Raw genomic sequence first — 72,089 nt, 5'->3', positions numbered from 1 at the left:
CGTGGCTGCCGCACGTCAAGGAGGTCACCGAAAAGGCTGGGAAGATCGCCGACGCCACATCCAGGTTGCTGCGAAACCATAGCGGACCAAGGGCGTCCAAAGCGAAGCTGCTAGCTTCGGTGTCCGAGTCCGTTATGCGCTATGCAGCACCAGTTTGGAGCAATGAGCTGAGGAAACAGAAGCCATGTCGTTTGCTGGAGCGTGTCCAGCGAAAGATGGCACTGAGGGTGGCACGGGCATTCTGCACCGTGAGATACGAGACTGCCACACTCTTGGCTGGTTTGACCCCTATATGCCTGCTGGTGGAAGAGGACGTTCGGGTCTACCAGCGACTGAGTGCCGCCGATCACACTGACACGACGGCGAACATCCGCAAGCAGGAGCGACAGGCCACCATCGAAGAATGGCAGCAGCAGTGGGATGCGCAAGCCGACACCAGCCGGTACACACGTTGGGCGCACCGCGTGCTACCCAACATCAGCAACTGGCAGTCAAGGAAGCATGGAGATGTCTCGTTCCATTTGTGCCAGGTCCTCTCGGGACACGGCTTCTTCCGGGACTACCTGTGTCACAATGGCTTCACATCGTCCCCTGACTGCCAGTGGTGTAGCGGAGTTCCAGAGACCGTGGAGCATACGGTGTTTGAGTGCCCGAGTTTTGCTGAAGTCCGTCAGCAGCTTCTTGGCGAGGGAAGCACGGTCCCCGTCCGACCGGAAAACCTCCAGCAGCATCTATTGCGCGACGCCGAGAGCTGGAGCCGCATGAGCAAAGCTGCTAAGCAGATAACGGCTCCACTTCAGCAAGCCTGGGAAGACGAGCGGGCAGCCATAGCATCCCAGGGCAACGCGCAGCACGCAGAGGATGTTGCCGACTTGCAGGCACGCGCATTAATTCAAATGAATAAAAAAAAACCCGTTCTGCAAAAAAACCAGTTGTCCTTGTAGAGGCGATCGGACAGCCGAACCGAGCAGACGTGTATTAGCGAAGCTCTGTATGAAAAATTTTGTGTGTGGAAAATCGGTGGAAAATCGAGCTTGAGTGTCAGTTTTTTGTGTTCGGACCTCGATTGGCCTGGGAAGACGAGCGGGCAGCCATAGCATCCCAGGGCAACGCGCAGCACGCAGAGGATGTTGCCGACTTGCAGGCACGCGCATTAATTCAAATGAATAAAAAAAAACCCGTTCTGCAAAAAAACCAGTTGTCCTTGTAGAGGCGATCGGACAGCCGAACCGAGCAGACGTGTATTAGCGAAGCTCTGTATGAAAAATTTTGTGTGTGGAAAATCGGTGGAAAATCGAGCTTGAGTGTCAGTTTTTTGTGTTCTCGAGCTGAGACCCACCCCCCCCCCCCTCCACCGATTTTTTCCGGAAAATTCGGAAAATTGGGGGATTTTTTCGGAGCGACGTATTTCGTGAATAACTTCTTGAATTCTAAACGAATTTGATAGTGATGGTGATAGTGCAAAAGAGGCGCGCCGTCGGAGCGCAAGTGCCGGAAATGAAACAGTACTGGAAGTGGTGACGTTTCAAAGTTTCAAAATTGAACAGTGAATAACTCGGCCAGCTCAGGACCTATGCGGAAGCTGCCGTATAGTGAATTGTACGTCTTAGTGAAAAAAACGTTCCGTGAAAGTTTGGTGGCGATCGGAGTTAACCGACGCCGTTTTTACACCCCTCCAAAGGGGGCCCTCTGGCCGATTTTTGGCGTCCCAGGTGGCCGGTCCACCGATCTGGGCGTGCGACCCCCCCCATCGACGTGTCTCGAGGAGGGGAATCCAGAAGTGGCCACCTCGCCCCCCCATCACCTACCAACAGCCCCCCACAGCGGAACCCCCCCCCCCCGGCGACGGTTTTCCCGAGTTTTCCCGTGGAAGGAGAGGAGATAGCGGTACCGTTTCTTGGGGGGAGTTGTCCAGGAGGGTGCCCCCCACCCACCACGCGGCAAAACCAAGCAGTTTTGCATCAACAAGGGTTGCCACAGCACAGGCGAACTGTCAAAGGAAGCGAGCGGACGCCTTTCCGTGAGCTCCTTGATTTTTACAGTGCTTCCGAGAAAATTTACCTAAAATTCGTGCCAAGTGTGGTCAAAACGTTCGCGAACAAATATTGTACGCCAACGTGGTGAATTTTGGTGAAAAAATAGTGGAGAAATTGTAAAAACAGCACACAAACATTGCGTCGAGCCCCGGTGCGTGTGGCCGCAATGGGTGCGTGCGCGGTGTCGTGAGTGCGCGCGAGCGAAGCGCTCCCTTTCGGTGCGGTTGAAGGGGAGCCCGCAGCCGCAGTTACGACAGGAAAAAATTACGGACAGGAGTGTAAAACAGTGCTATAAACATTACCCCCAAAGCAGGAAAAAATTCAGTGCTGTTAAAGTGTGAAAAAGTGCGTTAAACCGGCAAGCAGTTACCACGTGCTAAGGGCACGTGAACTTAGCACGTTGGGGCTTGTCAGTGTCGGTGAGTGCGTGTGAAGTGTGTACGTGTTCTTCATCTGACAACTGGACAGTGGGCACAACATCGGTCATCACAACAACATCGGTTGCTGTCCAGGGAGAATCCCCCCCCCCCCCTAATGCCACAAGCGCCATCTATGGGGCACTAGCGGAAGTTTCTCCGCAGACACGAACCGAAAGCTCCGCACTGTGCATATAAAGTGCCATAAAGACGCATGCGGGCTGCAGACCGGCCAGGCGCAAACGTCTAGCGAACACAACGCTGAGCAAGGCGACGAACCGGCCAGCGTAGCCATGTCGGAGGAGGCGAGTGATGGGTGGACGTGGTCCCCGAAACCATTAAACCTAAGAAGCGGAGATTGTCTCCACGCGTTGTGATGACGCACCTGGAGTTGTCACCAGGAAAGCTGTCATCATTACGGAGCTCGCCAGGGGCACCCAAGCCAACCCCAAGGAAAACGTCGGAGAGACCGGGAGAGCCGGGCACGGCAGCGCGGAAGAGAACCGCCCCCGCCCCGACGCCGTCGCCAAGGAGATCCGTAGCTCCTGAGATGCTGGCACCAGCCGCATTGCCGTCGACGGAAAGAACCAGCGGAACTCCCCATTCTCCGCCTGCAGAAGCGTCAGACCAACAGACGCGTCTGTACGAGCTGGTGCTGAAGAAACTGGAGGTTATAACCTCAATGTTCGAAAAGAGCGAGGCGGAGAACGCAAGGCTCCGAGCGGGGCTGGAAATCTACCGCACGGGCGTACGAACGGTGGTGCAGCTGGAAGATTCATCGACTGGGAAGCCAAGCCATCACCAAGTCCGGGCCCAGCAACAGGACACTCAGGCGCTCCAAACAAAGGGAGAGAGCCGAGGCACGCCAGTCGCAGGGTCCTGCGCAGCATCGTCTGCTGGAGCTGCAGGAGCATCTGCGGATGGAGATAGCGGAGGAAGAGGGGCAGGCAAGGGCGAGGAACGGGCATTGGCAACGGTTCCAGCCCCTGCAGCCACACGACTTTCCGGCTCCGGAAACCAGTCGGCAGCAGTCTTACCGTGATGCCCTGGTAGGTGGATGGCAGGTTGTTGGAGAGCGGCAAAAGGCCCAGCCTTCAGCCGTACCTCAGCAGCGACAGCGGTCGCAACCCGCAGCGCAAAATCAGGTGAACCGGCGGGCCAGACGACGACGACCAGACGCCATTTTGGTCGTCCCAGCACCGGGAGTCTCCTTCGCGGAGATGTACCGACCCATCCGGACGAGCCCGGCCCTTCAGGATGTCCAGCAGTACATCCTCAAAGTGAAGCGGACACCGAAGGGGAACCTTCGGATGGAGCTGGCGCGCGATATGGACTCCGCGGCGTTGTGTAGCCGCATCCAGTCCACGCTGGGCGAGTTGGGATCCGCCAGGGTCCTGACCGAGATGGCGGAGGTGGTCCTGAAAAACGTGGACAACCTCACGGAGGAGGAAACAATCCGGGAGGCGCTGAGGGCGGCACTCTCCAAGGAGCCAGCGGTGGCCTCGCTACGGATATGGGAGAGGGCCGACGCGACAAAACGGGCCTGAGTACGGTTACCGCGAGTGGAGGCGGATGCCCTGCTTACCAGAGACCGTCTGTTGATTGATTACGCATCGTGCCGGCTGGAGGAGTCTCCCAGGCTGGAGGCGGCAAAGCGCTGTTGCTTCCGGTGCCTGGAGAGGGGGCACGTGGCAGTGGACTGCATCTGGCCCGATCACAGCAACTGTTGCATCTGATGCGGAGCTCCTGGCTATCGGGCGGCCAGCTGTAGCAGTGCGGTTAGCTGCATCCGGTGTGGAGGACTACATCGCATTGCAGCGCACGGCTATAGTGGAGCTAACCTTCCCTCCCGCCGATAAGCATGTTATGTAGCGTGTACCGCCGACGGAGGAGGAGCTAGCCCGACGTCGGGCCAACAAGAGTGAATGCGAACGCCAACGTCGCAACGAGAGAGCAGATCGTCATCGCGGTTCCATGTCGGCCGACGTCGAAGCCGCTATCGCGACCACGAACACGTCAGTCTGAGAGCGTGCGAGAAACGACCGGACGAGACCGGCATTTTGTCGTCTCCGCTTTGTGCGGTCGTTCACACTCGCACAGCAGAGGGAGAGAGTGAGCGCGTGCGCTCGGTTCGGGTACGTTCGGCATTTTTTGTTCTCCGCTTTGTGCGGATGTTCGTACCCGGCCAGTAGAAGGAGAGAGAGAGCGCACTTGTACGCGATGTGTGTTAGTTTCGTCCCTTTTTCGTTTACGTTTTGTGCGGATGTTCGTTCCGTCCAACCGTGCAGTAATATTCGTGTCCGTCATTTTTAAGTGTCGTGTCGGCGATGAGATAGGCGTGGCGCGTGCCCTTACTAATTGTAGATAGGGACGCTATTGCAGCCGGTGGCTACGCCTTCGTCGGGAAGGCTGCCGGCAATGGAGTTGTTTATTTATTGTTCATTATTTGTTCATGCGTGTTAATGTATTCTGTTGTCACATATATGTTACACCTATACAAATTTGTGAATTATTATGAATAAACATACGGCATTAAAAAAAGGGGCGGCACAGCCGGAAAAGCGAGCTACCAAGGAGTTTTCCGGGCCTACCGGGAAAACGGTGCGTCTCCCGATAGGGGTTTGTTTGAGGAGCGGTGTGCAATTTCAATGGAGAATAAACCCCCCCCCCCCCAAAGGGTTTCCCACCACCCCCCCCCCCCTCCCTGGAAAGTAGCGGTTTTTTCGGGCACCCACAGTTGCCGAACCATACACCGGACCCCATCAAGTATCAAACGGTACTTGATGGTATCAAACGACGCGGCTTGAAGAGACGAAGCCAACGAACACGTTTCCACCCCCCTACCTCTACCCACCAACCCCCAGACGTTTTTGACGGTTTTTCGCGAATTTGCCGGGGAAGGAGGAAATAAGAGCGTCGGGATATTCCGCAAGGTTGTACGCAGCAACAACGCGCGCCGGTGCGTCTTTGGACCGGAAGCGATTGGACGCCATTTGAGGGAGTTACGCACGGGAAAGCGTTTTTTGGGTTTTCTAAATTTTCCGGCCGCATCCCCGCATCCGACCCCTCCATCGACGCGGCGTGAGGAGGAGCGGTCGGACACCCCTTCCCCTTCTCCGGTGACACCACGGCGGGTTGGATTAGCGGAGGAAGTCGAAATATTTCGGAAGAGGAGGATGACGCCGAATTGCCTCAGATGCCTCCACCCTGGAGCAAACGGTGGTGGCGTCGCAGGCAGCAGCAGGGGAGACATCCACATCTGTGGTGATCCCTGAAGGCGGAGAAGCGTCTGCGCTAGCGTTTCAGCACAAGATGCTGGAGACCTTTGCCAAACAAGTAGAGATGCTTACTGAGGAGCTGCGACTCAGCCGGGTGCGCAAGATTGCCCTGAAGACCACGCTGAAAGCGCTTCAAACCACAGTCTGGTGGCCAGGGCAGTGCCATAACTAAACGCAGCCGGCAACAACGCAACCGAGCGAAGAAGACTTTGCAGCAACAGCAGCAGCAGCAGCAGCAGCAGCAGCATCAGCAGCAGCAGCAGCAACAGGAGCAGAAGCAGCAGCAGCAGCAGCAGCAGCAGCAGCAGCAGCAGCAGCAGCAGCAGCAGCAGCAGCAGCAGCAGCAGCAGCAGCAGCAGCAGCAGCAGCAGCAGCAGCAGCAGCAGCAGCAGCAGCAGCAGCAGCAGCAGCAGCAGCGTAGCCAGCCACAGCCGCAGCAACGGACGGTCGCAGTGTCGGCAAAGGGCCAGCAGCAGCACCAGCAGCAGCAGCAACCGCAGCGTCAGCAGCAGCAACCGCAACGTCAGCAGCAGTGGCCACAACTCCAGCCGATGCAGCAGCAGATTACCTAGGCAACGGTCGTGAGCGGTAGGAATAGCCGAGCGCAACGCCCGACTCAGCAGCAGCAGCAATCGCATCAGGAGCTATACGGGCCAACTCAGATGCGCCAGCAGCAGCAGCAGAGCCAGCAGCAACAAGATCAGTAGCATTGTGCTCAGTCCAAGGGGCGTCCTGCACGACCCGATCGCATCGCGGTGGTCCCCGGTCCGGACAAAACCTGGACGGAGATGTACGTGAAGCTGCGCACATCTCAGGAGCTGCAAGACGTCAGGGCTGATATTGGGATGGGGCGTCGGACCGCGCAAGGTCATCTGATCGTCCCATTACGCAAAAATGTGGACAGCGCTGAGCTGGCTCGCCGGATCTAGCTGGCACTCGGCGAGGATGGCGTGGTCCGTGTGGTGACGGAGATGGGAGAGCTTCTCGTTACCAACATCGACTCTCTGGCCAAGGAGAGTGACGTGGAGCTCGCCATCAAGGAGAAGCTGGGAGCAGAGCCGGGAATCACGCGTGTCGAACTCTGGGAGCTCCATGATGGCACGAGGCGCGCTCGAGTGCGGTTCCCGCTCACAAAGGCACGGCTTCTCATCGGTCAGAAGCTGACACTGTGCCAATGCGTCAGCGGCATCCGCGAAGTGCCGAAGAAGCCGCTCGACCGTCAGCGTTACTTCCGTTGCCTGTTGATGGGGCATCTGGCGCGAGACTGTCGTGCCTCGTCGGACCGGTCGGGTCAGTGTTTGCAGTGTGGCGAAGAGGGTCACTGCATTAGCCAGTGCACTTCGACAGCTAAGTGCATTGTCTGCCAGAGGCCCCATCGTGTGGGCCACTCATCGTGCCGCCAGAAGCAGCATTCGCGGGCGTAATGCGGAGAATGCAGGTCAACCTGGGTGGTGGACACATCGCTCAGGATCTGGCCCTGCAAACAGCCCGCACGAAGCGGGTCGACGTGCTGCTGCTGTCAGAGGTGTATCGGCCTCCGGATGGCAGCGGAAACTGGGCGGTGGAGCAGCTGTGGTGGCAACCGGCCACCTTCCGATCCAGCGGATTTGGCGCTGTGCCATGCCCGGGTTGGCTGCTGCGCAGATTGGAGGGGTGGTGTTTATCAGCTGCTACGCCCCTCCGCGACTCAACACCGGCGAGTTCGAGCAACTTCTGGAGGCGGTGGAGTTGGAGGCCCAACACCACCCTCGTATCGTCCTGGCAGGCGATTTCAACGCCTGGAATGAGGAGTGGGATAGCCAACGCACCACCCGGCGCGGTGAAGACTGCTGGATACCATCAGGCAGCTCGGGCATGTGGTTCTAAACCAAGACTGGGTCCCGACGTTCGTGGGCAACGGACTCGCCACTCCCAGTGTCGTGGATGTGTCTTTCGCTAGCGCATCCATCGCTTGTCCGGACACTTGGGAGGTGGCAGCGAACACCGCTTCGTGCCATTACACGGCGTCGGACCACCGGTACATCTTCTTCACCGTGGGGCCTCCAACTCTTGACCAGCAGTAGCGACGACAACAGCAGCAACACCAGCAGCAGCAGCAAGAGCAGCAGTAGCAGAAGCATCATCAGCGGGGACAGGGGTCCTCTACGTCGTCCACCACTTTTCGGCCCGCTGGCCGTAGATGGAAGACGACCCAGTTTTCGGTCGAGGCATTCCTAGCCGCACTCCAGACGGCCGGTTTCCCGGAGCGAGCCGTCAGCCAGGAGGGGATGGTCGACGCCATGCTAGATGCATGTGACGACACGATGGAGCGCGTCACCGACATGGCATCGTGACCCCCATCGAGACCTTTTCTGGTGAACTCCGGAGATTCTACGTCTTCGGGAGGAGTGTGCGACTGTGCACGAGCGGATGCTTCGAATCACCGATCTGCAGCAGCGCAGCATTGTGGCTGCACATCATCGGTCGGCGAGGAGAGCCGTGGAGAAGGCTGTCCGTGCCAGCAAGCTAGCGCAGCTCGACGAGCTGATTCAACAGGCGGAAACCAACGAGTTTGGGGCCGGCTATTGGGTGGTCATATTTCGTATTCGTGGTTGCTTCGGGCCACCTGAGACAGACCGTGTCGTGTTGGAGCGGATAGCCAACGATCTGTTCCCGACACATCCGCCTGTTGACTGGCCGGAAGCCGAATCGTCGAGCGAAGACACCGAGGAGCAGAGATCTTCGCTGATCCCTGTCACCTTAGGCGAGCTCCTGTCCATCGTGGGATCGATGGCGAACCGGAAAGAGCCTGGACTTGACGATATCCGCAATACGGCGGTTAAGACGGCCATTAGGAAGTACCCGGAGGTTTTCGTCCGTTTGTACCAGGACCGCCTTGACAGGGGTGCGTTTCCAGCGCCCTGGAGAACTGCTGCCAAAGCCTGGCAAGCCTCCCGGAGAAAGCTCCTCCTACCGGCCGCTGTGCATGCTCGACGCACTTGGCAAGGTGTTGGAGCGCCTAATACTTAACCGCCTCAACAAGTTCCTGGAGGAACCAGATGCGGAACGGCTGTCGGACGGGCAGTACGGGTTCCGGCGAGGCAGATCCACCATCAGTGCGATACAGCGCGTTGTCGAAGCGGGCAGGACGGCCATGTCCTTTCGCCGTACCAACGCCCGAGACGAGCGCTGCCTGATGGTGGTGGCACTCGACATCCGCAACGCCTTCAATTCTGCGCCCTGGCAAGCTATCGCCAACGCGCTGAGGGACAAGGGAGTACCGTCATCGCTGCAGAAGATGCTGAAAAGCTACTTTGAGGATCGGCGACTGGTTATTGATACCAGTGAGGGCCCTGTTGAGCGGAGCATCAGTGCGAGCGTTCCGCAGGGTTCCATATTGGGACCCACGCTATGGAACGTGTTGTACGACGGGGTCCTGGGTGTCCAGTTGCCGGAGGGGCCGAGGTTATTGGCTATGCTGATGACCTTGTCGTCTTGGTCCCCGCAACGACACCCCAAGCCGCTTCCTCGACTGCTGAACGAGCCGCGCGGCAATCACGGACTGGCTGGACCGGAACCATCCCTCGCTGGCACCGGAGAAAACGTAAATGACGCTGATATACACCCTGAAGCGTCATCCGGTCGTCAGCATCAACATCAGAGGTGTGGTCGTGCAATCACAGCGCTCTATCCGCTATCTTGGAGTTTGGTTGCACGACCACCTGTCATAACTGCCGCATGTTCAGCAGGTTGCAGCGAAGGCCATGAGGATTGCGGAAACCGTCACGCACCTCATGCCTATCCTCCATCAAGCCTGCGCTACGGGGCCCCATCTAGCGCTAGGACTCCATCCTGCGCTACGGGGCCCCAGTATGGTCGGAGGGACTGCAGCTGCAACAATGTCGCAGCTTTCCGGACAGTGAGAGGTGAGACGGCCGTGCTGCTTGCCGGTCTCATCCCAACTGCATGCAGATCGAGGAGGACAGTTCATCACCGGCTGAACGATCCAGCAAACGAATACTCTAGGACTGGTGTCTGGAATCTGGAGCATGACCGGACGTACGGGCAGTGGCAGCAGCAGTGGGACGCGGATGCGGCCAGCGAAGACGTCAGTCGTTTCACTTGGTGGACGCATCGAGTGCTACCCGACGTGAGCGCATGGCAGTCACGGAAACATGGAGACGTGACGTTCCATTTGGCGCAGGTATTGTCTGGCCACGGATTTTTCCGTGACTACCTGTACCGGATGGGCTTCACGTCGTCCCCGAACTGCCCCAGATGTCCTGGCGTCGCTGAGACGGCGGAACACGACGTTTTTGGTTGTCCACCATTTGCCGCTGAACGTGGAAGGCTGTTCGTAGGGGGAGATCGAGTCAGATCACCCCCGAGGATCTCGAGCCAGCTCTGCTCGAGAGCCCGGAAAGATGGAGCGAAATCTGCGAATTCGTCGCACTCGTAACTGACGAGCTCCAAGACGAATGGAATGCGGAGAGGGAACAGTTGGTTTTGCAGGGCCAGTCGTCAGTCGCAGCGCCGGAATGTTGCGAGGAACGCGGCACGGGCGAGAACGAGGGAGTTGCAGCGTAGTGGGCGGCTTCAATCACCACCTCCATCGCCAACAACAGCTGCGCGTCGTGCGGCCATCCGCGAACGAGTCGCGAGGTTCAGGGAGAGGCGAAGGTCTGTGGCCTCCCTGGCATGGCTGCACGGCGATGGCATGGAGTCTTCCAGCGAGGATGAGGACGTCTTCCCACCAGCAGCACTAGAACGGGCAAGCAGCACTAGATCGGGATCGGGCCTCTCTGCCGCGGAAGCAGCCGCAGCAACAGAGGCGGATACAGCTGCGCGTTGTAGGGGTCAATGAGCGAGTGTTGGGCTCGAGTGCCGAAATGGGAGGCCTTTGAATGGCATAGGTGGAGGGACAGTCATTTCAAGAAAAAGGAGCAATTTGTAAGATGTTACAATTTAAGGAGAAATGAAAAATGAGTGATGCTGCTTCGCAGAAACACTCTGGCCACAGTACCCTCGCGGATCAACGGCCAGGGGATGATGTACGGAATTATTGGAGCTAAAAAGAAAAAGGTTTCAATCAAATTCGTTTGTTAAAAAAGCCAGTTACCCCTGTGAAAAATTTTCTGACACCTCTTGCTAAAAACTCGTAATAACCAAAAGGATCGTAAGGCCAAGCTTTCGCTGTCCCGGAGTGTACTGAACGCCGAGATCAAACCAGCTTTTGTCCTTATGCTCAGCGTGTGGTTTCTGTCCACACTGAGCTGACCTTTGGACACCTCCGTTTTCGTTTTGGAGATGTACCGCCCAGCCAAACTCCGCACCTGGCACTGTCCATGACGTGGACCGATAGGTGTCGCCAACGGACGGTACAAGGGTACAAATCGAAAGAGGAATCACGACCGTGATCGGTCGCCAACGGACAACCGAAGAACTGCTGACCGCGATCGGTCAGCAATTATTAGATATAAAACGCGAATAAATTTCAACAAAGTTTGTCATTTAACCATCAGAACGAGTCTGAGTATTATTGGCCTTTAGGCGGCGTGACCTGCGCCTGTCAAAAGAAACAAGTCGCGAGGTTAGCTTTGCGTACGCGACAAATTCGCTAATATCATGGAAATGAATTTCAATGAGGTCAAAATCGGAATGGATTTTCAATGTTAAGATTCATTGCCAAAAATTGAAAATAACAAACAAATTGTTGTAAACGACAATGATTTGAATGAAGAAGAAAAACGAGCATTCATTGAATATTAACAAGTTATAAAGAAATACTATGTTTCGAGTCCGATCCTCTAACATTCACACACAAAACAAAACATCAAATAAGAGCTACAGATAACATACATGTCCATACAACATCGTATACATACCCACAAGTTTATGAAGATGCAGTTCAGACACAAGTAAAAAGAATGCTAGACCACCCAACTGACATCTGTTATACAAAAAAGCTTAAATTTCAAAAAAAAATTGCCCGATCCTCGCCATAACTGCTCGCTTCATGCGCAAATGCTCGTTACGCTCTTAGAGCAGCTCAGCACCATACCAGTTTGCCGTTGGAACGAGCAGCACAGCACACACCCGTTCGCTCTCGCGTGCAGAGGCACTCAAACATTTTCTCGCTTTCCGCAATGTGCCTTGCACTGCTCAAACCATGATCTTCCGCTTGAGAGCCCTTGAGTGCGAGAGAGCGAACACACGAGACAGGGGCGCTCGAACTGTTTCTCGCGCGCCGTTTTGGTACTGGCATGCAGCGCGCATTATAAACCGTCTTGAAACCCCAGCAAATTTTTGCTTCTCTCTTTCTTTATTCGCTCTGCCCTGAGCACGCTGAGCGACAGTCGTGTTCTGAATGTAATGGGGGGAGGATGTCGCACGCGCACGGATAAGCCGAAGCGCATGACCCGGTGTTTGAATGCAGATGGTGTTAGGATTAATCGTGTATTTGCGTGTAGGTGAGCTGCGGTAGCCTGGAGTTTCTTCACTTTGTGACGATCGATTCGTGTTTGCCGCTTCCCGAAACATGTTTTCTGCGAGAGATGAGGTATAGTTCAGCATCTCATGTACGACGAAGAGCACCATTTCTCAACTCACCGTCTTGTTTTTTCCCCCTAAAGGAACACTGGCGAACACGAGGAGTGCAACAGAGAGAAAGAAACATGAACGGGTTTGTTAAATAAATAAAAAATCATTCATTCATATCACATTCTAATCCGAGTGTTATTGTTTGCTTTGTTTTGATTTGCGCTGCCATAGCGCCTCTGGCCTATGACAGCTTGGATCCGAAGGAAATGGGTGAAAAAACTACGTGAAACCACGCGTTCGAACTGTTATAATTAGCTAAATCTGCTGCTCTCTAAGGCAAGATTTCCCAACTGACATTTTTAGCAGGCTTATAGCGATTTTCGAGTTCTTTTAGCTAAATCTCGATGCTTAATCTTGCCTTAGAGAGCAGCAGATTTAGCTAATTATAACAGTTCGAACGCGTGGTTTCACGTAGTTTTTTCACCCATTTCCTTCGGATCCAAGCTGTCATAGGCCAGAGGCGCTATGGCAGCGCAAATCAAAACAAAGCAAACAATAACACGCGAATTAGATTGTGATATGAATGAATGATTTTTTATTTATTTCACAAACCCTTTCATGTTTCTTTCTCTCCGTTGCACTCCTCGTGTTCGCCAGTGTTCCTTTAGGGGGAAAAAACAAGACTGTGAGTTGAGAAATGGTGCTCTTCGCCGTACATGAGATGCTGAACCATACCTCATCTCTCGCAGAAAACATGTTTCGGGAAGCGGCAAACACGAATCGATCGTCACAAAGGGAAACTCCAGGCTACCGCAGCTCACCTACACGCAAAACACGAACAATCCATCTGCATTCAAACACCCGGTCATGCGCTTCGGCTTATCCGTGCACGTGCGACATCCTCCCTCCATCACATTCAGAACACGACTGTCGCTCAGCGTGCTCAGGGCAGAGCGAATAAGGAAAGAGAGAAGCAAAAATTTGCAGGGGTGTCCAGACGGTTTTAAAATGCGCGCTGCATGCCAGTACTAAAACGGCGCGCGAGAAACAGTTCGTGCGCCCCTGTACACGTGTGTTCGCTCTCTCCCACTCAGGGGCACTCAAGCGGAGGATTATGGTTCGAGCAGTGCACGGCACATTGCGGAAAGCGAGAAAATGTTTGAGCGCCACTGCACGCGAGAGCGAACGGGTGTGTACTGTGCTGCTCGTTCCAACGGCAAACTGGTATGGTGCTGAGCTGCTCTAAGAGCGTAACGAGCATTCGCGCATGAAGCGAGCAGTTATGGCGAGGATCGGGCAATTTTTTTTTGAAATTTAGCCTTTTTTGTATAACAGATGTCAGTTGGGTTAGTAACGAGATTTAGGTAAAAGAACTCGAAAACCGCTATAAGCCTGCTATAAAATGTCAGTTGGGTTAGCTAATTATAACAGTTCGAACGCGTGGTTTCACGTAGTTTTTTCACCCATTTCCTTCGGATCCAAGCTGTCATAGGCCAGAGGCGCTATGGCAGCGCAAATCAAAACAAAGCAAACAATAACACTCGGATTAGAATGTGATATGAATGAATGATTTTTTATTTATTTAACAAACCCGTTCATGTTTCTTTCTCTCTGTTGCACTCCTCGTGTTCGCCAGTGTTCCTTTAGGGGGAAAAAACAAGACGGTGAGTTGAGAAATGGTGCTCTTCGTCGTACATGAGATGCTGAACTATACCTCATCTCTCGCAGAAAACATGTTTCGGGAAGCGGCAAACACGAATCGATCGTCACAAAGTGAAGAAACTCCAGGCTACCGCAGCTCACCTACACGCAAATACACGATTAATCCTAACACCATCTGCATTCAAACACCGGGTCATGCGCTTCGGCTTATCCGTGCGCGTGCGACATCCTCCCCCCATTACATTCAGAACACGACTGTCGCTCAGCGTGCTCAGGGCAGAGCGAATAAAGAAAGAGAGAAGCAAAAATTTGCTGGGGTTTCAAGACGGTTTATAATGCGCGCTGCATGCCAGTACCAAAACGGCGCGCGAGAAACAGTTCGAGCGCCCCTGCACACGTGTGTTCGCTCTCTCCCACTCAAGGGCTCTCAAGCGGAAGATCATGGTTCGAGCAGTGCACGGCACATTGCGGAAAGCGAGAAAATGTTTGAGCGCCACTGCACGCGAGAGCAAACGGGTGTGTGCTGTGCTGCTCGTTCCAACGGCAAACTGGTATGGTGCTGAGCTGCTCTAAGAGCGTAACGAGAATTCGCGCATGAAGCGAGCAGTTATAGCGAGGATCGGGCAATTTTTTTTTTTGAATTTTAAGTTTTTTTGCATAACAGATGTCAGTTTGGGACGCCTGTTTGTTACTTTCCAAGCGATATTGGTATCCGTAGACGATCATGCTTTCGTTCTAGCGATACACAGCTAACAAACGTGTTAGTCTGAAATTGAACGATAGAATTCAAGCGCATCAACAGTATTCGCATTAGGGCCAACTGTAAATGGGCTGAACTTACCAAAAAGGAAGTCGAAGATGATCGTATCGAATCTTTTGAGGATTGGTATTTTGCAACTAGCACCAATTTTTTTTAAATTTTTCGATCGACTGTCGTATTTCTCACACCAGTTTAATAGATTGCATTTTGCCAACGGCTTAGGGGTTGCTTTAAAGTTTATGGGATTCGATCCTGCTTATCATGCGTAAAAGACCAATTATAGGAAAAATCTTCGGCATGCGACGATTGATTGATTTTGAAAATGTTCTTATTTGTGCAGCCGTTAACTGATGCAACCGTTTCCATCATTCGTGAAAATATTTTAACTCTTGTTTTCTGCTTGCTATTGCACTAGTTGCCCGTATTGGGTATCATGGCCTTACCTTCGGAAAAAACTGACCGCAACAGGCTGGCACGAGACCTGTACTATGCAAGTGAATGGCTAAGGAATGCAGCAATGGACCGATTAACACGGAGACTGACCGATGACCTGCCTAACTGTTATATGTGAAAAAAAGAATTGTCTCTCACTGGTCATTGACGACCGGGTGCTGATCCTAGAGGAGACTGATCGATCTGAGTGGTGTTTGCGTATTTGTTTACTTTATTAAACCGTTTCGTAAAAAACAATTTAAATACTTCGTAAAAATAAGAAAGCATCCTCTTAAAACACATGAATCAGCTCTTATTATGAAGCCTTTATTTCAGATTTATTCTTACTATAAACCATCCTTCCATGCCAAACACACCATTACCTCCAAGAGAAGCAATGCTATCGTGGTGTGAATGAATCTAACCCGGGTTTTCCATCACCAATGCAAATACACATGACCCGCACAATATTTGGTCTTTTCTTGGAGACACTCACAGACAAGTAAAAGTATACATGCAAAACGCCTTTACGCGCCTAATTTTACTTGTCTGTAGGTGTCGTGAATATAAATTCAAACACTCGAGCAGGAGTAGAACAAATATGTGTATCGGAAATCAGTTACACACATACATTCAATGGTCTTCAAACGCAGACACGTATTAAGTAGACCATAATTTATCCATCATCGACAGAGCAACACGAACTTCAAGAGCAGCAAAAAATGGACGTTTTCGCCAGCATTAAAAGTCTAACGGACTTCAAAAAAATCACGTTGTACGTGCAGCGGTTGGTTCGGTTGTTGCAGGAAGCTGAATTACTTCCGCCGACGCAATCTTGCGAAAATTGTAAACGGGCAATGAAGCTAAAGCTGACGCACCGAGCCAATGAATGCAAATGGATTTGCAAACCAACGTCGGCCTGCACCGGATCGGAGTGCACTGTGCGGACCAACAGCATTTTTAAAAACTCCAGGCTGTCGCTCCCGCAGTTGCTAGAGCTGACATACGAATGGTCCCGGAACAGCACGAGAACAGTTGCTGGTGCGGAGTGTCGTGCTGGAAAAGCGGCAGTGCTCCGGTGGTAAGAGGTGCTCCGTGGCATCAGCTCCGAGTACATCGAGCAACGGCATTCAACGATTGGTGGTAGCGGACTTACTGTGGAGATCGACGCGTCTGTTGTCACCAAGCGGAAGTACAATCGCGGAAGGATGGCAGATAACAACCAGGTGTGGCTGATCGGTGGTATCTGTCGGGAGACGCGCGACGTATTCCTCGAGCTGATGCAGAAACGAGATGCTACCACACTGCACAGCATTATCATGCGGTATGTGGCACCGGGGTCTACAATCCTGACGGACGGATGGCGAGCCTACAACGGGTTGGAAAACAACGGCTACACTCACGCTATGGTCAACCATAGTGAAAACTTTGTACACCCGAACGACCCGTTTGTACACACCCAGAGCATCGAGAATTTATGGCGCTGGATAAAGCCATTTCTCCGATCGAAAGGTAGCTATGTTCTTGACAGAATCTTTTATGTTTCTGAACTCGTCTCTTTTTTTATTTTTGTTAAAAGGCACACATCGAGGATCGTTGATTCACTATTTGAGGGAGTACCAACTGAAGCGATCGGGATCCAACAGCTTCATAAACATTCTGCGCGCCATCAAGGATGTTCAAGAGTTTGAGTAAGTCATTTTCCTACATTTATCATTTAGCTGCAAATGCAGTTTTAATCAGTTATCCTTTCTCAAGGTGGCTAGCGAATGCCAAACAGCGGATTTATCGTGCATGTGATAAATCTGCTATTTTGGAACTCCGAATCCTACCCCCACGTGGTGCTGGCTGGAATATGATGTCCTCTTGCGATGATCATATACGAACAGGATCGGGGGAATATGTTTATATTTATATTTTATCACAATAGGAGTCATTAGAAGAAATGCGATGAGGAATGTTTTCACACCAAACACTCCAATGCAATTTAATTAATAGGATGGACACATGCTCCCTTCCATGTTCTTCGAGGGAGAAAGTACGATCGAATGTCTTCCCGATCATAGCACGTGTCGGTAGGAGACCCATTCTTGTGCGGTAGCCGATAGTTCGCATCCAGGAGCATCCATTTAAATTGAACATACCCAACAAAAAGTAGTAAGCAAAAACCACTGTGGAAAATGAAAAATTATGTTTTATGTTTGAAACTTTAATGATGCTGTCGGTCTCGGATGCGATTGTTCAAGCAGTGGAGGCAGAAATGCTCAAAAACCTGCTCAAGAAATTTGTCTTTGACATCATCGATCACCCTCCCTATAGTCCCGACGTGACCCCAAGTGACTACCACATGTTCCCCGTCCTGAAAAAACATCTCGGAGGGAAGAAGTTTGAAAGAGACGCGGAGGTTCAGAAAGAGGTCAACACTTGGCTGCGCGAGGCGGACTGAGAGTGGTATTCTGCCGGCATAGACAAGTTCATCGTGCGGATGCGCAAGGTGTTGGACAAAAATGGCGATTATGTAGAAAAGTAGCCAAGACCTTGGCCTTTCGAACGGTGTATCGCTTTTTGTAAATAAATGTTATTTTCTATGAAAAAAAAATTGGAATCCTTACTTCATTGTCAGCCCTCGTAGGTAAAATTATCCGTGCGTTATGGCGTCAAGAAAAAACTATTCGCTCGAGAAAACAGCGTATTTGAAATGTGCTGACATACACAAGTCCATGGATACCGGCACGTGATTCCATGGTAACGGCATGTGATTCGACCAAAGTGTCGCTCATTCGATGGTAATGTCATGCAAATCGAAGCAGGCAGCTATTGAGTCGAAGCAAACGGTGAGCGATTCGACTATAACTGTAAACAGCTATATTACGTGTACTTCATTCCTGTTCTGCGCAACTCTGGTGGTTCAGTCTTCAGGCTGTGGTATACATGCACACGGCATTCTGTTTCTAATCTTACTCTTACTCAACCGTTTCAGCCCAACGAAAAAGTTTCACACGCACAGATCACAGCTGATACACAACACATCACAATCGACGCCCGCCCCCTCCATTCTTGAAGCGAAAAAGTGCCGTTGTTACACACAAACATACCACCACACAACGCGAAAAGTCTACGGACATGTAGAGAAACAAAGCAAAATCGAGAGAGAAAAGCGAATACAAAAATAGAGGAACTTTCGAAAACACATTATGAGACACGACAAACATTGACAAAAACTCATCCTCGAAAATTTGTTCACTTTTTGCATGGCTATCCTCTAAAAATTTAACGAAACATAGATTTTTCGAGAATATTGAACTTTTGTTTATTTACATTCGATGAACATGGTTCCGGTTCATTTTATGAGCAGGGTTTATTCAAAATGTAACAAACAGAATCAAAACAAAAACAAATTATCCTCGAAATAATTTGGAATTTCGTAAATCTTTTTGACGAAATTTTTTTAACGAATGTACTTACCAAAACATTTACGAAAAAAGGGGGAACAGATAACTTGGGCGAAGACGAAACACGCGGAAATTCATAAACAATAAAAGAAAAATAATATGAGGAACTGAGTGATTGCATATCATCGTGGTGAATATAATAGATAGTATTTGTAAAAAAATAAGATGGTTAGTTAGCTCTCGCAGTATTAGTAACATCAGTATCAACCACCAGTTTATATGATATGTTTGTAAAGGATTACACAACCAGATTTAGTAAGGATAAAAAACAATTATTTATTTTTAACAGTTAGAATTATATTACTTTTGTGTGTATTGCATGTGTTTCAGAGAGATAAAATATATGTGGGAATGAGTGCCTGTGAATAGGGACCACAACGCTCACGAAGAAGGTGAGTGACGCTAGGGAGTATAAATAAGCAGGACATCGAGCCAAAAAGGTAGTCGCTCCTAATTATCCATCGGGTCAAGACACAGCGTACATTCCAATAAAGAATAAATAAAACTTAGAACTATCTCTTTCTTACATGGGGGCTCGTCCGGGAAGGAGTACAGTTCTTAAGTAACTATTGTGCTGCGTGCGCTAGTTGCACTGTGTGTGCGAATGAGTATTGTGCTGTGTGCGCGAGTTGTACTGTGTGTGCGAAATACTATTGTGCTGTGTGCGCAAGCTGCACTGTGTGTGCAAAGAAGTGTTGCACTGTGTGTGCGAAGCGACTTGTGCGCTGTGTGTGTGTAACCGAAAAAGGATTTTATACTGTGCATCGAGTTGCGTTCTGTGTGGGGAGCCGACTGTGACAAGGATTGTGCTGTGTGCGAACAACAACATTGTGCTGTGTGCAGAAGACGGTGAAAAACCATGGAACAACTGGTTGAAGAATTCACACGTACTGGTTTGGTACGAAAGTGTGAAATGGCCGGATTGCCAACTACTGGCACAAAGGAGGATTTAGCCATGCGCTTAGTGGAAGCGCAAGCGAACGAACAGGTTGACATGCACGCTCATGATAACGACGTTACGGGTGTGAGTGGGTTTCATGATGCGGAGGGGTCGGTTTCAGGAAATGCACCGAAATCCGAACCAGCAAGTGTGGCCTACATGCAACCATATTCGTTTCGTGATGTGGAGGACTCGATCGAACCATACGGCGAAGATGTACATCGCGACATCAAAATGTGGTTTAAGGAGTTCGAAGGCGTTGCCACCATGGCAAGGTGGACGGATGAACAAAAGTTCATAATGACGCGTCGAAAAATGGTCGGCGTGGCCCGGAGTTTCCTATCAACGCTTAAGGATGTTGCGTCATATGCGGTTTTGCGTGCGGCATTAGTGAAGGAGTTCGGGCATATCATCCGCGCTAGCGATGTGCACCGGCGACTCGTTACTCGGCACAAGAAGCGCAGTGAATCGGTATTAGAGTACCTGTACGAAATGCAACGCATAGCGAGCAATGTGGAGATTGACGAGAGCAGTCTCGTGGAATATATTGCCGATGGCATAACAGCAGAGGCTCGAACCAGAGCCACTTTGTATAGGGCAAGAACGATCATGGAACTAAAGGAAGAACTATTGTTCCTCGAGCGGGCCGAAAAGAAAGACCAAGAGAGACGGGAAAAAACTTCTCGGAACGTCGTCGAGCCAAGCTGTAGAAGAAAGTGTTACAGTTGCGGTGGCTTTGGACACGAGTCTAATAAGTGCGCTAAAGCAGGACGCAGGCTTACGTGTTTTAAGTGTGGCGAGGCGGGGCATATTGCCCGTAACTGTGTGCCACGAAACGGCAGAGAAGAAAGAACATCGGGAAATGTAAATGTGGTGGAACACACAAAGGTGTTGACGAAAAAAGTGCTCCTTGGAACTAAGGAGTGTGAGGCTCTCGTGGACACTGGCAGTGAAGTGTCGTTGGTCAGGCAAGATTTTATTGGTGAAAAGACGATGAAACCATCGTGTCGAGTGATTCGTGGAATCGGAGGCGTGTACAGTAGCGTGTGTGGGGAAATCGAAACAACGATCACAATCGAAGAACAGGATTACCCCATCTCGGTTTTAGTGGTAACAGCGGACACAATTCGTCAACCAATGATTGTTGGCATGGATTTTCTGCAGAAGGTGCCGTACTGCATTTTGAACGGTGATATAAGTTTTGGCTCAAGAGTGAAAGTGATGCCGGAGAACTGGATTTTCAACATCAATGTGGAATCACAAGAAGTCGACGCACCAGTTAAATACAAAGACGATATTGCGAAAATGATTCGGGATTACGTGCCAGCAAATAGCTCTTGTAGTGACAGCGAATTGCACATTCGATTATACGACAACGTCCCAGTGCGCGCGTACCCAAGGCGTCTTGCACCATTGGAACGAACGGCGGTAAAAGCGCAAGTGGAAGAGTGGTTGTGTGATGGTGTTGTGCGTTCATCAAATAGTCCTTATGCTAGTGCGATCGTCGTTGTGCCGAAAAAAGATGGAACGCGGAGAGTGTGCGTGGACTATCGAGAAATAAACAAGAAAATCATTCGTGACTCGTTTCCTATGCCGGTAGTAGAAGATCAAATTGACCAGTTGGAAAGTGCTCGTGTTTATTCGACATTGGACTTAAAAAATTCGTACTTTCACGTGCCGATTGCTGAAGAAAGTCGTAAGTATACATCCTTTGTGACGCAAGAAGGACAGTATGAGTTTTGTCGTGCGCCGTTTGGATTGTGCCTTAGTGGTAGTGCGTTTAACAGGTTCATAAATTCGGTATTGCGTGAGTTGATTAATGATGGAATAGTGTTAACATTTGTAGACGATATAATAATTCCATCAAAGGACGAACAGCAAGGTATGGAATTGTTGAAACGTTTGTTGAAAGTGGCGGAAAAAGCAGGATTACGATTTAATTGGAAAAAGTGTTCGTTTTTGCAAAGGCGTATCGAGTATCTAGGATACACGATATATGAAGGACGTATAGAACCGTCGCCGTTAAAGGTAGAAAAAGTGAAGGGTTTTCCGTTACCGTGTACTGTGAAACAAATGCAACGATTTTATGGATTGGCTAGTTATTTCCGGAAGTTTGTGGCTAATTTTGCTGAAATAATGCGTCCGATGTCAATGTTATTACGGAAGCAGGAGAAATTTGAAGTGAACGATGAAGTGCGACAAGCGTTTATTCATATTAAAACGGTTTTGAGTCAGTACCCAGTGCTACGGATTTTCAAATCAGGACTTGAAACGGAGGTTCACACTGACGCAAGTAAGGAAGCGTTGGCTGGCATTTTAATGCAGCGTGCGGAAGACGATGGGAAGTTCCATCCCTGCTACTATTATAGCCGGCTGACGAATCAAGCAGAAAAGAATTACCATTCTTTTGATTTGGAATCGCTGGCTGTTGTCGAGTCAGTGAAAAAGTTTCGGTGTTATCTGCTGGGACAACGGTTCAAGTTAGTGACAGATTGCGTCGCCTTCACGCAATCCGTGGCAAAGAAAAATCCGAGTGCCCGAACCAGTAGATGGCTGAACGTGTTGGCTGAATTCGAGTATGAAGTGGAGCATCGATCGGCGGACAGGATGCGACACGTTGATGCCTTATCCCGAGCAAATGTGATGACGATAACATCAGCTGTATGTGCGCGAATAGCGGCTGCGCAGCGTGCTGATCCGCCGACATCTGAGATAATACGTCGAATCGAGCAGGACGGAAATTTCGACGAATTCACGATGATGGGCGGTGTTCTCTACAAGGGCAGCATGGGAGCAGAAAGATTGTACGTACCGTCCAGCATGCAAGGTGAGATCGTTAGAAGTGCGCATGAACAGGGGCATTTCGGGGTGAAAAAGACAAAAGAACGCATAAGATCTGATTACTTTATTCCTAATGTGGATGGGAAGATAGAAGAATGTATTGCATCATGCGTGAGATGCATAGTAGGGGAAAGAAAGCGAGGTAAATGTGAAGGGGTACTCCACCCAATCCCAAAAGGATGTGTTCCTCTGGATACGTTTCATGTAGATTTTTTGGGGCCCATGCCGTCGACTAGAAAAATGTATAATTACATTTTCACAATTGTCGATGCGTTCACCAAATTTGTTTGGTTATTCCCGGTGAAATCCACAACAGCAGAAGAAGCGATAAGAAGAATGCAAATAGTAGCGAATACGTTCGGGCATCCGCGAAGAATTATATGCGATAGAGGTACGGCGTTCACGTCTGGTGCATTTGAAAAGTATTGTGCGGAAAATAATATCGAATTGCATAAAATTGTAACAGGAGTTCCGCGGGGAAACGGACAAGTGGAAAGGATACATGGGATAATAATTCCAGTTCTAACGAAATTGTCAGTAGAAAAACCAGATGAGTGGTTTAAGCATGTCGATAAAGTTCAAACCACCATAAACAATAGCTGGCAAAAGGCGATTGGAATGACTCCTTTTGAGTTATTTATTGGAGTGAAAATGAAAACAAAGGACGATGTTATTCTTGCACAGATATTAAGAGAAGAAATGCAAACGGTGTTTGATGAAGGTCGGGAGGAATTGCGTCTGAATGCGCGAGACAGCATTGGTAGGATTCAGTTGGAAAATAGAAAGTATTACAATCTTCGCCGCAAGAAAGCTAAAAAATACGAAGTTGGAGATGTGGTAGCACTTCCCTTTACCCAGTTTGGGACAGGTAGAAAGGTGAAAAGAAGATTTTTGGGACCGTATATCGTTCAAAAAGTGTTGCCAAACGACCGGTATGAAGTTCGTAAATTAGATGAGGGAGAAGAGGGACCATGTCGAACGACCACGGCAGGAGACATGTTAAAGGATTGGTCTCATTCACATTGAGTAACATCAGGAAAGGCCGTGTGGGAATGAGTGCCTGTGAATAGGGACCACAACGCTCACGAAGAAGGTGAGTGACGCTAGGGAGTATAAATAAGCAGGACATCGAGCCAAAAAGGTAGTCGCTCCTAATTATCCATCGGGTCAAGACACAGCGTACATTCCAATAAAGAATAAATAAAACTTAGAACTATCTCTTTCTTACATATATCTACAATTTTTAAGAAATGAAATAGGAAGATAAAATAATTTTCAGTGAAACGATGAAAATATTTAACGATTTAACGAACTCCATCGAAACCAGAGCCACAACAATAGAACCGGACCAAAAAGCCTACAACACATACACACACACCCACGCAATAGAAATGGACAACAACCATCCATCTTCCGTCACAACCGAGCACTTGGTGCTATGCACAGTCTTGTAAAATCAAGTATGTTTTCATTTCAACTTGCGAAGGTATGCCATTAAGTGTCCAGAAATAAATATAAATCTTCAGGCAATACATCAAAAGAAATGTAATATGAACAAAAGTAAGTTACTATTTTCAAGATCTATCTTTAAAAATGATTGTTTCATACTATTGGTCTTTGTTTTAGGAAATGGATGCTGCCAATAATGCAAAGATATTGGAGGAGTTGCGACTCTTAAAAAATGCATCAGAGGCGCGTCTTGTGCAAAGGCACTAAATTCCAAGGTTGTTGCTGCCGTAGCGGTAAATTTGAATGAGCTAGTGTGAGTGGTTTCTGACAACAGCAAAGAAAACCACGAACTAGTAGTTTGCATATAACGACCTGAATTTTTTGAAAACGTGTCTAGCAGGGATCAATTGGACAGATTGGAGGCGTGTTTGTCCGTCCAGTCCAATGAAGATGCTTTGGTGACCTGGCTGGAAAGTAAAATAGATGCAACGGACAAAATGCAGAGGATGCATAAAGCGTTCTACACTTTGTTTGCCCGGAAACTTTTAGTCGATAGTAGTTGGACAGGACGAGCACGAGACGGAGCAAAAAAGGTAGCATTTCTTGCTTATAGTAAAATACTAACCGTACTAAAAAGAATAGGTGTTGTCTCGAAGCACGATGTTGAGCGTTTCATTAAACTGAAACTTAAAAACTCGAAAAGCGCAAATGTGTCAAGGGGCATAACAAAAAGTGTAATAAAAAAGCGCACAACCGCAAGAAAGTAATAAAATGATTTAGATTCTAGTGTGAAGTTTCAGTTTTCTTTTTATTTATATATTCAGTGAGTCGTAGGCTTACAAAATTTCCTTGGCGCTTACCATATGCTATTTGGTATTTAGTTTTAGCACGTAGTTATATCACAAAAGAAACGCTAATATCATGATGAAAACAAAACGATGATGTGAACAAACAGATAATTTATTAAATTAACAGTATCAGTTCTGGAATGTGTGTAGCAAAGGGAATAACGCTTTCGAATCAGTTTGTGGAGATACGCTAACAGGAAGTTGCAATAAAGATCGAGATGGTATGAATACAGGAACAAGCTTACATTTAACCGACCTATGTGGCACTTCAACCCTACTTGTGGGAACGTTACATTTAACTTTAAATATGTTAATATCGATTGACGAAAGCTGTATGTCTGCTAACATATTGTCGTTGTCGGACACGGCATGAAATAGTTCCTCACAAGACTCTTAAAGATCACCTTTTATGACAAACAAACTATCATTAGATTTTTTTACCTCTATCAACTAAACAATATTCCTCTTTTTAGTCAAAAACCACCTGTTTTGAAAAAGCTAATAAAAAATCCACCGTTTGTTTTTAGTTGTGGATAGGATTGCACACGATCGTTACAGGCTTTGATGATGTGACCGCGCTCAATCAGTCGGCCAGCTAGCTGTTCAACGGTCTTGGTCCCCGATTTTACGCATTGTTTCACGAACCTCAAATTATTTTCGAATTCGTAGGCAGAAAACGTACCCAGTGGTCCTAACTTAAAAACATCTTCTACAATATGCTGGATATTATGCACATTGCTGATCAAATTTGAGCGACCACAATATTTCGCAGTGTCTGACGAATTTGTCCAGCATTATTTTGGCTAGCGGCCAATCTACTGATGAAAAAAATGTCAGTGCACAAAAATAGAATAAAAAACGATTGAAAGCTCCATCTTGCAAACAGAAATCAGATACTCGGCAGCTTTCCACAACGGCAATTCGTTAAGGGAACGTATTCTTCGATGTATCTCAAAAGGAAGCCGTATTTCTGCCATGTATGTAGATACTGCTTCCTTCTGTCTAGGATACACGTGAACAAAACGCTCAAACAAATTGGTTGCAAGCTCAACTAAAACTTTTTGGGTTACACCCTCATCCGCTAAGTGGAGCCTATCTGATACAGGAAAACCTTCGACCATATCAAAGCGATCGAAGTCCTCTAGTGGTGTACGCCATTCTTTATGGTGCAGTGGATCTAGTCTCTGCCTTGACCCAGCATCCGTACGTGGTTCTGCTATATATTTTGATATTTTGATTAAAATTATTTAAAATTAGTATTAAAATAAACATACCTTTCAAAGCGGCCCGCATAGGCGATTCGGCAATAAAGGCACGAAGTGAAAAGAAGATCTGCTTATCTCTAAACTTTAATCCTCTTCGCTGAAGATCATTTATTTCCTCAACTAGAGGTCTTAAAATTACTCCAAGCTTACCCGGTTTTTTTCGATCCTCCAAACGTTCCAACAACCATTGCTGAGTGCTTTAAATGTTAAACAATTCTGTTTTGAATTGGCCAAAGCTGCTTCCGGGAACTTTTAAAGAGTGGTAGTCCATCAATAGAGACATCCACCATAAATACGTCTACTTCCTGAACAACGTTTCTGTTAGGATTTGCATGAAATATCAAATTGCATGAAAGCTAAAACTTGCATGAAGGATTAGTAAGTTAGGTGAACTAGTAATTATAAGCGAACCATAGTACGGAATAAGAACTGAATTGTAATTGACCAAGAATACACAGTTGAATCTGAACCTTCGGCGGGACAACACTTCATACACGTTTCACGAATGAAAAGGCGAATCACGAACACTTTTATACGTGCTTGCAAGCCTCATCTGATAGATATTTATTTAAGCAACGGAGCACCGACGTAACACAAGAAAGTTTTAAATTCAGTTGCTTTCTGATATGCAATAACCTTTAGCCCGCGGCATTTTGGATGTAGTTCCGATGGAAGCCTAGATGCAATTAAAACGTTAGATATCATTCATTACATTTTCTCGGCTTCACTTTACTTGCTTTCCAAAATTTCCTCGATGCCAGCCAGTCAAAAGTTTAAGCATAATACCTTTAAGCAAATGTAACGGCTCTGACATCACAACGCTCTTAACAATATCAAAGTTCTTTAAGCTAGTCAAAGGTGTCGACCATTTGGCATGATTTGGATAAACATTTGCTTTGAAATATCTATCAGTTCTAGACGTTGAACCAACATAACATATACGATTTGTTGTGGGAGCTTTTTTGCCTGAGCTACGCATTTGAGACAGCCTTCTACAGCGTTAAATGAGACGACTCCTATTATTATATAAAAAATGCTGTGAGCTTCAACAACAACAAATGTGTTTTTCACCTTACCTTTAATGAAAGATCGTGCGGGTGAAATAACACCTGTTTATAACCAGTTTATAAATAATTATAAACTCTCGTATTTTATACCAATGTTCGTTTCGTTTAACAGAACACCAGACTCTTGCAATTCATTTAGCTCATCTACAAACTGGCCTGATTGAAACTCATCTGCGGAATGGGGCTTAGTTTGTCCACAATAGACTGCTACTATTAGTACAGGTGTATTTGGCCTCAACTTCTACGGGCGTAAGTTTCTTAGAAAGAAATAAAATCGTGAGAAAATATGAACAGAAAATTATTACAACTCATCTAGTTTGCTCACTTATAATAATGCTGTAGACTACTGGATACGCCGTAATACTACATTTGTCTACCTGACACTGAAAAAATGTCGGTTGCAGCTGTGTGTGGTGGTGTTTTTAGCAAAGTTCTAGCATCTTGTGGAAGCACACTTGTTACGTGTGAGCGTAATAGACGTAAGAGCTTATTGATCGTGTCATGACTTTGATTTGTTTCACCAGCCCATGTTTTAAGTCCGTCCAGGATTGACATCTCACAGTCATAAGAAGAAGCTTCCTCATCAACACTGCTGTTGGAATAGCTTTCCTCCGGAACATTATTACTATCTAAAACGAATTCTTCTACTTCACTTTCCGCGTTATTAACACACACACATACACACACCCAATAGAAATGGACAACAACCACCCATCTACCTGAAATGCCTTGTTAATTGTTTTATTTGTTAATATTAAGCTATTTTTTTATTCAAGTGTGCTAGTATCTTTGCATGGCGAAATACTAAAACGAGTTGTATCGTTTTTATGTTTCCTTTTTAAAAAAGAAGCCACGTGTATTGGGGTGTTGGTGTTTGATTTCTATTGGCGCCAACAAATTGTAACATTTTTAATACTTCTTCAAATGGGTTCATTGCTATTTTTGAGTTTTCTGTGTTGCTGTTACCCGTCCAACAAATGTTAGAGAGCAATGGTTTACTTCACTATGAATCCTTCAAAGCATATAGACGATTCGGTCCATCCGCACGACTTATATGCCCTTGCAAATAACGCACTATTTTCGCTTTGTGGATTGGATCTGTTGCTAGCTGCTCCTCAAATCTTTTAAGCTCCTCTTCTGTTTTCAACGCATTGTTTAGTTCAAAACTCGCTCTAGGGAGAAGACCGTCATTGGGACGAGTTACTGACACTTACTGTCCGGTAACCTCTGTTTGACGAGCTGTACTTCTTACAACTAAATCTAACTTATGACTAATCGTATCTCTTAAAAAATGCTACTTCATTCTCAACAGAAATGCTACTTCGATTTCATCCTTGCATGTGGTGCATTCTTCAGTTTTTTCTGGAGAGTGGGAAAAAAGTACATTTAAAAAAACATATCTCTTACACCGAAGAATAATTATTACCTCTTGCAGCAACATCAATCACACGCTGCCATTTACTTGGTGTATGCAGCTATAATGTATCACCTAAGTTAATCGATTTGGATGCTGAAAATTAATTTCCAATGTACGTACAACGTTTATTACGTTGGAAACATCTTTTCGCTTCTAACTTACAGGTCGATAAATTATTATCGTCTTGTTTGCCAATGTTTCGATTATTCCCGATGCGTAAGTTTGGATTCGGATTATTCCCGATGCGCACAATCAACGGCTACTATGATAATATCATCTGTGGACATCACAATACAGGGGTTTTCAGTTGATAAGGCAATAGCATCCATTTTTAAGGCAGGCTTCTTAGATGGAATGGCAAACAAAGCTAGTTGATATGGAAACGGCTTCAGATGACAGAAACATCAAATACCTTTTATTGTGATGTCCTCTGATGATATTCTCTTAGTTGCAGTTGATATTGTACACGTCCTTTCAGCGCACGGGTAAGTAGGTGCAATATCAACGGCTAATATGAGAACATCTTCAGAGCGTGCACACGGCAGCGTACAGACACGGTCGGCTGTCAAGCGGCCGATTGTTGGAGTTGAATTTTGTCGACATTAAGAGTGCTTATAGTATCACATTTTAAGCCCGGAACTGGAAAAGGCGGAAATACGTTTCGCGACCGATTAATTTTATGGTTGGTATGCTTTTCCATTCCAGCCTTAAATAATAATCAAAAAAAAAGCTTTAAGATGGGCTGGAGATACATGTATTGACAAGATGTACTTGCACCATACACCGGATTCAGGTAACGCCGCTACCCTGTTGCTGCAAGAAATCATCAACCCCTCCCCCCCCTGCAAGAAATCATCCCTGTTGCTCCAGTTGTGTTGTCAGGTAGGATGTAGGGTACGTCTTACGGCTCTTACGGAATACGTATGATTTGGCTACAGGTAACCGATGTGGGTATTGTAATTACCTCCAAAACAATTTGGCCTCAAAAAACCCAACATCATCGAACAGGGTAATTAAATAAATAAAAAACACTTTTAAGGGTATTGTAATTACCTCCAAAACAATTTGGCCTCAAAAAACCCAACACCATCGAACAGGGTAATTAAATAAATAAAAAACACTTTTAAGAAAAGCATAACCTGAAGCAGGTACGAAAAAAGAAACTAGCCTTTGTAAAATGCCCAACTCCTCACCGGTATAAATAATGGTCGCACACATTATGGACAGTCAATTCGCTCTTAACGTTTCATCAAGCAAGATCTGAAGTTGTCGTCGTTATGAACTCCCACAAAGAGCTTTCAACAACATCGTCGGTTGTTATGGGAACAAGGAAAAAAATCCCGTCGATCGCGATATTTATTCAACGACGAGTTGGTGCATTACACAGGACGAGCATCGCAGTGAGTGCATAAAAACGGGATGCGACAAAACGATAATACATGTGAGGAGTTGTGATGCGTGGAAAAACGTGAGATGGAGACTTGGCAACGGCTGTTGTGAGATTTGTGCAACGTTTGGAGAGTGTTTAAAGTTTGGTGCATTTTGAAAACTTGGATGTCCAACTGATCTAAGTTGAGCGTTCGTGTGCGGAAAAGTGATAGAAAATGTGCTATCGAGTAAAGTGTGTGATGACGAGTAAAGTGATAAGTGAGCAACGGTGCAACGAAGCCGCAGACAAGGGGAAGATAGCCGCAATCTGAGGCTAAGCAGTGATCGCACGAGACACGCAACAGAAGTGGAACCGGATGAGATGGGTATTACCGACCATGAAGTGAAAATAATTGAAAACTACGTTAGACACAGCCCACGAAGTTGTAAATCAAATCCCAAAAGAGCCTAAAGATCTCAAGCAACTAGGGAAAGAGCCTAAAGAACCGTTATCCGTCAAGCGTCCTCAGACGTTCAAGTCGATTGAAGAAGACGACAAACACAAAAAGCGCAAGGTATATTGACGTTTGATAGTGTTATACTTTACATTTTTCTTGTCTTATCGCACCGAGGACCAACATTGGAGTTTTATGCTGAGGGACTCCGATCGCCAAACAGATTTCAATTTTCCCTAACATGTTTAAGACACATGGCCCTCATTTGCTGTTTTCAGTCTTATATGTGGCCTATTATGTCTCCCTCCTGAATCAGATTGTTCTGATCATATTTGGAGTCTCATTTTGCTTGATGATTATACTCCTATCCTTCCTTAAAGTAAAGATAGTTCAGGACTTTTTGTAGTCATCTTTTCAGCTTCATTCTCGCTGCCAATGCTTCCACTGATTCTATCTGTGTTTTTGATTGTTGCAGGTGCGCTTTTCGCGGCGGAATGGTGCGGCACAGAAACTGCCCGAGTCATGCAAACTTGACATGTCTCGGCTGCAAGCTCGCGTTACCGGAGAGCAGCTCGACACTGACCTAATGCATCAGAGTCGTCGAAGATAAACGCACAATCAACCGGATTAATAACCAAGCTGGAGTCGAAGCAGCGTAGTCAACATTCGGCCGACAGGACAGCTGATCGCTAATAAGTTTACTTATACACGGCATAGGCCGTAGATACACTTGGAGCTTATGCTTCAGTGTGAAACGTTGTACTTCCAATTTGGTCGCATAATCGTTTTTTGTGTGCTTTACCTTTCTTTCTTTCGTTCTTAGTACGTACATGCTCTACTTTTAGAATTCATTTTAAAAGATCTCCCAGTTTTACAAGAGAAAACTCTCCAATTGCAGTTGAAGTCCTGACTTGCCAAACACATGGGTTATTCACTTTAATAGGAGATTGTGTAATTCCTATTCGAAGTGCTTCTATAGCCCTGTGCAGGTAAATCATTCTTTTGGGAGCATTTATTGCTTAATTCCGTGTAGTACAATGATTGGATTGGCAACCTGAGATTAATAACTGTTCTTACATCCTTCATAACGTACCCTCTCTTTGTTTCTTACTTCCACAGGTCTGATTCTTAACGGGATCGGTTTTCCTACCTTGTGTACAAACCACATTCCTTGTATTGAAGTAACATTCCCTGAAGTGGCCTTTCCTTGTGAGCCTTTAGTAAAGGCCAGCATTCTTCTGGTTTTGGGTTTCGTGTCAGTTTGTCATATATCAATTGACCCCATCTGTCTCATTCATAGCATGCTTTCTTCGAAGGTATCCTCCGATACACTCAGTCGCATCTTAGACGAAGCAATGATTTCATTTTCACCACCTTTTGAAATTTTGAAAGTTTGACTTACTCTTGCTTTGTTGTGCTTTGTACTCTAGAATTTGTTAGATAGAGGAAGGAATTACGGGTGAAGAGACAAATCTACGTGCTTTACCATTCGAACAGTTGTGATCTACCTTGTATTTGATGATTGCTTCTTCTTCTCTGAAGCGCAGTTAATGCACAAGGGATCGAAGATGCAGTCTCCGTGGGCAGGCGTACCGCAGTTGGTGCAGGATTGTGCTACTTTGTAACTCATTTTGGTGTGGCCGTAATGAGTGCAGTGGTAGCACATCATGAGTTTCGGGTAATACGGGCGGGTGGAAACTTGCCGGACACCGAGACGGATGGTAGATGGTATCGAGGTGGCGTTTATACGAAGCAGGAAAATGTGAGTATTCACGATGTCTCCGTTCACCTTTTGCGTGAATCTACGCACAAAAATCACTTGCTGGTCCTTGAGTTCTTTTAAAATTTCGTCGTCACTGAGGCCTTTTAGGTCGGGGGAATAGATCACACATTAGACACTATTGAGGTTGGTATGGGGAGTCACTGTCACTGGGGTTCCGTCGATAACTTTAGTAAGGGATTGGAGCGATCGGAATTGTTTGGAGTTACAGGTTTTAATAAGGAGTTTTTCACCGTTGTCGATCGGTTTTCCGGGCTCGGAAAATTGACCAGCAAGGGAGGCAAGGGATTTGCCAATAACCAAAGGGTTTTTAGGGAGAGGGGATCCGTCGGTCGTTTGCAAAACTAAAAATTTCATGTCACCGTGTTCGTCTTTACTGTACATGTATAGGGGCAAGGACCTCTCATTACGAGAGGGCCCTCTCGGGGAAAAGTGGGCCTGGCATTATAACTCCTCACCTCTGAAACGTCTTTTGGCCTCTCAAATTTCAAAATGTCTGATATTTTCTGCCTTGCGGGGAGTATTCCCCTTCCGTCGATTGTGAACCCTAAAAACTCTACCTCCTCTTGATCATACAATGATTTCTTTTCATTGATTGCCAAATCATCCATCATTAGTTGTTGAACGCTTTTGAGGGCTGGTCCATATAAGGCCTGTTTAAGGCGGTTTAAATTCTCTAAATTAGAGAATCTTCCCTCCTCATTAGTATCATCAAATGTTTGTTTAAAATTTGGCCATTCTACAGGATCCCCTCCAAATCTCGGCAACTGCATAAGCGATTGTCTTTTCAATAGCGTTTCTATGTGCGGCGATCCTTGTTTGTCGCTCGCAATAGTTGTAACTGCTTTTAAAAATTCTTGTAACTGTTCCTTTGATTGTTCTTGTTGACCAAGCAATAGTCGTGAGAACATGGCCTCTGTATCCTTACTAGCAGATTCTTTGGGCAATATATTAAGTTCATACGCAATTTTATGACATTTTACGCAAAGCCAACATTCTTCCGGCTTTGGTTTACGTGATAGTTTGGCACATGTTAAATGAAACCATCTATCACATTCATAGCATGAAATCATGCTTTCTTCGGAAGTGTCTTCCGCCACGCACAATCGGCAACTGCCGGAAATGTTCGTGGTAAATTTATAAGGCATGTCGGCGGATCTTTAAAATTCCTACTCTGAGCTATAAAATAAGAAAGTTCGACTTACCGTTTTCGGTGTTACCTTTCCTTGACGTGCCCGGTAGTTCAATGTGGTCTCGATCTCGCTGATACTTCACTCCGGAGTCGTACTAAAAAACCATCTGCACCGATAGTCAACTGACTTACTCCGTTAAGATACGCCTTACAAGAACTTTTTCCCACGTGCGTATTGCTGATAAGTTTCTTTCATGCACTGGTGTTTATGTCCTCAATTATTTAAACGCGAGCACTTTAAAACGATCGAAACGTCATTCACTCGGTTAACTTATTATTCCGCGGTTGTCCACGTACTGATTGTTAAACACGATATCTTTCGTAAGCATAGACGTCTTCGCTAAACATTTAAAGTTTCTTTCGGGTTATTTCGGATTTTTTTCACTTGATCACCAATTGTCCAACCTTCACTTTTCGATTCTAATTTATTTTTCAATTAGTTCGCGTTCTATTTTCATTAATTCCGCACACAAACCATTCCGCGTAAGCACTCCGTCCGAGTACCTACTTACCGATTCAAAGAATTGCTCTATCAGCGTGTCCGGTATTGTTCTGCCGACCTCTAAGAGCTCTCTTATTGTTGTCGCCAGCTCATCCGCGAAGTCCTCCACAGGTTCGTTGTCGTTAGAGAACCTTCGGCTGTCCACCTGGTCTTATTCGTGGCTCAGACTTTAATCTCCTAGGATTACTTCGTAGCGTTCCACGATCTCCAGGTGTATCTCCCTATACGTTGGCGGCGGATTTACTTGCACTTCGTTTAGCGCTACCTCGTCCCGGTCCCAGCAGTCGTTAAACCAGTCAGCCGGTATCGGGGCTGGTACGTCTTCTGCCCAATCGGCACGCCAACGCTGTTGAAACACGATAGGCTCTGGGGCTGGTTCGTCCCAGAGGTCTTCCTGCCAGTGGTTGTCCGCTTCTTCTATGGCGTTTGCTTGTAGCGCTACTTCTTCGACAGCTTCCCTGGGTTGTTGGTCGTGGGCCGGATCTTCACTTCGATTTTCGCGGTTGGCCGGAGCTCTCATTTGACGCTGATGTCTGAACGTTTTTTCGGAATTCGTACTGTGAGTTGTTAACGCGCGCGGATATTAACAACTCCTCTCTGGAGCCACCAATTGTTATTTCGAGTCGACCAAGAGAAGGTGTGTTCGATTCGGGAAATCTCCGCGCAGATTCCTGGCCTTGTCAGAGTTGCTTGAATCGGGCGGCTAACCTTTTTTCCTGGATAACCAAGAGAAGTTTTTAGCGGCGGACTCGCACTTCACTAACTCGGCGTGGACAACGGGAATGCCCTAGCTCGATCAGACGATTAGCCTTTTTTCCTGGATAACCAGGAGAAGTATCTAACCGTGGTTCTTGCTTGGCTTGATTTCGCCTAATTCTTCCGACGGAGTGGGGAGGCACCAAAGTGCGGGACCAATTTCCGGAGGGAAGACAAAGGTGAAATTTTCCCGATTCTGTATGGAAACCCTGACAATGAAACACAAGCTTCTTCGTTTAGGTTTTGATTACAAGTCGATTTTATTCTCAATAAACCCTGTCTTACATACTAAAATAATCCCGTAAATTAGGTTGTTAGAATGAAAGGAAAAGTTTAAAAGAGATAGCACCTCTTTTTACCTGAAGTAACATAAACCTATAGCGTTGGGCGTATCTTGAACCTTCAAGCGACGTTTTCTTATCTGTTTTTGGTTCTGGACCGTGAGATCGCGTGGGCGATCCTTTTTTTTATGGATCTGGGTAATGCATCGCGCATCGTCCTATGCATATTTTGATAGGCTTAATTCATAGTGCTAGCGCGTATGTTTATTTTTTGCCTGAGCGTGGTTTACTCTATTCGCGGGTGATCTTTCCGTCACTGCACTACGGATAATACGATCGTACCTTGATCTTCGCGTTGGTCCCTTTTTGCGAAACTAAATGCGCAGCGATAATGTATGTGTTAGGCTCTTGCAATAATCTTTTCCGGTCTTTGTTCTTTACTCTTGTCTTATCACATGGCCTGAGTTTATTTAGGATTTTCTGATATCTGGATAATTTCGAGTTGTTTTATGACATGTCCTGACACGTTTTCATTGTTTATCATAATTTCATTTTTCCTTTTGTTACGAGGTCTTTCTTTGAGTTTAGGTTTTTTCGAAAATAATATTTGCCGATGAGAATTTATCCTAAACGAAAGATATTTAGTTATTTAAAGTATTTCATCTATTTCCTGTATGCCGTTAAATTTAGTTCAATTCGTCGCGTTCGTAACAGTGACCATAAGTTTGCGTTGCAGAGAGCGCTATATTTATGGCGAGTGCGAGAGCAACCAAGATAGTGTTTTATCCTTCAATAAAAAATTTGTGCACTACACTTTATCAATATTTGTTTCCTTTTTATTTATACTTTCACACTGGCCATGGGCCGAGCCCGGCACAGCTCCCACACCTATGTATTTCTTCTATTTATGTTTCTTCTACTATTTATTTACACCTCTTTCTTCTTTTGATTTGGTCATGGGCCGAACCCGACTCAACTTTCATATATTTTCCTTGTTTCCAATGCTTGCCATGGGCCAAACCCGGCTCAGTTCTCCTCTTATTTAAATGAAAACGACACCACTGCGCTGGCCGTGGGCTGACCCCGGCTCAGGCTCGGTTGTTTCCTTAATTTCTTATCTGATTTATATTAGGAAAAGAAAAACTTGCCGCTGGCCTTGGGCTTAACCCGGCTTAGTAATTCCTTATGTGATATCGCAACCCTCCCAATAATGCATTATACATGCCGTTTACCAGTTCGCGCAACACAGCCTCCTTTATTCAGCGTTCAACCAAAACTGCCGGCCTCTCAACCATTGCCGTTCCACACTCACACCACTACATTCATGCTCAGAATCCCACAGTCCCATTTTCACTTTTGTACAATAAAACTTGCCATTTTACCTCCATTGTGCACAATATCTGGTGGATCAAGCACAATTTTACGGCCTTTTTAAACCAAATGAAAACGGAGCGCACTTGGCACTAATGCCACGCGCACCGAATGACAGCTCGACACTTCTACAGTGACATAACTGCCCAGGCACAACCAAGGTGTATGTATTTAGAACAAGGTGTATGTATTTAGTAGGTGAATTTTTGTCGATTTGACAGAGCACCATTTCCCAAGTTATCTGTTCCCCCTGTTTTCGTAATTGTTTTGGTAAATATATTCGTTAACGAAATTTCCACGAAAAATTAAACGGAACCATGTTCATCGAATGTAAATAAACAAAAGTTCACTATTGTAATAACCGGATGGCGGACGGTTGTCACAACGGATTCACATCCACGGAAGGCTTTCGGAAGGTTTTTGGAAGGAATTATGGTGTATTTTTCGGCGACGGAAGGTTTCTGTTGGGTCCGAACTGGAAGAGAACGCACGAAAGAATGGCTTTATTCTCACTGACAGTTCGCCTTGCCCAGGCCAGTCCGCACCTTGAGCCAGTCGGCGGTTGTCGGTTTTGTTGTCATTTGCTTGGCAAAGGCCTATTCGTACGTAGACAATGGGTAACATTCATCCGGACGTTACAACTCGGCTATCCTGAACATAAATTGCCCTCAATTTACTATCCGGTGGGCTCAGCCCAACATCTTAACTTATTAGCTTCCATAACCCCATCGAAGGGTAACTGAGTGAGTTGACATCCTTCTACTTCGGGTAGCACGTATCTATCATGAGGCAAGGTACGGTCCCCTGAACTTAAGATTTAGCTTCTTGTTACCGCTATCAGTTGTATCAACATATCACACGGCGACTAAGTCACCTTCCTTATAATGACATGAAGGCCTCTGCTTCTTGCTAAAATATTCCTCATTTTTCCGCTGAGAATCTTCTATGTTTCCCTTCGCTTCAGCCTACATGGCTTCTAAGTCCCTGGATATGTGTAGAAAAAGTGGACCGATCTGTAGAGATCTTCTATTTACTCGACCATCTCGTCCCGTGGCTGCTTACCAACTAACCTTCACATATACTACGTTCTGCCACATGATGTAAAAGGGCTGATACGAATAAATATTTTGAAACAATTCGGAGCTAAATGGCGTTTAGTGGATGATTATAGGAAATTTAACACAATACTTCATGATGATATGTTCTGAATCTACGTACTCCAGAACCCGGTGAAAAAACTATGAACTATTGAAACCCGTTGCACATGACGTCCCAGAACATCATTCGGCGGTATTTAAACTTGGCAAATCAGAAATTCATAGTGACGATTCTTTACTAGCCATTGGTTGGTGAAGAAGTCCCTCATAGAAACGAAAAATGCTGTTGACATATAAAAATGACCTGCACAACGCTGTATATACATATTAAGATACAGTGTCGGAAAATAGAATAAGACCACTAGATGTTTTAAAATCGTAAAACTGAGGTTATGGTGTCAATTTTTAACGGATCGATCTAACTTTTTCTGCAAAATTTATTTTCAGATGTTGGCAAAACGTATCTATCATTACCTCAATGGAGATACACTACACACACTAAACATACAGATACATACACTAAAAGGCTTAGCCCTATCATTAGATTGAGGGCGTCGCCCGCACTTTGATTATAATTTACAGCAGCGATGTTGTCTCAGAGGTGGGCTCAGGTGGCTAAGGTGGGCTAGTATTAGAAACGACCTGGCTCTTCTCCCCTTGCTGCGACATTGCGATGAGTTTGTCCATTCTCTCATTCGTCACATCCATCTGGATGCCCAGGCCTGTTATACGCTTCCGCAACATCTCCTTTGCCATCGTTGACTGTATTTGTTCGTTACTATTACCGTCCAGTTCTTCGCATCCATCTTAAATTAGTAGATACATTGTTAGATACATTGCAATTGGAAAAAATGTGCAATTTACTAATTATCATTACCTTTAACCAGCAAAAAAGGAACCAAACGGAAAATGGGGTTCACATTGCGTGTTCTGCTTGAATAATAAAACTTTTGCTTTGAATTCGATGTGTGACAAACAGCAGCAAGGCGAAAACATAAAACGATTACCACTATACTTACATACAGCGACCCGTCCGACCTCCCAATTAGCGTTTAAATGCAGATGTCCGTCGTAATCCTGAAATGCAGCGGTTTAGCACTGACCGCAATACGATTAGTTTTAGCACCTTCCTAGCACACCTGTTACCTTCACGCTCACTACCAAACACCCTCAGCAAATTCGAGTAGTTTCCAGCAGTTACTCTAGCCCTACCTAGCATCGCAAACAACAATACACGCACTTACCGATAATTTGTGTCATTCCAGCAGTGCTAAAAAATCGAGCACTTATCGCACACTTCATTTTACTCTTAGAGGCACTCTGAACCAGTAAACCAAAGTGAGTTGAGAGACGGTGTCGGAATACCGATTTCTCGGTCGGACATTTTGAAAAAAAAATTTACGTTTACTTGACTGAAATGTATACAAGCTGCGGTCAAGCATTCTTTGTTGGTCAAGCAAGCGATCTCTAGCATACATTGATGAAGCTCGATCTGCTGTGCTCTTGAAGAAGTTTTGCTTGCAGATCGGCAAAAAAGTGGAACGACCCTATATCTCGGATCAACCAATAGTTCGGGGATGCAAACCGGCTCCGCCGACCGGTGACGCCGATACAGTCAAAGCTGCCGTGTCCGTATAGGCGCTGAATCGTTACCACCTCAAACATTAATGAATATCATACAGAATCACCTCAGATAGCACTGACACACTACAATATCCTGATTTCTTCACTTGATCTAAGCTTTCCGAACGATATTGAACATATAATGATGTTATTGCTTCGAGAATATTAAACAACACATATAACCAGCTGATTCGATGCGGTCAAGTAAACGTCCAACAGGTGCTGGTCTTCTACTTCTTTCCATGTGTCAAAACAGGCTTTTTACGACACCTTCTCTCAACTCACTTTGCAGTAAACACACACTTCAAAGTATATATCATGCACTATTTGCACCAAATAGTTTGAGCAGTTTTTTAAGCTACCGAACATTTCAAATAACAAAGCAGCACTCGCAAACGCTTTCATTAATTCAAGCAACGCTCGAAAAAAAAGGAGCACTTTTCGCGAACTCACTCCACTCATTTAGACGCTGTGACGAAAAACCTTATACCAAAATATACCTGGCACTTTTGGCTCCAGTCACCAGTCCAGTCTATTCGAGCAGTTGTCGAGCACCTCCAACATGTCCCAGCAAACCCTCCCAGCCACCAACAGCAATTCCGAACACACTTCCAATTTTACCAGAAAAGTTTTTGCAATTCGAGCAGTTTTATTTTTTGTCGCTTGGGTACTGGCGATTTTTGTCGGATGGGAATCCGATTTTTCTTGTGTCTGAGTTCGGAAGCCGGAAACAACACACTAAAAATTACCACAAATTTTCGAATATCCACCGTTTTCCGACAGAAACGGATTGCACACTCGGTTCACATCACTACAATTCAAACCACACTCAATTCGATCCATGAATGGGGCAGTTATTTAAACTTTTGCATTAAACGCGGTATATCCGCCAAGTGGTGCTGTCACACTTCTGCCATCTCCGTTTTTTCACTTAATTAGCCTACCTAAGACGTATTTCACTGCGGGTTTTTTGGGTTCGATCAATTGATTGCACACTACCACACCGGAAAGGACCGCTTCCGGACCGATCCATGCAAATTGGCCACAAAAACTAACACCCGGCACTGCTCCCCACACAAACAAACACAAACACAAAACCGCGCTCCGATCGGTTCATTATCACAGGGAAAACTGTGTCCATCTGAGTCTGCTTACCGCACTTATGTGCTGGAACCATGTGCCTCTTTTGTTCACATTATTTCACCGATTTTGGAGTCGTTTTCACTTTTGTACAGTAAAACTTGCCATTTTACCTGCATTGTGCACAATATCTATCACACAATCAAGCACAATTTTACGCCCTTTTTTAACCAAATAAAAACGGAGCGCACTTTGCACAGAGCGCCACGCGCACCGGATGACAGCTCGACACTGCTACAGTGACATAACTGCCCAGGCAGAACCAACCCAAGGGGAAATTTTCGAGGATAAATATCCCCCTCTCTTTCTATTTATACACCTCTTCCGTTCGCACTCATGGATGATTTGTCACATACTCGAGTTTGGTTCATGATGACCTAAATGTTTACATTTTGCTCTCCTTTTATTATTATACCCATCTCGCTTACGCCTATAGATTCACCTTGTTTGGGTGAATATGTGTATGGGCATGTGTGCACTCGTACAGGGTTTGTCTCGTTACTTTACGATACGAACGGTATATATTATACCGTCATTATTGTTTTTACAGTTCGTTTGAGTATTTTCATTCAATCCCAAAGTGTTTTAAGTTCATCGATCTCTTTTACATAGTTTTCGATATGATTTTATTGTCAAGACGGTAGGTTTTGTCGAAAAAATGTATATAACAAATTGAAACACTTTGTACGAAATATGCCGTTCGCATCGCAAAGTGAATAGGCGAGCCCTGTATCTTTGATCGCTGATTTTTGGTCTGGCTGCTCATGGAGAAGGGGTAAGAGTTCATGCGTGATTTGATTAGAAGAGTGGGAGAGGTTGACGAAGCCGATCGTCTTCGTTCTATTCACTGTGTGATTGTTGATCCAAATCTCTTCTCCGCCAATAAATGTTGCGGAAAATTTTATTAGGATTCAAGTCGGGCGATTTGTTTTGAGCAATTTGAGCAGGCAATGATTTCGTCAATAAGAAAGGATGCTGCGGATCCTTGCTGCGGATGCAGGATATGCCTTCAAATACCGTTACTACATTAACCTTCACGACGACCATGTTCCGGACAAAAATGGGGACGACACTGGAGCATTTCTTTGCCTGGTTCAGCTGCGCAATATGTACGTGATGCATTTCGCTCGTTCATGTTTTTATTGGTAAGTAAAAGCCGTAATTCTATAACCTTTATAATCACCTCTTCTGTATTAACATGTAAAGTAACCATTTTATATTTACATCTTGTATTTCTAGCACCTCACACTATCACACTGAGCGGCCGGGATGGGCCTCCGGCTCGAAGGGATCATCGAGTACAAACACCAAATGATTGGCTCTTGTACACTTTTTCACCTTATATAAAGAACTTTGTAGTAAGGAAGCTCCTCACTCCTCTTCATACATCTGAAACGGTATACAATCGACACCAACAGCAGATCGACTACACTGTGTGAACCATCCTGTCCAGTGCAACCAGGCAACACAACATTCCTCTTCAGCAACAGCACCATCATCAGCCGTGCTAGAAGCAACTCCAACTTGTTGTCGGGAGACTAAAAGATGCAAAATTGATCTTAAATAAAAGCAAACAAATTTGTGTTAATGGAAAGCTGTAGGAAGGGAGGGAGCACCGATCGGAAGGATACCACCCAATGTTGGTTGCTGGCAAGCCGCCGGTAACGTAATGACCGATTGTGAACCCGTGATTGAGCAGAGTCAGTGGGCAAGACCACGCGCGATCCCAGCATACGATATGCATTCTGCGATATCCATCGCCAGGTTCTTCCACGAGGTTCAGCGTAGGCTCACCCGATAACTGTAAATGCACAATCCGTTGATATCCTCCTCACCGCATAGTTGTCGTGAACCTTTTCCCGCTCCGTCTTCCGTGCCAACACCTCCCAACGTTCACCATGGCGCTGCAGAACTAAAAGGCAAAAAAACTATAAGCCAGATATCTGTGATAAAAGCATATTATTTTATTTACCTGATTAGATGCACTCATCGACTTTGTAGAGCAAACAGATTTTTGAATCTAAAAAATAAGAAAATTTCAACCGATACAAGCCATTCCAGCGTCTAGTACGACTGTAGCACTGCTTCTTTTTTTCTTCTTAACTACACCATGATCTGCTACGCGCAAGCGTACCACGCTCCAATTTATATTACGTGTACTTCATTCCTGCTCTGAGCAAGTCTGGTGGTTCAGTCTTCAGGCTGTGGTATACATGCACACGGCATTCTGTTTCTAATCTTACTCTCACTCACCCGTTTCAGCACAATGAAAAAGTTTTACACGCACAGATCACAGCTGATACACAACACAACACAATCGATGCCCCCACCCCCCCTCCATCCTTGAAGCGAAAAAGTACCGTTGTTACACACAAACATACCACCACACAACGCAAAGAGTCTACGGACATGTAGAGAAGCAAAGCAAAATCGAGAGAGAAAAGAGCAAATACAAGAATAGAGGAACTCCCGCAAACATGACGAGACACGACAATACACAATACATTGACAAAAACTGATCCTCGAATATTTGTTTACATTTTGCATGGCTATCCTCGAAAAATTTATCGAGACCAAGGTGTATGTATTTAGAAGGTGAATTTTTATCGATTTGACAGGGCGACATTTTAGTCGAGTTATGTCAGAGTTTGTTTACAAAAACATATGGTATGGGGCTACCAACATAAACAAACAGCCTCGATTCTCAGTCCCTTGAGCAATTTCGCTAATTTATGGGTCATCTTCGCATACTAAGTATTGTCCCACAGAAGATTGACGATATTTGGTTGCCTTTTTCGTCAAAAAATCGCAAGCGATACCACCACCGGCGCCTCCTCCGACGCTGCCGTCACTCTTCTCAATACCCTTCCCCTTGATCACCACAGAACTGTTATGTCAGGTCGAGAAATGTCAATTTGCTCTTAACAACTCTACCTTCTATATCTACATACCTTGTGTTTATGCGCTTTTATGTGTTTATAATGTATATTTGCGTACTTCAGGCTGACTACTTTTCTACGGGTAAAATTAAGTCACAGAAAGCCAGAAATGGCAGGCCGTGACCTTTCGAGGTTGTAGTTCCAAAGAAGAAGAAGAAGAATGTATATTTGACTACCTGTTCCCCGAGAAAGCGTGGTTGAAAGAAGGCTGCATCCAAACGTTTCTTGTTGGGCAGAGATCTTAAAAAGATCGGCCTTATACCGGGCTTACTCGGTTTAACTGGGGTTGATTGCGAATCTCTGGGGGGTCGGTCATGATATTTGGGATTATACATTTGTTTCTGGTTATGTCGTTGTACTGGGCTGCTACTTTATATCTCCATCTTATTTCTTACAATAAAGTTATAGATATCCTTGATTTTGTTAAGTTTTTTTGACTTGAAATTATTTATGAAAGTGTCCAATTTAATATCGTCATTTTGTTGTCGTTCTAAATCGTATTTTTTGCAAAAGAATACTTTATGATTGGCAGTATCGGGAATGGCGCAGATACTACACTTGCCTGTAGGGGAAAGTTTCATAATATTAAACCAATAATTACCATAATCATGGCCTGAAACTAACCGATTTATAACTTTGATCGTTTTGTAGTTGAGAGGCATTTTGTGGTGCCACATCTTAGTGTTTAATCTGTTTTGATACCTTTGGAATTTTTTCCCCTTTGTTTTACACATATCTTGGTTCCATTGGTTAGCCTCCTTTAGCATATTGCGCTCAAGGGAACATATTACATCCTTAAGACGAAGCTTGTTATTCAATAATTGATTACTTGATATGCATTGCTTGGCCAGCTCGTCTGCTCTTTCGTTGCCCGGTATGCCCACGTGGCTTGGTATCCACTGGATTTCAGAGTTTAATAGTACACAGTTGCTTAAAATGTTACTAATCAGTTCGTCCATGAACATATCCGTGCTAGCATTTTTTAATATGTAACATTCTGATTTGCTAATCAGGCAGTGTACACGGTAGGCCCTCTTATTTTCAGATCATGTGCTAGCTCTAACGCTTTGTCAATAGCCAACAATTCAACAGTGCAAATCGATGTAGGGCGTGCTAATTTGAAAAAGTATTCTAATCGCTGGTTATAGTTGTACGAGCTAGTTAATATCACTATACCTATTCCACAGCCGTCTTCAGTTACACTGCCATCGGTATATATGGCAGGTTTATCACAGTTTTGGGAAATTGTTTCTTTGGCTAGTTGATGGAGAATTTTAGGGTTGGTACTTTGTTTATTACTGTCTAAACCCGGTATGTTGATTTTAATAACAGTTTTAAGTTCACAATCTGTGGCATGATTGTAACGTAAATTAGTAATACTGTTATACAGCTCCTTATCGCTCGTGAGAATTTGTTGCTGGCTAGATAATTTTCTTTTCACGTTTCGTGGCATTATTTTGTTGAGGGTTTCGCGACTACTGGGGGAGTATGCGATAGCTTTTGCTAGTTCCTTTGCAGCCAAAAATTTACACCTGATTTGGAATGGCACTTCAGATGCTAAAGCCAGTAGCGTGTTGGTTGGTGTAGTTTTAGTGCATCCAGTAACCTTCCGAAGCGATTGATGCAGTATTGTGTTAACTGAGAGGATTTTGTCTTTGTTAGCTCTCATACTGCACGTAGCACCATATTCCAAAGTACCTCTAATTAGTGCTCTATGCACTTGCAGTGCTCTTTCTGGATGTATGCTAGTGTTTCTGTTGCATAAATTTTTTACGATGCTAAATCTAGTGGCTGCTTTATCCTTAAGACGATCAATATGTTCATGGAACTTGAGTTTCTGGTCCAAGACAACACCAAGGAACTTGTGGGAGGTACACTGCTGAGTGGGACTACCATTAATTGTTATAGTCATTCGATTGTCGTGTTTAGGGAAGGTCATTGTCTTACATTTTTCTGAGTTTATAACCAGATCTAATGACTGGAGCTGTTCTGCCAAGAAATTGGTTAGATTTTGAAGCTTGGATTTAACCGTGTCAATAGATAGGCCTGACTGAATGATAGCAAAGTCGTCGGCAAACTGAATTATGGCGTTGCTGTTGGTAATATGGCACTTGCTCGTATATATATTAAATAATGTTGGAGAAAGGATATCCCCCTGAGGTAACCCATCCGATATCACTCTTTTTATCACAGTTCCGTTTAAGCGATCACAGTTCATCTCCACAATTCTGTTGCACAGAAAGGCTTTCATCCATCTTATCACAGCATTTGGCATCATGTATGCCTCGAGTATTTTCAGCAATTTGCTTGTACACACACTGTTACATGCATTTTTAATATCGATAAAAATGATACCAGTGATTTTGTTTTTTGCATTATTCTGACAGATCTGATTAACTATAAGATTTATGGAAAATGTCGTGGCACAGTTCTTTCGAAATCCAAAAGAAGTGGGCGGTAGGAAATGATATCTTCCCATAGTTTGAAGGATAATGTTATGGACCTTAGTGTTGATTCCCTTGATGATCGTGCAAAGAAGGGATATGGTTATTAAATTTTCTGCTAATCTGTGATCCTTCCCGGGTTTAGGGATTGCCACTATTTTAATGGTTTTCAATTTCCGGCTTATTTTACCCGTGTGCCACATTTTATTTATATTGTTCACCAAAGCTTTTGTGGTGTCCTCTTTTAAGTTTTTAAGATGCTCATATAAAATTTTATCGGAACCTGGTGCCGTATTCTTTTTAGCATTTAAGATGGCTCTCCATTTTTCCACTGTCATTAAGTCTTCGTTAATTGACTGAGTTGTGGCAAAAGATTCTGTGGGCTTACACTTCCTTTTGGGATGTGGATAATTTCAAAAACTTTTTCGCATCCTCAAGTGTTAGGTTCAGTATATTACCATTAGAACATTCATGCTTGTTTTTACTTAGTTTTTGTACCAGATTCCAGAGCTCATGTGTCTTAGTTTGGGGGTTGATGGATTGAAGACACCCCTCCCAGCTCTTGTGTTTTCCGCATTTTTTTAGATACTTGAACCTGGCATTTGCCTTTTCAAAAAGTATCAGATTGTCCAATGTTTTGTGGTGGTCATATTGTTTCCTTGCCCGGTTTTTCTCTTCCCATGCCTTAGCTGTCGACTCGTCCCACCAGGATTTTGCCTGAAATTTGGCAACCCTCCTGTTATTTTTTATCATAGCGGTTATGTCCTTAGTGATTGTGTCAATACTAACATCCTCATCGTATGTGAGCTCTTTCACTTTTTTCACGATAACGCTTTTCTTGTAAGTAGTGTTTGTAGCTCTATGCAGTTTAAATTTCACATTAATTTCGATTGCTTTGTGATCACTTGATCCAATATGGTAATCCTTAACACTTTTGTGGACATTACCGAAAAGCTCAGGTGCAAGTATGCATAGATCGATAGCAGTATCCTTTTTTAATGGGTCAGACGATACATGGGTGGCTTCCTTATTTGACACTATACTGAGAAGATTGTCGTTTGTTACTTCCAGTAGAATTCTTCCTTTACTATCACTGACTTGGTTACCCCAGAACGAATGGTGCGCATTAAAATCGCCTGTTATAATTATTTATTTGGATAAACTCTTAAAATTGTGGCACATTTCTTCCATTGTCGCTTGGAAAATATCAGAGGGCGTTCTGGGTGTTACGTATGTAGAGGAGATGATAATGTTATCTTCAATTATTATAATCGCTGCGGTTTGTATGTATTGGTTGGCTCTATGGGCTTCTATATTTTCCACTTTAATGGAATTCCGAACAGCCACCGCTGCTCCACCATATCCATCATCTCTATCATCACGAAATAAATTATAGTTATTGATTCTCGCATTTACGTCTTTCTTAAGCCACGTTTCTTGGATAGTGAAAAAGTCGACATCTTTTTCTGCAGCAATTTTGACAATTTCCTCTACGTTATTTTTTAGGCTTTGTACGTTACATTGTATGATTGTTAGATTATCCTTATGCCTTTCTTTGTCCTTGTTTGCTTTTCGAAAGGTGGTAGTAGGTTTTTTGCTTTGGAGTTCATTATTGCTTGCGAAAGTGGAGCAATGACTCCGATGCGGTAAGAGGCCGCAAACGGATCACAGACCCATCATTCGTACGCAAAACAAGATTACTAGTGCTAGTGCTAGTGCATGGCTTCGAGTTGGAGTCTGTGATATTGGTGGTGTTTATTGTATTAGTGGGATTGTGCTCCACTGTGGCTTGTTCGTTAGTATGAGCTTCGTTATCCGAGTCGTTATTTGCTGTAATGGTGTTTCTTAGGTTGTCTGTTGTAGTTTGGTTTTCTGTAGTTGTTGAAGTTTTAGTATTTGTGTCGTTTTTTCGTTGGAAGTGTTGGTTTTTTCGTAAGGAGTACTTTTTGTGATGTGTTTGTTACTTGCCGTTTGTGCGTAGGTTCTTTCGTTGGTCAATTTTCTGGGGATGGAAGGGCATTGTCTGCGTCGGATAGATCTCGCCTCAGCATACGTTACACGTTGTATGGTCTTGATTTTTTGGATTTCAACTTCGTCGACATAAACGGGACACGCTTTGTTGAGTGTATTGTGGTTATCTCCACACGATACACAACGGGTATTCATACATTCACCTTCATGTATTGGTAGGCTGCAGTTAGCACATATTTTTTCTCCTTTACACCATTTTTTGGTGTGGCGAATTTGTAGACATGTGGTACACCGCATGGGTTTAGGTATATATTGGTCAACCAGGACGGCAAAGGTATTTTCGATCACCTTTTGTAGCAAGAACGGATTCACCCTGCTGAGGTCCTTGCCCTCAGTCACTGACTCCATAACCATGAACTTCTCTTCATCACTTGCATTTTTTGTCGCATACAAAACTTTTTTTCCTATCTTTCTACGAGGTTCTTCCAGCTCCTCTAGGGAGCTGAAATAATTGTTGAGGGGTATGCCCCCTCCAGGGTCTTGGACCCTCATGCCTTGTCCTTCGCTCACTAGTTAGTTTTTTTTCCCTGTCAGATGATGTTAACAAACTGCCAAACCACAATAGTCGCTAAGAGTCACTTTTATATTTCGTAAGAAGTCACCAATGGATAACGGTTGAATCAAAACGTGTTTATCCTTCAGTTGCCAACTATCGAATGGCTGATACTCCAGCATCTTCCCATGTGTGTAAACAACGCCAAGAGTATTACTGTTTTGTGATCATCATATTTCATTCGAATTGCACATTACCGGGCAGAAAAAGGTAACGTATTGTTTTCCATACTACTGTGTTCATAGCAACGCCTACTGTTATTTAATTTGCGCTTATATTACACCTTGTTTAACCTACTTTTTTCCTACCTCGACCCATAGCTTCAAGCAACCCATTTTGTTTCGGCTGTCTTCTTTCTTACACGGCTAGGTAAACATATATTATACATATCGAAGAGGTAATATTATACAACTCATATCTATGTATATTTTCATTCAATTTCATTCACTACCGCAGCCGTTTGGGCAGTTCGGGCATCCAGTTTTAATAATAAACATTGTGAATAAAAATCGTGCCCAGGACAAGTTGTTTTTGCTTGAATTAACTCTATGTTCTTATTTACATGAATAGATACGGTGGACGGATGAATGCTGCTTGCTGACGACTGCTCTTCGTGAAATGTTGATCCCGGTGATGAAACACACGGTTCCGGTGTCATGCTTGGTGACGGCTGACGGGATCCTTGATGCACGACAGTCGTTTTTGCCGGTCGAGCAACGTCATGCGCGCATGAACCAGCAGCTGAAGTTACAGACGATTTCGGCGTCGCACTTGTGGTCGGCTGCGATCCTCGCATTGGTTCGTCAAACGATCCTAACGGTCGCGGAATGCCATCCACGGATCCTGCAGCGGAAATGACCGATGGTACCGGCGTCGCACTTGTGGACAGCTGCGATCCATGCGAACGCTTTAACGACATTGTCGCTAGTGAAACAACACGCACGGAACTAGCAGGCACAAGAATCATCCCAAGTATCGCTTTCGTTGAGGGCTGCGATCCTCGCTTTTGTTCCATCGATCCTGCCGGACGCGTAGCGATATCCACGGAACCAGCAGTGAGAGCAGTAGAAGATTCTGACGTCGCAGATGATCCTGCCGGCCGCGGAATGACACGTATGGAATCTGCAGCGGGAACAAATGCCGGTACCGGCGTCGCACTAGTGGACGGCTGCGATCCTCGCTTTTGTTCCATCGATCCTGCCGGACGCGTAGCGATATCCACGGAACCAGCAGTGAGAGCAGTAGAAGATTCCGACGTCGCAGACGATCCTGCCGGCCGCGGAATGACACGTATGGAATCTGCAGCGGGAACAAATGCCGGTACCGGCGTCGCACTAGTGGACGGCTGCGATCCTCTCTTTTGTTCCACCGATCCTGCCGGTCGCGTAGCGATATCCATGAAACCAGCATCGGGGGCAAGAGACGGTTCCGGCGTAGGTCTTGATGACGTTCGCGGTCCAAAAACACGGACGATCGCTCCTGTGGAGCATAACACAGCCGAAGGCAGTTGTTGCAGTTTAAAAAGGCGCCCTTTCTTTGGTGGTTCCGACATTACATTTTGGCTGAAATAATCAATCGTTTTTTTATTTTTTATGTAAGTATGATAATAATTTGATTCATTGTCATGCACTTAATCTTACTTACTTTTATTTATTTATTTTCCAGGTGAAACTGCTGTATTGAATTTGAATGCTGCACGCTGAGTGTTTATGTTTTCAGCTGTAACTTTCAATAAAAGGTAACAACCCACTCGTCATACAAGTGCTCGAATCCGCATGCAACGTCCTAATTTTGTGTCACAAGCCCGCCGGCCATACAAAATTGAGGACGTTTTTACATGGGCTGAGGACATTCTGAGGACGTTCGGATTCGGGCTTATGGGGTGGTGTGCGGGAGCGTTTGCGCTCCAGGGGTATACATGTGTGTGTGATCACGCTGTTTGTATGTATTGTGATATGTGTATTCTTTCGCCTTGCTACTATTTGCTTAACAAACAAAACAGCTCTTTTTTAAAATCATTTATTAAAAGAGGCTTTGGCCCTCAGAGACCTCATCCGCCTCTTTAAACACTCCGATAGTATCCGATGCCGGCTCCGAAGCACATCCGGAAGCTTCCTACGCCGGCTCCGAAAGAGAGCCAAAGGCTTTCATTGCACTACGTTTTTCCCGCAAATTTTTAACACAATTGATTAATGCGACGGTCCCTCCGATACAGGAGCGATCTCGACGTGACGCGGATGTTTTGGCTGGCAAATTTGCTTTGCCTAAACACAATTCTAATCCATAACAGCAACTGCGGCCAATGGTTTGTTTCCGTGCCGGCACCGTACCTGTCAAGTCTACACCGACGCGACAATACACCCCAATACCGCGCGCTTACACCGTCGAGCAGTGGCATACACACGTATACACATCGACACAGGCTGTGGAAGAATTGACAGAGCAGCACAGACGATCATTGCCGTACTGGCAAAGAGAGATAGCAATATGGAATGTTGCACACGAGCACAAAATTGGGTACAAAGCTGAGGACCTTGTGCGGAAACTGTTCGACAGGACCAGTGGGAAGTGATGGCTTTTATGACGGATTTTTGCTTCGGGATTTTCCCTCCATTTCGCTCGATTTCTACATACCCCTGGCCCTCAATCGTGCTAGCCGGGAAGAAGCAATTCCAGGAACTGTTTGCGTCGGTGGTCCGATCGTGGACATGCGCTAACGTGTCCGTGTGTGCGTGTGCGTGGAAAGCTGCTAACGTGTCGGAGTGTGGAAAGCAAAGACGCATTTCCAAGAACAGTTCGTGTCGGAGGTCCGATGTTTCGTAATGTCCACACATGTGCTAATGTGATTGTGTGTGGATGTTAAGGAGTGGCATTGTTGTCCTCTGGCGTGGTACACAAGAGTACATTGTCTCCTGGAACAGCTAGCGTCGTGGTCCAATTGTGGACAAACGTTAACGTTTTGTGTTCGACCGTGTTCGAGTGAATACGAGTGTAAGAATATCGCACAATTTGGACTATAGTGCCGTGTTCCTGTAATTGTGTGAGTGTGCATGAGCATCAACAAACGCTATTTTTGGAAGCCTGCTTGGTGAAAGACGATCATGTCAAGCGTGTGTGTGCAGTTCCGGCAATAGCCAGACGGACTGAAGAAACCATTGTCCAGAAACGAACTTCTGGGGAAGCGACAGCGACAAGTCAACAGCTTTGAATGCCGAATACACGCAACAAGAAAACAAATGACGACGCTGAAGCCGGACCCAGCGGGTTACACATGAATCCTTCGTCAGAAAACAGCGATGAAGAGGGGCTCGGTTTAGATTAGACGGTCGTAACAAACATGGCATTAGAAACGGCAGAAGAAATGTTACGACGGATTGCGGAGGAAAATGCTCGACATAGTAAGGGAATAGCTCTACGGAAGGAACTTTATGAGCTGAAATGGAAACATCAAAAAGAATTGGAAGAAATGGAACGAACATACCAGCAGCTTAATATCAGCCATCCTATTGTGGAAACCAAGCCAGCTTTGTCGAAGGCACTGAGTATTACTCCCGAACAACATTTAGCTAGAAAATTCGTGAGTACCAGCTTACCGAGGTTTAGCGGTAAGGCTGAAGATTGGCCGCTTTTCATAAGCAGCTATAATTACACAACGGAAGCCTGCGGATTCTCCAACCTAGAAAATCTCAAACGTCTACAAGATTGCTTAACTGGGGACGCTTTAGAACAAGTTCGAGGATCACTTATGGTACCAGAAACCGTTTCAAATGTCATTGAAGACTTGAAAAATCTTTTTGGAAGACCACAGAAACTATTGAAAGGGTTGCTCAAGAAAGTTCGCGAAACGAAAGCACCCACTGATGATCAGATTGATACATTCATAATGTTTGGAATGAAAGTTAAGCAACTCAACGAACATCTAGTAGCTTGCGATATGACTGAACATCTAGGAAATCCATTATTGGTCGAAGAATTAGTAGGAAAGCTTCCTACTAGCTATTAACGGGAATGGATTCGCTATAAGAACGGCAAAGCTGAGAGTGTCTTATGTTTGTTCAACAAATTCATCCTATCCGTGGTGAGCGAGCTAGTAGAAGTTGCCGAGTATGAAGCTGAGCCTCCAACGCGGCGTGATAGAAACGAGTCTAATCATAAAGCATTCAACAAAAAGAAGCCAATGAACACCGGAAGATATAAGAAAGAATATTCCAATATCCACAATTCAAAGGATGCTGCTGTTACTACCAAGAACTCGAGCTGTTGGATTTGCAAGCAATTGGGACACACACTAAATAATTGCAACCAATTTCAAAGGATGACGGTGTCAGAGAGATTAGTTGCGGCAGAGAAAGAGAAGCTGTGTAAAATGTGTTTGAGCAAATTTTGTCTCGAAATATGTTCAAGATCTTTGCGGTGCGAAGTAGATGGCTGCGGAAGACAGCATCACACGTTGGTACATCGACTTGAAGAGCACGTTCAGCTACAGAAAGCTGATTCAAACGGAGACATGCAGCGATCACCAGTAGTGATCTATCGGACGATACCAATTACTCTTCATTCGGGCAGAAATAGTGTTGACATCACAGCATTTGTTGACGAAGGTTCATCTGCAACCTTGATAGACGAGAGTGTTGCGGAACAGCTGAAAGCGGATGATCGAAACGAGCCGTTGCGAATTACATGGACCGGAAATATAAGTCGCATTGAAGACCGATCCAGGAAGTTGGATCTCTTAATATCAAGCCAAGGATCATCAGAGAAATGGAAACTATTTGAAACTCGTACAGTTTCTGGACTAATGCTGCCGAATCAATCCTTGAGACTGACTGATGTCGTGAAACGTTACAAACATCTGGAAAATATTCCAATAAGCGGAAATAGTCAACAAAAACCTTTGATGATAATAGGGCTTAATAACTTTGAGTTGCTTGCTGCATTAGAGACCAGAGTTGGTAATTCTGGCAACCGGTTGCTGTAAGATCCAAGATAGGCTGGACAGTTTACGGTGTAGACAACAGTGTTTCGACTCCACATGTCAAATTAAACTTTCATTGCATCACCACCATGACCAATCGAGAACATCACGACGCGGTGGGCGACCAGTATAAATTGGAGCAAATGAGTGCTCCTGCCTTTGAAATGCCGATGGCTCCCGAGGAAAAACGGCAATTGGTATGCAGCAATTGGTGAGACGTCTGAAGCAGAATCCTGTGTTGGAGTCGAAAGTAGTTGACATGATAAAGGAATATGAACGAAAGGGCTATGCCCATAAGATCACCAAGGAAGAACTGTCCAAATTCTCCAAAGAAGAGGTGTGGTATCTACCCCTTAACGTGGTGCATAACACGAAGAAACCAACAAAGATCCGTTTGGTTTGGGACGCAGCGTCAACAGTGGAAGGAGTCTCTTTGAATTCCCTGCTACTTAAAGGGCCAGATATGTTGGTTCCTTTGCCGAAAGTTAGTTGTAGGTTTTGTGAACGAGCAATCGCATTCGGAGGCGATTTGAAAGAGATGTACCATCAACTGCGAATACGAGATAAGCAGGCACAACGATTCTTGTTCGGCATCAATATAGAGGGCAAGCCGCAGGTCTATGTAATGGACGTGGCCACGTTTGGGGCTACTTGCTCACCCTGTTCAGCTCAATTCATAAAGAACGTGAACGCCCTTGAATTCGTTAAGGAGTGTCCCGAAGCTGCGCGAGCAATCATAGACAGGCACTATGTCGATGACTACTACGACAGCGTTGATACAGAAGCGGAACCCATCAAACTGGCAAAGGAAGTTCGACACATCCACGCGCAAGGAGGTTTTCACATCCGAAACTGGATGTCTAATTCAGAGACATTCCTAGAGGAAATTGGAGAAAGAAGTGAGAAAACAGCGGTGCAGTTTTTGAGCGACACCACCTACGACCGTGTTCTGGGTATTGGCTGGAAATCAACGGATGATGTCTTTTGCTTCAGTGTGCTGACTGATGAGGATCATCGAAAGTTCATCGAAGAAGGATTTCAACCTACAAAACGGATTGTGTTGAGTGTGGTGATGACATCATTCGACCCGGTGGGTTTGATTACTCCAATCACTGTTCGAGGTAAAATGTTAATGCAGGACTTATGGCAAACCGGATGTGATTGGGACTCGAAGATTGAACCTGAGTCATTTGAAAAATGGAAGAGATGGCTGTTGCTGGTACAGGAGGATGGGTCATGCGGAGTACTTTCAAGTGAGGTGGAAGATATACAGCTGCATATATTTACAGATACAAGTGAGACAGCGTTTGGTGCAGTTGCCTACTTTAGAGCGATCATCGGTGGAGCAGTAAAATGTACGTTGGTAATGAGCCGTGCCAAAGTGGCCCCTCTGAAGCCAATGTCGATACCTCGTCTTGAACTTGAGGCGGCAGTTCTAGGTGTGCGGCTATCGACAAAGGTGTTGGAGACTCACCCTTTTAACATTTCTCGTACCTGTTACTGGACCGACGCAAGGGTAGTTTTATCTTGGCTACGCGCGGATACAAGACGCTACAAGCAGTTTGTTGGCATACGAGTAGGAGAAATCCTACATACATCTAGCGTCGAGGATTGGAACTGGGTTCCCTCTAAATGCAACCCTGCTGACTTACTAACCAAGTGGGGAAATTCTGTAGACATGACACCGGATAGCCTTTGGTTAAAGGGACCTTCATATCTCTACAACGAAGAGGAATATTGGTCGCAACAGGAGATTCCACAGATGAATACAGCTGAGGATTTACGAGTGCACTTCTTAATCCACAATGTGAACGTTCCTTGTGGTATTATTGATACTCATCGTTTTTCCAAATGGACAGTGCTAGTGCGTACTATGGTATGCGTATTTACATTCATTTCTAACTGCAGACAAAAGGTAGAAGGAAAACCTTTAGAAATGTTGCAGGCCACTGATCGACAAAGGAAATTGCTGCTCCAATTGAAGGTTGAGCAAAGACGAGTGCAGCTGCAACAACATGAACATGAAAAAGCAGAACGAGCTTTATTGAAGATGGCACAAGTTGATTGTTTCCTGGATGAGATGAAGATACTGATCAAGAACAATGATCGCCCAACGGATCAATGGATTAGTTTTGACAAAAGCAGTGCTTTGTATAAACTGTCTCCGATGCTAGATGTGCATGGAATCATTCGAATGGAAGGTCGGATGGAACGAGCAGAATTTCTTCCTTTCAGTTTGAGATTTCCCGTAATATTACCGAACGATCATATGGTTACGCGATTGATAGTACGTCATCATCACGAGAAGAGTGGACATGGGTATCGTGAAGCAGTAAAGAATGAACTACGACAGCTTTACTACATCCTGCATCTCGACGCTACTGTGCGAAAAGAGGCAACAGCTTGTGTATGGTGTAAGGTGCGTCGTAATCATCCTAACGTACCCAGAATGGCGCCGTTGTCGATGCAATGCCTTACACCCTATCTTCGGCCCTTCAGCTACACCGGAGTAGACTAAATCGGTCCATTCGATGTAACCATTGGACGTCGTACTGAGAAGAGATGGATAGTTTTGTTTACATGCCTGGTGGTTCGTGGAATCCATCTTGAGATTGCTCATGGCCTGAATACACAATCTTGTCTAATGGCACTGAAGCGATTCATCTGTCGACGAGGTTGGCCTGTTGAGTTCTTTTCCGATAACGGGACTAACTTCAGAGGAGCAAGCCGTGAAGTCACCGAAGCAGTTGGGAACATCCAGAACGAGTGTGCGGACCAGTTCACTAACGCGCGAACCAAATGGACCTTCAATCCTCCCATCACTCCTCACATGGGAGGAGTGTGGGAACGCTTGGTGCGATCGGTCAAAGGCGTCCTAGTAGCGATTGATGATGGAAGACGATTGACGGACGAGATTCTTCAAACGGTCATAGTAGAAGCTGAAGACATCATCAACGGTAGACCCTTGACTACGGTAACTCAAGATGGCAGCGATCAGGAGACCCTGACACCAAATCACTTCTTGCGTGGCGTGTCAGATGTAGATGAACGCACTTATCCACAGACGAACGTGAAAGAAGCTTTGCATGATTCATATCGAAGGACTCAGCAATTGTCAGATGTAATGTGGGAAAGATGGGTGAGGGAATACGCGCCCACTCTCAATCAAAGAACAACATGGTTCGGGGAGACAAAACCGTTAGAGTGCGGAGATCTTGTTTACGTAGTAGATGGGAAGAATAGAACATGTTGGGTGCGAGGAATTATCGATGAAGTAATAGTAGCAGGAGATGGTAGGATTCGTCAGGCTTGGGTCAAGACTAATAACGGAAGATTCAAACGTTCTACGAGCAATTTGGCGGTTCTTGAAGTAGACTAAGGTGACACCAGTTAGGAGATGGGGACTGGGTTATGCGCCGGGGATTGTTGGAACCGAAATTGACGGTGTAGAAGGAGAAATGTCATCGTGAGGCGTAGCCCTGTAAAGGTCCAAACAATTGAAGAGTTCCGTAGGAGGAAGAGGAAAAGATGCACAAGCGAGTTATCGTTCAGTTGCCGCCAAGCAAGCACTATTTTGAATCTGTAAATCATTTGTACGATCCGAATGTTTGCGTGAATAAAGTAGATTTACTGAACTTTGGTTTGTAAAGAAATTGAGCGCGGCGGTGCCGCAACAAAGCTACTACCGGTATTTCATCTTTCATGCCGCAAGCTTTCAAGGAACGATCCGTTCCGTCTCTTACGTTGAAAATTTTTGTTTTCACTTCTACATAAACAATCAAAATTATCTTTGCTGGTGGTGTTAACGTCAGCACCAGAATCAATCAAAAAATTAATGGGGACTCCTGCTACATAACCAACAACTGATCCTTGATCGTTTTCTCCTCGGATTATCACATACAACTGGTCATCATTAGTTTTAATAATATCCGAGATATTGCAATTAGCTCTTGAAGGAGATTCCAATGTTACAGTCTTTTGTTCACATTCAGTTTTGTCTGCATCATTACCATCCGTAATCGCCGCAATCTTCCGGGTTTTACTCGGTTGAGATGATTCGCCTTCCGTTGAGTATCGTTTAACCGCCTTATTTGGCAGATCAGGACGACATGCTCGTTGGATATGTCCAACAGTTTGGCAGCCTCGGCACCTCTTGTCGATAGCGTAACAATTCTCCGGCTGATGAGAATTGCTATTACATCTCCAACAAATGATACGACGAATTCCAAAAGACCGTTTTGTGGCAAATCCGGTAAAGCCCCTTTTGTTGGATCCTCTATCTTCCTGCATTCCCCAATGTTTTGGCGGTACGTCAATCTATCGCACTGAAACTCCCCCGGACGAGACGCCGTTTTTGAGTAAGCACCGTACGAAACAGCAGAGACCTCAGCCGTAGATCGAATTGGTTGTTGATTTATAATTCCAGTATTACGGCATGACGCCGTATTGTCAAGGTTGTTGATTTCTATTGAAAAAATTCTCATTGATCGCCTCAACTTCGCAAGCTCGCACTCTATCCAACAGCTCGTTAATCGTCCCGCGTTTCTTAAGGATTTTCCATCCTGCCTTGCGTACCTTGGGATTGATTGCATGAATCTGAATCACGTCAGCAATGGTCTCTATTAACTGCTCATCCTTGTAATTACAAAGTTTGCCAAATTATATCACTCGATTGACAAATTGATAATCAGACTCATCTTTGATTTGTTTCATCGCTCGCAACTTTTGACGCTGACGGAAAACATATAGATGAGCTCCGTAATATTGACATCTATTGCGAAGCCAGTCGATTAAAATAAACCACTGGTTTGGTTATATCGACCAATAAATTTATCTACTCGAATTGGCATCGCGAACGCCTACCGCTCACGAGTCGATAAAAAGATAACGATCGATATAAATACTGATCGAGTAGTTACGCTATCTGTCAAATTGGCTGTAAAATCTCTGGTTTGTTTACAAATAGCAACACAAGATTGTTATTGCTAGTGGGAAAAGTTTGGTTAAAAATGTTTAGTGCCTTATTTTTAACGGATGATGGTGATGATGATCATACAAATCTTGCAGCATAACGAAGGCATTTGTTACCAGGCATTGAATTACCTGATTAAACGTAAGGGAAAACATGTGTGGTGGAAGTGACCATCGATTGCATTGATACGTGGAAGGATGCTAGGAGGTGTACACCCTGAAGACGGGCAGTGGTTTACAGTATGGCTAGTCAGGTGGTTGCTGGCTCTAGTTCCCGGAGAAGCGCACACTGAACTTTGATGAAGAGCCTTCCGAAGGGTGTCGCAGAGCGCGTGTCGTATGTCGGGTGCGCGCGTGGCCCGTTATTAGTAGATTGAGTGTTCCGTTGGTCATTACGTTACTGGTAGCTTGCCAGCAACTTAAATTATGCGTGTTGTGTACTAATCCTTGTAGGATGAACAGCCGTTGCCTATTTTTATAAGTGTTCATGATTTTAAGTTTTTCAATATAATTACATTACATGTTGATTGTTTAGATTTATTCAAAATTCGAAATGCATTAAAATTCCCGGCCAAATTATGATAAATATAATTTTCAGCATTTTTTTTTCCTTTTACGACCTAATAAAATCGTTAAATTTACTAGAAAAATTTTGACATAGCACATAAATAGTACAATTTTTTTTCCTAAATCCAACGTAAGCTCTCAAATCCGACTCCGTACCGTTTATCAACTGGTTCGTGGCAGTAGATAAATATATCGATCGGTAGTGCCAAACTGTGTCGTTCGCGATGCAAATTAACGACTTTTTTAACCACTGCTCGACTTTTTCCTCACGATTTGTATGACGGGCATGACAGTTGTTACCATCGTTTTACGGGTTGACAAATTTGTTGCGTTGCGATACCATTCCGCCATGATAGTCGTTATATCGATCGATATATTTATCGACTGATGGTTAATTTGGTTGGCGATAGGTGTCTATTACCGTCCAGATCTTCGCATCCATCTTAAATTAGTAGATAAATTGTTAGATACATTGCAATTGGAAAAAAATGTGCAATTTACTAATTATCATTACCTTTAACCAGCAAAAAAGCAACCAAACGGAAAATGGGGTTCACATTGCGTGTTCTGCTTGAACAATAAAACTTTTGCTTTGAATTCGATGTGTGACAAACAGCAGCAAGGCGAAAACATAAAACGATTACCACTATACTTACATACATCGACCCGTCCGACCTCCCAATTAGCGTTTAAATGCAGATATCCGTCATAATCCTGAAATGCAGCGGTTGAAGCACTGACCGCAATACGATTAGTTTTAGCACCTTCCTAGCACACCTGTTACCTTCACGCTCACTACCAAACACCCTCAGCAAATTCGAGTAGTTTCCAGCAGTTACTCTAGCCCTACCTAGCATCGCAAACAACAATACACGCACTTACCGATAATTTGTGTCATTCCAGCAGTGCTAAAAAATCGAGCACTTATCGCACACTTCATTTTACTCTTAGAGGCACTCTGAACCAGTAAACCAAAGTGAGTTGAGAGACGGTGTCGGAAAACCGATTTCTCGGTCGGACATTTTGAAAAAAAAATTTACGTTTACTTGACTGAAATGTAAACAAGCTGCGGTCAAGCATTCTTTGTTGGTCAAGCAAGCGATCTCTAGCATACATTGATGAAGCTCGATCTGCTGTGCTCTTGATGAATTTTTGCTTGCAGATCGGCAAAAAAGTGGAACGATCCTATATCTCGGATCAACCAATAGTTCGGGGATGCAAACCGGCTCCGCCGACCGGTGACGCCGATACAGTCAAAGCTGCCGTGTCCGTATAGGCGCTGAATCGTTACCACCTCAAACATTAATGAATATCATACAGAATCACCTCAGATAGCACTGACACACTACAATATCCTGATTTCTTCACTTGATCTAAGCTTACCGAACGATATTGAACATATAATGATGTTATTGCTTCGAGAATAATAAACAACACATATAACCAGCTGATTCGATGCAGTCAAGTAAATGTCAAACTGGTGCTGGTCTTCTACTTCTTTCCATGTGTCAAAACGGGCTTTTTACGACACCTCCTCTCAACTCACTTTGCAGTAAACACACACTCCAAAGTATATATCATGCACTATTTGCACCAAATAGTTTGAGCAGTTTTTTAAGCTACCGAACATTTCAAATAACAAAGCAGCACTCGCAAACGCTTGAATTAATTCAAGCAACGCTCGGAAAAAATGGAGCACTTTTCGCGAACTCAATTCCACTCATTTAGACGCTGTGACGAAAAACCTTATAGGTAAAAGACTCGAGAAGGCCCCCCCTAGAATCTTTTGTGTGCAGAACTGTGGCCTGTCATTTTTGTTATACAGTGGGATTTCTGTATGGTCAAAACCCATTTGATGTTAACATTGTGCATTGTTTCTTAATACTGTTAATAGACAGCGAGCAGAACTTGATACAATACCGTGTAACAAGTGGTTTGGGATTATGATATTCTTTTGTTTCCTCCTTTGCTGAATATCAATGCAAGGTAACAAGTATTCATCGAATTACTATTCCTTTACCGTCCGAGAACGCCGTGCATGTTTAAGGCCCGATTGTTCACCCCTAGTGCGACTGAAAACTAGTACGAAGCCCCTGTAACCCAAAATGAATGGTAGGGTTAGCGGAGAGGGGATTTTAATCAAATAATAACAATATTTTATTCGACTTTCTTCAACCAATTTTGACCACACTGAAAGCACACTGAAAGCTCACTGTGAAGCTCTCGCAACGTGTACTGCGGATTGCATACCTTTAGGCGTAAATCCTTCAGCGCCTAACAAATTTTGTCAGGGGGGGGGCCTTCTCGAGTCTTTTACCGCACATTTATCACATGCACGAAAAATCCGCAGTTTGGCATTCACGCTTGCCACCTTGAGAAAGGATAACTGATTAAAACTGCATTTGCAGCTAAATGATAAATGTAGGAAAATGACTTACTCAAACTCGTGGACATCCTTGATGGCGCGCAGAATGGTTATGAAGCTGTTGGATCCCGATCGCTTCAGCTGGTACTCCCTCAAATAGTGAATCAAAGATCCTCGATGTGTGCCTTTTAACAAAAAAAAAAAAAAGAGACGAGTTTAGAAACATAAAAGATTCCGTTAAGAACATAGCTACCTTTCGATCGGAGAAATGGCTTTATCCAGCGCCATAAATTCTCGATGCTCTGGGTGTGTAAAAACGGGTCGTTCGGGTGTACAAAGTTTTCACTATGGTTGACCATAGCGTGAGTGTAGCCGTTGTTTTCCAACCCGTTGTAGGCTCGCCATCCGTCCGTCAGGATTGTAGACCTCGGTGCCACATACCGCATGATAATGCTGTGCAGTGTGGTAGCATCTCGTTTCTGCATCAGCTCGTGGAATACGTCGCGCGTCTCCCGACAGATACCACCGATCAGCCACACCTGGTTGTTATCTGCCATCCTTCCGCGATTTTACTTCCGCTTGGTGACAACGGACTCGTCGATTTCCAGAGTAAGTCCGCTACCACCAATCGTTGAATGCCGTTGCTCGATGTACTCGTAGCTGATGCCACGGAGCACCTCGTACCACCGGAGCACTGCCGCTTTTCCAGCACGACACTCCGCACCAGCAACTGTTCTCGTGCTGTTCCGGGACTACTCGTATGCCAGCATGCTAGCAACTGCGGGAGCGACAGCCTGGAGTTTTTAAAAATGCTGTTGGTCCGCACAGTGCACTCCGATCCGGTGCAGGCCGACGTTGGTTTGCAAATCCATTTGCTTCCATTGGCTCGGGGCGTCAGCTTTAGCTTCATTGCCCGTTTACACTTTTCGCAAGATTGCGTCGGCGGAAGTAATTCAGCTTCCTGCAACAACCGATCCAACCGATTCCGCTGCATGTCCGACGTGATTTTTTTGAAGTCCGTTAGTCTTTTAATGCTGGCAAAAACTTCCATTTTTTGCTGCTCTTGAAGTTCGTGTTGCTCTGTCGATGATGGATAAATTATGGTCTCCTTAATACGTGTCTGCGTTTTAAAGACCATTGAATAAATGTGTGTAACTGATTTCCGATACACATATTTGTTCTACTCCTGCTTGAGTGTTTGAATGTATATTCACGACACCTACAGACAAGTAAAATTAGGCGCGTAAAGGCGTTTTGCATGTATACTTTTACTTGTCTGTGAGTGTCTCCAAGAAAAGACCAAATATTGTGCGGGTCATGTGTATTTGCATTGGTGATAGAAAACCCGGGTTAGATTCATTCACACCACGATAGCATTGCTTCTCTTGGAGGTAATGGTGTGTTTGGCATGGAAGGATGGTTTACAGTAAGAATAAATCTGAAATAAAGGCTTCATGATAAGAGCTGATTCATGTGTTTTGAGAGGATGCTTTTTTATTTTTACAAAGCATTTAAATTGTTTTTTACGAAACGGTTTAATAAAGTAAACAAATACGCACACACCACTCAGATCGATCAGTTTCCGTTAGGCCGTTAACTGATGCAACCGTTTCCATCATTCGTGAAAATATTTAAACTCTTATTTTCTGCTTGCTATTGCACTAGTTGCCCATATTGGGAATCATGGCCTTACCTTCGGAAAAAACTGACCGCAACTGGCTGCCACGAGACCTGTACTATGCAAGCGAATGGCTAAGGAATGCAGCAATGGACCGAGTAACTTGGAGACTGACCGATGACCTGCCTAACTGTTATATGTGAAAAAAAAAATTGTCTCTCACTGGTCATTGACGAGCGGGTGCTGATCCTAACGGAAACTGATCGATCTGAGTGGTGTGTGCGTATTTGTTTACTTTATTAAACCGTTTCGTAAAAAAACAATTTAAATACTTCGTAAAAATAAAAACGCATCCTCTCAAAACACATGAATCAGCTCTTATCATGAAGCCTTTATTTCAGATTTATTCTTACTATAAACCATCCTTCCATGCCAAACACACCATTACCTCCAAGAGAAGCAATGCTATCGTGGTGTGAATGAATCTAACCCGGGTTTTCCATCACCAATGCAAATACACATGACCCGCACAATATTTGGTCTTTTCTTGGAGACACTCACAGACAAGTAAAAGTATACATGCAAAACGCCTTTACGCGCCTAATTTTACTTGTCTGTAGGTGTCGTGAATATACATTCAAACACTCAAGCAGGAGTAGAATAAATATGTGTATCGGAAATCAGTTATACACATTTTTTCAATGGTCTTTAAAACGCAGACACGTATTAAGTAGACCATAATTTATTCATCATCGACAGAGCAACACGAACTTCAAGAGCAGCAAAAAATGGAAGTTTTTGCCAGCATTAAAAGTCTAACGGACTTCAAAAAAATCACGTCGGACGTGCAGCGGATCGGTTGGATCGGTTGTTGCAGGAAGCTGAATTACTTCCGCCGACGCAATCTTGCGAAAAGTGTAAACGGGCAATGAAGCTAAAGCTGACGCCCCGAGCCAATGGAAGCAAATGGATTTGCAAACCAACGTCGGCCTGCACCGGATCGGAGTGCACTGTGCGGACCAACAGCATTTTTAAAAACTCCAGGCTGTCGCTCCCGCAGTTGCTAGCATGCTGGCATACGAGTAGTCCCGGAACAGCACGAGAACAGTTGCTGGTGCGGAGTGTCGTGCTGGAAAAGCGGCAGTGCTCCGGTGGTACGAGGTGCTCCGTGGCATCAGCTACGAGTACATCGAGCAACGGCATTCAACGATTGGTGGTAGCGTACTTACTGTGGAAATCGACGAGTCCGTTGTCACCAAGCGGAAGTAAAATCGCGGAAGGATGGCAGATAACAACCAGGTGTGGCTGATCGGTGGTATCTGTCGGGAGACGCGCGACGTATTCCACGAGCTGATGCAGAAACGAGATGCTACCACACTGCACAGCAATATCATGCTTCATGTGGCACCGGGGTCTACAATCCTAACGGGCGGATGGCGAGCCTACAACGGGTTGGAAAACAACGGCTACACTCACGCTATGGTCAACCATAGTGAAAACTTTGTACACCCGAACTATGTACGAACGGGCTGATGAAACCCGTTGGCATCGTTCAATTGACGAACCAGTACATCAGTGTGCCGCCAACATTGTACAACCTATGCAGCAGGTCTACAACCCGATGACGATCAGAAACCCGCAACCAACTTTCACACATGATCGGTCGTACCATCGATGTTTCATCGATAAAACGATTAAAAGACGATGCACGATGCACACAACTGAAGTTCTACTGATCGTAAAGATCTGGAAGCCGATATCAAATCAGAAATCTGCTGCCGATGCGGTACACCAACAGGCAATAATAAGATTGATATCCGTGGGAGGAGAAACAGGCAAAGGGAATGCATGGGGAATTAAATATAGGGTAAATGTTAAGTTTAAAAGACCAATGCGTGAATCATGAAAGAGATAAACCGGTAATGAAGTCTTGGGCTATGCAGGTCCGTTAATAGATATAAAAACATTGAAAGCAATAAACATTCCCGTTTTATGAACCTGGTGCATTTCGTCTGACTAGCTGACGTGGATTCTATTACGGGTCAGGAGTCTTCCATTCTGTCCAGTGCATCGAATGTTCCACCCGTCGACAAACTCGATACGTGTGCCGAGTTTCCATTCAATACGCAAATTTCGAGCCCACATTCGCCAGCTTATTCGATTTCCCACTTTGACTTCACATTAACTAAGCTGGTATTACTGTTGAAAACGCATTTAGGAAACCGGATTGAGAGCACATGCTACGAAAATCTAAGCGCACGCTTGAACCGCCCAATGTTAAAATGTGCACGCATGAACCCGAACAAAAGTAGAATCATAACCGATAAGCACACGTTGAGAAAATACAGAGCTGATGAAAATGCATACCTGTGCCTGAAGAGAAAGAGTTCTGATTACTAATGGAGCAATTTTATGATTTCTTAAGAGCAATCTTAAAGCCGCCCTTGACAACTGATGACTTGCACTTGACGATTAGAATCAATGCTTGGTTTGATGTTCATGTGTGCAACATTTCTACGAAGTCTTTTAAAAGTTATATCAAAGCCGGTTCTCACTCGTTTTTTTTACGCTGTTTTATTTTCACAAGTTACACAAACTGTTGAATGAGCAATTTCCTACCCCTCAAAAAGGTTTGACATATGTCATTCGCAACTTGTCTAACCCGGGTTTTATTCCGCGATGAAAAGCGCGGTGAAACATGTGGCCGGAAACAAAAGAGTTTGTTTCCATTGCGGTAAGCAGGGACATTTGAAAAGAAACTGTCGTGCACGATTGGATTCACAAAATGGCGGCGACGAAAAGAAACGTGAAGGAAAACAAAAGGGATACCACGTTGAATACACTAGTATGTGTTTTATGGCCGGTGAAAATCAGCGTCCCCATGTATGGTTTGTTGATAGTGGTGCGTCACAGTGGTTGTCACATGATACAGGGTTCACCGATAGATAGCATACGGCGAGCATACCTTAGCGTTTGCGCAAACGTTTAAGATATCTGCGGCCATCGATAGCGATTTGCATGTACAATTAGCGACTGGCTCAAAATGGATAGCGATTCGCGTGCACACTTTAGTGAATGTCAGAATACGGCGCGGTTTGAAAATATAGGTTTATATGACCCAGGTTGAGGAGTCGAGTTTGGAAAAAAATCGTTTAAATTTCGTTTTTTATGTAATTGGAAAGTTGTTGCGCACAACAGTGATGTGAAAATTAATGTTCATTATTATAAAGCATAAATTTATTGATTTTCAGCGTTGGTTAAAAAAAATAATAACAAAACTATGTGAAACATGAGAAGAACAGCCATGTGGAGAATTCACTATCTCCGGAATCCGGTATCGTTGACGACCGGACTAATTTCCGTCGATAAGCTAACCGCGTGTGGGTATACAGCAGTGTTCAAAGCCGATGGTTGTGAGGTTCGAAATGATGATGATAAAGTCATGATCGTTGGTGAACGTTCCGGATGATTGTATAAGTTGCAATTGGCTGAAGTGTCGAATATTGCTAAGGAGAAGTTTCACACTGAAAACTGTCAACATATTTGGCACCGTCGACTTGGACATCGAGACATGGATGCGATTCGAAGATTATCGAACGAGGAACTGGGCACCGGAATAAAAGTCACGGATTGTGGCATTCGACAAACCTGTGAAGCGTGCATCGAGGGAAAATTGGCGCGGCATCCGTTTCCAGCAGCAACGGGGATCAAATCGACTCAGATTTTGGACTTGGTTCACACCGATCTCTGCGGTCCGATGCGGACCACAACTCCCGGGGGAAAGAGGTATTTGATGACCATGATAGATGATTATAGTCAATTTTGCATTATCTATTTGTTAGAGATGAAGTCCGAAGCTGCGGGAAAAGTCAAGGAGTATGTCCGTTTAGTAGAAAACCGTTTTAGTCGCAAGCCACGGGTTATCAGGTCAGATAGTGAGGGCGAATATGTAAACGAACAACTACGTGCCTTCTAGATGCAGGGCTAGACAAGCGTTATTGGGGTGAAGCAGTTATGACTGCTGCATACTTGCAGAATAGGCTCCCTTCGCGTTCTATTTGTACGACTCCATATGAGGAATGGTTTGGACGAAAGCCTGAGTCAGGACATTTGAGAGCGTATGGTTGTTCCGCGTATGTAAATATCCCAGGGGTAAACTGGGGAAAGTTCGATAGAAAGGCTCGAAAACTGATCTTTGTGGGTTACTCCGACCAGCATAAGGGATATCGTTTCGTTGATACTGAAACGGACAGAATCACAACTAGCCGAGATGCGAAATTCTTAGAAGATAGTGATGCGGGTTTGGAAAAGAAGTGGCCGAATGTTATAGAAAAGCGTGCATATAAAATGGCTAGAAAACCGTTGCAAAATGAGGCTCAATGTGATGTATCTGCGGATCGTTATTTTGAATACGAGTTGATTCCTACTGCCAAGACTAAAGAAAATACGGAAGAATATCGTCTAGATGATGGAGAAGATGGCAGCGAAGATGGTGTATACTTCGATACGAATGATACTGAGGAAACAGAAGATTCCCTCGTGTTATCAGAGGATGACCACGAACAGCTGGATGAAAATGGTGTGGAATCCGTAAGACGATCCAGTCGAGTGAATCGTGGTGCACTGCCTAGAAAGCTCAACGACTATGTAGTAGGTGTTGCTACGCATACGGTTGATGAACCAACGAGCATTAAAGAGGCAATGATGAGCGAAAATCGAGCGTCATGGAAACAACCTATGGACAGTGAGATCCAGTCGCATATGAAAAATGAGACTTGGGAATCGGTTCAGCTTCCCAAGGGAAAACGTGCATTTGGAAGCAAATGGGTTTTTAAACAAAAGTGAAATGAATCGGATGAGATTGTTTGTTGCAAAGCACGTATCGTAGCCCAAGGTTATAACCAACGCTATGGTGAGGACTACGATGAAGTATATGCTCCGGTCACAAAATACAGTACTCTTCGAACACTGCTGGCTTTGGCGGGGAAGAAGAATATTTGTCTTCAACATCTAGATGTTCGTACCGCCTATCTCTACGGTGATATCCATGAAGAGATTTACATGCGACAGCCAGCAGGGTATGAGGTTCGCGGAAAGGAGGAGTTTGTGTGTCGCTTACAAAAGAGCATTTACGGGCTGAAACAATCAGCAATGTGCTGGAACGAGAAACTTTCGAAGGTGCTTGGAAAACTGGGTTTCATAGCGAGTTCGGCTGATCCATGCTTGTATACGGCAAATAAATGCGGTGAGATGGTGTACCTCATCGTTTACGTGGATGATATCCTCGTAGGTTGCAAAAGCAAGAAAATCATATCAGGAGTATATGATCAGCTGAAACAACATTTCGAAATGGTAAACCTTGGTGATGTGAAATTCTTTTTGGGATTAGAAATTCGAAAAGAAGATGGTGTTTACAGCATCGGTTTGACGAACTACATCAACAAGTTAGTAAACAAAACAGGTCTTGCAGAGGCGAAAACAGCAAAGACACCGATGGACCAAGGGTTTACAAAAGACACAGCTGACAGCAAGCTACTAGAAGATAGCACAAAATATCGATCCGTTGTGGGAGCATTACTATACATTGCTGTTTGTGCGCGTCCTGATCTGATGACAACAGCTGGTATATTAGGAAGAAAGGTTAGTGCTCCAACGGAAAGCGACTGGACAGCAGCCAAAAGAGCTGTTAGGTATCTGAAAGGTACAAAAGATTGGAAGCTGAAGCTGGGAGGAATGCACGATTTAATGAAATGTAGTGATTTAGTGGCATTTTCTGATGCGGATTGGGCAGGAGATTCTTCGTCGCGGAAATCAACCACTGGATATGTAGTGTATTTCTATGGAGGAGCAGTGTCGTGGGTTAGCCGTAAACAGAGTAATGTTACCTTATCAACGATGGAAGCTGAATACGTGGCGTTGGCTATGGAACGCAACCGTGGAAGTGCTATGGTTGCGTCGACTATTGAATGATTTGGGAGAAAAACAATATAACCCAACAGTAGTGAATGGAGACAACCAGGCTTGTCTCTCATTTGCACAATCCGAGAAGTCCAGCAAGCGCTCCAAGCACATTGAAACGAAACATCATTTTGTGCGGAATCTATGCCATAGCGGAAATGTTAAGTTGCTATATTATCCTACTGAGAGTATGAACGCGGACATTTTAACAAAACCGTTAGGGCCAGTAAAGCACAATAGGTTTGTTTTTAGCTTAGGATTAATAACAGGGAATTTGAGGGTTGTTAATTGAGGAGGAGTGTTGAATGAGCAATTTCCTACCCCTCAAAAAGGTTTGACATATGTCATTCGCAACTTGTCTAACCCGGGTTTTATTCCGCCAATGTTCTTTGTTAAATAAAGACGTGCTTTAACTGAATACCGCTTCGCGTCGTGTGTTTCTCCCTTCTCCAACACAAACAATATTCTTTTTTTTCGGATGTGCAATAACGCTTGTATTAGGTACAACACAACATTTACCAGATTAAATTATCAAAGCAACGGCATACCTACGGTAGCTATAATTATATTGACCTCTAGATACTTTAAGCTTTCTCATATTAAATTCACTGTCCTGAAGTATTCTATTTTCTATCGTATTTCTAATTATTCACTTCACTATTTCTGTGGTCATGTGGTAGTGTGGTCTACTTCTAGCAGCATTTCTAGCAAATCCAGTTATTACATTACAACGGTGGAGCGGATTCGGAAAACTTTCTGACGCTTTGCCTCCTTATCCGCATCTATACACTTTATCATCTGACGAGATTGCAAACTCATGGCACTCTTTCCCAAATAACGATCCACTGTTTGGAGTGTCATTGTTCCGATTCATACGAAGGTCGGTTTTGAATTATCTCCTTTCTTAACTGCTCTTCGGGCTCGTTGTTCGCGCCAGTGTGCTGTTTCGGCACAACTATGATCCGTTTAATACTATATTGTGGCTAGTTGGGGCACAAACTGTGGAAATGTTCATCACGGGATACAGGCCGGGATATCGGATTGGCTTACGGCGCACGACCGTAAGCGGTACATGAGACTTTCTACAGCACGCCAAGACGGCGAAGCGATTGTACCGCCTGACCAGTAAGTCAGTAAGTGCTACAAAGTGTCGCAAATATTGCAGAGTCCGGATGAAGTGGTATCTGAAAGTAAGGGATTCTTACTTTGGTTACGATTCACAAAACAACATGAAAAATACTTTCCTGACCGCACTGTATGGCATTGACTACAAACCAACATCAAACCGCGAGATTTGCACCAATCCCAGAGTTTCCTCTTGGTAGAAAATTTACATTTTTTCCAGCAGATCCTCAGTACAACCAATCAATTTAAACAATATTGGGAAACTAATTAGATTGCAACAACTCGTAATTGAATGCACATCTGCAAAGTAGACTATCCTACCCCCTTTGTTTGTAAACACGTACATGTTATTTATTCACACATTTTTGACGACACTGAAAGCACACTATCCAATAGAATTGACAGGTCACAGTGCTGCACACAAAAGATTCTAGGGGGGGCCTTCACGAGTGTTTCAACCAAGAACCAAGAAAAGTTCAACCAATAAAAGCCATTCCAGTGTCTAGTACAACTGTAGCACTGCTTCTTTTTTTCTTCTTAACCAAACCATGATATGCTACGCGCAAGCGTACCACGCTCCAATTTACACCTGTTTACAGTTACATTTGCTGCTTGTTTCGATTTGCATAAACATGGAACGCTGCTTGTGCCGATAAACATGGATTTTTGCTTGCTCCTGTATGAAACATTTGATGTAATGAAAAAACCGGTTGGTTCGTTACCATTAGAAATATTTTGCTTTATTTTTATACGAATAAACGGCTAATAAACCATAAATGGTAACAAAATGTGTCGCACAATACCAACATCGAACAGTAGCGATAAACGTAGCGAGACTAGCTTTTCTAGCAGGAGTTCTTTGTTGATCGATACATTAAACCAGTGGAAATGAACAAGTTCGAATGGCAAAGAAAACTTGGAAAAATCTTGAAGCAATTTTTTACCTTTTTCTTTTTCAATATGTGAATTTTTCGTTGAATTCTTGGAAATAGTTGGTAAATGTAAAACACGCGTAAAATAGTTTAAAATATTGCTTTCTATTTCTTTATACGAGGGCTGATAATAAAGTAAGGTCTCCAACGCTGCAACTTCGCCGGATCACGCGGTAGGCGAAATCTGGCAACACCGCCGTGTTCCTTGGTTCCCCCACTACCACTTTGCTGCTGGGTGAGGCTTCCCCGACCGCTCAGTCTTGGCTGAGCAGCCGTCAACGATGGAGGTACTCCTCGCGTCAGCGTCCAAGTGCGAATTGCGTTCTGTAATAAGTTTTTTGAGTGCGAAAAAGGAGACACCTATTGAAATCCATCGTCAACCAGTTGAAGTTTACGCGGAAAAGTGTATGGACATAAAAAACGTGCGTAAGTGAAGCCGCGAGTTCAATTCCGGGCCGACCGTCGGTCTCGGATGCGAGTGTTCAAGCAGTGGAGGCAGAAATGCTCAAAAACCTGCTCAAGAAATTTGTCTGGGACATCATCGATCACCCTCCCTATAGTCCCGACGTGGCCCCAAGTGACTGCCACATGTTCCCCGCCCTGAAAAAACATCTCGGAGGGAAGAAGTTTGAAAGTGACGCTTAGGTTCAGAAAGAGGTCAACACTTGGCTGCGCGAGGCGGACGGAGAGTGGTATTCTGCCGGCATAGACAAGTTCATTGTGTGGATGCGCAAGGTGTTGGAAAAAAATGGCGATTATGTAGAAAAGTAGCCAAGACCTTGGCCTTTCCAACGGTGTATCGCTTTTTGTAAATAAATCTCATTTTCTATGAAAAAAAAATTGGAAACCTTACTTTATTGTCAACCGTCGTAGGTAAAATTATCCGTGCGTTATGGCGTCAAGAAAAAACTACTCGCTCGAGAAAACAGCGTATTTGAAATGTGCTGACATACACAAGTCCATGGATACCGGCACGTGATTCCATGGTAACGGCATGTGATTCGACCAAAGTGTCGCTCATTCGATGGTGATGTCATGCAAATCGAAGCAGGCAGCTCGTAAGTTGAAGCAAACGGTGAGCGATTCGACTATAACTGTGTACTTCATTACGTGTACTTCATTCCTGCTCTGGACAACTCTGGTGGTTCAGTCTTCAGGCTGTGGTATACATGCACACGGCATTCTGTTTCTAATCTTACTCTTATGGGGTTATTACACGAGGAATTTATTGGTTGGTGATTTTCTGTCAAATAGGGTGTTTGACAGAAAAAAACCCGCCCAACACAATATGCTGCACAGGTTTTTATTGCCATCATCCGAATTATTTTACATTTGAATTGTCCGTTATTCTAAAATGGAATGAAATATTTATCATTAACACGTATCGTACCATGCCGGGCACCGACTGACGATGCCATTATGATAGGGATACTTTTTCGTGACCGACAGCACTTTGGTCAGACAAACATTCGGTTAGAGATTTTTCGGTTCAAGCTGGTCCCACATCACTTTCTAAACATGATTGTTCAAATGTTTCAAAGAAAATATACGGAACAATACAGTCTTGTCTTGTACAGGAGTTGTTTTCGTGCTTGTTCCATTCTCTTCGGTCACCGCGCGCTGTTCCGCTGGTTACGAAGAATTGCGGGCCGAACGGTTAGCAG

The 72,089-nt window shown here is 45.0% G+C and overlaps 3 protein-coding genes and 2 long non-coding RNA genes across 6 annotated transcripts; 4 read left to right on the top strand and 1 right to left on the bottom strand.

Moving 5' to 3' along the window:
• Positions 1-5,764: 5,764 nt before the first annotated feature.
• On the top strand, positions 5,765-6,251 carry LOC118507609 (ataxin-8; the record flags this gene model as incomplete). The annotated part of the gene is made up of 2 exons (XM_036046285.1): positions 5,765-5,824; positions 5,874-6,251. Coding segments are annotated over exons 1-2 (438 nt in total), but the record flags the coding sequence as incomplete, so codon positions are not given.
• Positions 6,252-6,701: 450 nt separating this feature from the next.
• LOC118507603 lies at positions 6,702-7,154 on the top strand. The gene has a single exon (XM_036046276.1). It carries the CDS (start codon positions 6,702-6,704, stop codon positions 7,152-7,154), a length of 453 nt encoding a protein of 150 aa, XP_035902169.1.
• A 9,157-nt stretch (positions 7,155-16,311) lies between these two features.
• Positions 16,312-18,387, top strand: LOC118507601. The gene is made up of 2 exons (XM_036046273.1): positions 16,312-16,615; positions 16,683-18,387. The coding sequence occupies exons 1-2, from the start codon at positions 16,312-16,314 to the stop codon at positions 16,796-16,798; spliced, it is 420 nt and encodes a 139-aa protein (XP_035902166.1). The 3' UTR covers positions 16,799-18,387.
• A 19,216-nt stretch (positions 18,388-37,603) lies between these two features.
• LOC118503149 lies at positions 37,604-40,316 on the bottom strand. 2 transcript variants are annotated; one of them, XR_004905147.1, is made up of 3 exons: positions 40,061-40,316; positions 38,062-38,504; positions 37,604-37,990 (listed from the first exon to the last, which is right to left on the bottom strand). It is a non-coding gene; the product is annotated as an uncharacterized LOC118503149 (long non-coding RNA). The 2 variants fall into 2 exon arrangements; XR_004905146.1 differs by having other exon boundaries at positions 37,604-38,504.
• Positions 40,317-40,487: 171 nt separating this feature from the next.
• Positions 40,488-41,541, top strand: LOC118503151. The gene is made up of 2 exons (XR_004905148.1): positions 40,488-41,092; positions 41,187-41,541. It is a non-coding gene; the product is annotated as an uncharacterized LOC118503151 (long non-coding RNA).
• Positions 41,542-72,089: the final 30,548 nt, after the last annotated feature.

This window comes from Anopheles stephensi, chromosome 2, assembly GCF_013141755.1.
Source record: "Anopheles stephensi strain Indian chromosome 2, UCI_ANSTEP_V1.0, whole genome shotgun sequence".
NCBI classification, from domain to species: domain Eukaryota; kingdom Metazoa; phylum Arthropoda; class Insecta; order Diptera; family Culicidae; genus Anopheles; species Anopheles stephensi.
The sequence above is the reverse complement of the archived record's forward strand: the minus strand, read 5'-3'. Positions and strand labels throughout refer to the sequence as shown.

Excerpts from the sequence above, each read along its gene's own strand:
- LOC118507603 (XM_036046276.1), top strand. The coding sequence starts at position 6,702 with ATGGGAGAGCTTCTCGTTACCAACATCGACTCTCTGGCCAAGGAGAGT.
- LOC118507601 (XM_036046273.1), top strand. The coding sequence starts at position 16,312 with ATGGCAGATAACAACCAGGTGTGGCTGATCGGTGGTATCTGTCGGGAG. Across the intron at positions 16,616-16,682 it reads GCCATTTCTCCGATCGAAAG|GCACACATCGAGGATCGTTG; the intron begins GTAGCTATGTTC and ends TTTTGTTAAAAG.